Genomic DNA, 69,354 nt, shown 5'->3' on the forward strand with positions numbered 1-69,354 from the left:
ATTCTATGTTCGATTTGGAGAAATAAATTTCCTGACAGTGAGTAGAATTATCCAGAGGAAGAGTTTGCCTCCAGATGTTGTGGGTGCTCCACAGTGGTGGGTTTTCAAATTGTTTTACTACCGGTTCTGTGGGCATGGCAAGGAAGGATACTGTAAAATCTCCATTCCCTCCCCACTCCAGGGGAAGGATACTGCAAAATCCCCATTTCCTCCTGATCAGCTTGGACTCGGGAGGCAGAGAATCGATGGGGGCGGGGCCAGTCAGAATTTTTACTACCGGTTCTCCAAACTACTCAAAATTTCCGCTGCCGGTTCTCCAGAACTGATCAGAACCTGCTGAAACCCACCTCTGGTGCTCCATCACTGGAGGTGCCTATGGAGATTCTCAATCATCCAAGTCATGGTTGTCCCAAAGGTGCTTTTTTCAAACGGCAACTGGACTTTCTGGTTTTCTCAAAAACCTCCATCCCTGGAGGTTTTCAAGAAGATACTGGACAGCCATCTGTCCACAAGGGTATAGGGCAGAGGTCTTCAAACTTGGCAGCTTTAAGACTTGTGGACTTCAACTCCCAGAATTCTCCAGCCAGCTGTGCTGGCTGGAGAATTCTGCGAGTTGAAGTCCACAAGTCTTAAAGCTGCCAAGTTTGAGGACCCCTTGGTATAGGGTTTCCTGCTCGAGCAGGGGGTCGGACTAGAAGACCTCCAAGGTCCCTTCCAGCTCAGTTATTTTATTATTCTGATGATGACCAAGGAATAACCAAGGTTGCCACTTCGACTGTGAAGTAGGCAGATGACCGAGAGCAATAATGAGCGATCGCAAGAAAGAAAACCCAAGTATTTTGGGGGCATGAAACTAAAGAGAAAGGGGAAGTGATCGGAAGTGCTCCCCGAATCTGTGAAGTTGTTGAGTTACATGCATAAAAGGGAAAGTTTCAGGTTTCGTTATGACCGAACGGGCTAAAATATATGTCAGGAAGGAAGGAATTGGTGACAGCTAAGTGGCTGAGAATGAAGCCACAGGTTGGTGAATGTCCCACGTTACACTCCAGGTGGAAATTGCGGAAGAATCCAAGATCTGAGGGAACCCAGTTCCCGAGAAAAGATTTGAACGGAGAAAGAGGAACGTAAAAGCATTAAGTCACTTATATTTATAACTCTGTGAAAATAGCTACATACCCCTCACATCCTGAACATAAATTGTTTCAACTCCTACCCTCAAAACGACGTTATAGGGCATTGCACACAAGAACAGTTTTCTCCCTAACGCCATCACTCTGCTAAACAACTAATTCCCTCAACACTCTCAAACTATTTACTAGACTGTATCACTATTCTTCTTCCTCTCATCCTTCCTATTACCGATCTCCTTTTCTCCTTATGACTATAACCTTGTTGCTGGTATCTTTACGATTTATATTGTTTTATTTAGTTTCCCAGTATGACTTTGATTGCTTATTTAGTATCCTCTGACTATCACTAAGTGTTGTATCTTATGATTCTTGATAAATGTATTTTTTATGTACACTGAGAGCTTATGCACCGAAGACAAATTCCTTGTGTGTCCAATCACACTTGGCCAATATTCTATTCTATTATTCTTTTCTTTTCTTCTTTTCTTCTTCTCTTCTTTTCTTTTCTTCTTCTCTTTTCTTCTTCTCTTCTCTTCTTTTCTTCTCTTCTCTTCTTTCCTTTTCTTTCCTTTCCTTTTCTTCCCTTCCCTTTCTTTTCCTTTCCTTCTCTTCCCTTTCCTTTCCCTTTCCCTTTCTTTTTTCTCTTTTCTCTTTTCTTTTCTTTTCTATTCTATTCCCTATTCCCTATTCTTGGGTTGGTTCTGCAACCCAACAAGACAGACTTCAGAGGATTATTAGAACAGCATGGCTACCAACCTGCCTTCCATGGAGGACCTGTATACTGCACTAGTCAAAAAGAGGGTTGTGAAAATCTTTACAGACCCCTCGCATCCTGGATATAAACTGTTTCAACTCCTTCCCTCAAAACGACGCTATAGAGCACTGCACACCTGAACAACTAGACACAAGGACAGTTTTTTCCTGAACGCCATCATTCTGCTAAACAAATAATTTCCTCAACACTGTCAAACTATTTACTAAGTCTGCACTACTATTAATCTCATCGGTCCCACCACCCATCTCCTCCCACTTATGACTGTATGACTAACTTTGTTGCTTGTATCCTGATTGCTTATTTGTACCCTATGACTATCATTAAGTGTTGTACTTTATGATTCTTGACGAAGGTATCTTTTATGTATACTGAGAGCATCTGCACCAAAGACAAATTCTTTGTGTGTCCAATCACACTTGGCCAATAAAAAATCCTATCCTATCCTATATCCTATCCTATATCCTTCTGCTATTGTCCATTTGTCTCCCAGCCCCCCATCCTCTCTCAGGGGAGGGGGCCCGGGCCCACCATCTGCTGGGGTCTGACCCCCAGACTGGGTGCAGTGTGGGGATTTGTTACAGTACTCTAATTTTTTTTTTTAAAAAAGGCCCCCTTGAGGGCATCAGGACACCCTTGCACAGATGGAGGGAATCACACCAGGCCATGTAATCTACACAAGGGCGTCAGGACACACACAGAGCCACTGCACCCAACACTCACCCAACACACCACAGGGTCTGGGCTAGAGGATCTCACAACGCCCCTTTCTCAAAACAGCTGTTTGTTTACACTACGATGACGGGAACGATCGATCAGACAAAAGTGTGAGTTGTGATTGCAAAACCCCTCGCCCCCACCCACAGCGCAACCCCTCCCCCCTCCCTCCGCGCCGCTGCCACGGCGGCAACTGCGGGGCCGTGGCCGGCGAGCGCCCTTTTATAGTCCGCTGCGGGGAGGGGCGGGACCGTTGGACGTCCGACAGCCAATCGGAAGGGCTTCGCTGACGTCGGCGCTCGCCGGGCAGCCGTCACGTGGTCGCTGGGCGCCGCCGCCGCGCATGCGCGGCTCCTCCCCCTTCTCCTCCGTCGTCTTCTCCCGGCGAGGTTTCGCCGCCGCTTCTCTCCGACGTTGCCGCGGACGGTAAGCGGGACCGGGGTGGGGGGGTGGGGTGGGACGGCTGGATGTGGGGTGGCTTCGGCTTCGTTGAGGCGGGGAGGGGCTCCTCCAAACAGCCCGCTCGCTCCTCCGGCGTTGAGGACTGGGAGGGGGGGGGGACTACACATCCCATGCTCCCCAGCCGCGCCTGGCCGAGGCACATGGGCATTGTAGTCCCCCCATTTTTTCCCCCCTCCCTTCCCCTCCTCTTCCCAGGCCGCTCGGGCAGCGCCTCCCTCGGCCAACTCACCAGCCTGGCCGGGTTCCAGCTGCGAAGGACTCGGGACTCCCGTCCCCATCATCCCCAGCGGGGTAGGGTGGGGCGGGGCGGGAGTCCTCCCCCTGTTTGGGAAGAGCCGCTTGGAAAGGGAGGCACAAGGGTGGGGGACCCAGAAGAGGGAGCCGGTTTGGGGGGGGGGGTCGAGAGGGGGACTCCCCCCCTACCCATTTGGGGGGGGTCTGCGAGGGGGGGGAACTGATCTCCCTTGGCGGGGGTCTCCTTTGGGTCCGCTCAAGGTCGTGGGGGGGTGTCCTGAAGAGAGGGTCACCTTTGGGTGCCCAGTCTAGCAGCTGGAGGGGTCACATCTGGGGGTCTCCTGAGGGGGAAGGGGGCATGGCAGGAAGGGAGAGGAGAGGGGGGGGTCCCAGGAAGCCTGCTGACCCCTGAATCCCAGGACAGCCTTAATTAACCCTGTTTGGGGGGGGAGGGGGCTCGAAGTCGAGGGTCCCGGACAGCCTCTTGCATCCTCTGCAGCTGTGAGCAGCAAAGATCTGATGTTGTCCCCTTTGGGGGGGGGGGGTCTACCTTTGCCCCAGGAGGAGGTTGGACCATTTTGGGGGTGGGGGTTACCCTGATCTCTTCTCAGAGGAGGGCCATGCATGGATTCCCTCCCCCCTCCCCTCCCCATGGTCAGCCAGAAGCAGCTTTGCCCCCCTTGTTCTGGGTGCAGAGCTTGTATTTTACACATATGTCTTTGTGTAGGTCAGGGGGGGGGTCCCCCAAAATTGGCCACTTTAAGGCTTGTGGACTTCAACTCCCAGAATTCCCCAGCAAGCCATGTTGGCTTGATTGTCCCTGCGGTCATCCAGGACTGGCTTGTGTCCAGTTGTTCTGGGCGAAGAGCTTCTATTAACGGCTGTGTGTTGGTGTAGGTCAGAGGTCTCAAAAATTGACAACTTTAAGGCTTCTGGACTTCAATTCCCAGAATTCCCCAGCAAGCCATGTTGGCTTGATTGTCCCTGCGGTCAGCCAGGACTGGCTTGTGTCCAGTGGTTCTGGGCGAAGAGCTTCTGTTCGACAGCTGTGTGTTGGTGTAGGTCAGGGGGTCTCCAAACTTGGCCATTTTAAGGCTTGTGGACTTCAACTCCCAGAATTCCCTAGCTGGCTGAGGGGATTCTGGGAGTTGAAGTCCAGAAGCTTTAAAATGGCCAAGTTTGGAGATCCTTGTGTAAATCATTGAGGTCTAGGCTCACCAGGTAGGGGCCTTTCCCTAGCTGGACTCACCGGGTTCCACCTTCCCAGCCTGGTTAGTAGAGTCTCACCACGAAAAAGAAACCAAAGTGGTTATTATATACAGGTAGTCCTCGACGTATGACCAGAATGGTCACACAGCTGCTAAGTGAGCTTTGCAAGATTTTACAAACTTTCTCGCCGCAGCTGTTAAGTGAATCACTGCAGCTGTTCAGTTAGCAACATGGTTATTAAGTGAATCCGGCTTCCCCCTTGATTTTGCTTGACCGCAGGACACTGCGAACCGTCATAAATATGAGTCAGTTGCCAAGCGTCTGAATTTTAATTGTGTGACCGTCGGCTGCTGCAACGGTCGTTAAGTGTGAGAAACGCTCATCGATCACTTTTTTTTCCAATGCCACGCAAACAGTCACTAAACGAGGACTACCTGTATATTTGGGCATACGGACTGAATTTTCAGCTCTTCCCCGACTGTCGTCCTTTGCCACCTCTTGAGGAAGTAAAGATTAATTCCTTATCTTGTCCGTTCCCAGTTTGTGTCTCTTGTTAATGAATGAACAAAACTTGATTGCCGGGTCCATGGAACGAATGCCAGGTTTAATGGTGGCTTAGTTCCGGGGAATTGTCAGCCAGTGACTGGGTGCCAGTAACCATAATAAAAATCCAATTGTGTTTAAATCACCAGTGTGGAAACTTTGCTGAGTTGATCACACTTTTAGGAGCAAGAATGCTGCGTTCTGTTGGTTATATTTTTAATATTTATTTATTTATTTATTAGTTCGATTTATATGCCGCCCTTCTCCGGAGACTCAGGGCGGCTTACAATACATTAAGCAATATTATTTATGTGTTTGTTTATTTTTATTCTATTCTTTTATTTTATTTTGTTTTGTTTTATTTTATTATTTTATATTTTTATATTTTATTTTTTTATATTTTATATTTTTTTAATATTTTATATTATTTTTTAAATTTATTTGTTTTTCATGACTTTGGTGGTGGTTTTTGCATTTTTAATTTCGGCACTGGCCCAAGTTGTCGTACGTAGTGAGATGGGTGTTTGTGCAGGTAGTCCTCGACTTACGACAGTCCGTTTAATGACCGTTTGAAGTTTCGACGGCACTGAAAATAGCGACTTACGGCCATTTTCCACGTTGATGACCGTTGTATCATCCACGGGGGTGGGGTGGGGGCGTGTGTCATGTGATTATTATTCAAAGGCAATTATCCAGGCTATCCAGGAGCCTGGATAGCTCACAGACAGAGCAATGTAATTTAACACCAGCTGTCTGCAATTACTGTAAGTTCGAATCTCACCAGGCTCAAGGTTGACTCAGCCTTCCATCCTTTCTAAGGTAGGTAAAATGAGGACCCAGATTGTGGAGGCAATAAGCTGACTTTGTATAAATATACAAAAAAGTATGAAGGCTATTGCTTAACGCATTGTAAGCCACCCTGAGTCTCCAAAGAAGGGCGGCATATAAATCAAATTAAAAAAAACAAAAAAAATTCCTGGCAACTGACTCGTATTTATGACGGTGCAGCATCTCTGGGGTCACGTGATCCCTTTTTGCGACCTTCTGGCAAACAAAGTTAATAGGGAAGCCGGATTCATTTAACAACCATAATTTTACAACCGCAGTGATTCACTTAACAACCGTGGCAAGAAAGGTCGCAAAATGGGACAAAACTCACAGAACAAATATTTTCCCTTAGCAAGCTAAATTCTGGGCTCCGCTGTGGTCCTAAGTCGAGGACTACCTGCGTTAAACCAACTGAGTCCAATATATTGGGTGAAACCAGGACCTTGGCTTTATGACAGGGGTGGGCAGCTGTGGCCCTTTTAGGTTGGCTGTCTCAGGAATTCTGGGAGTTGAAGTCCACAGGTTGTAAAAGGGCCACAGCTGCCCACCCCTGCTGTAGGATCATATCAACCCCTTCTGGAACCCGGGTGCTGTTCCAGGGACGAGCTACATCGATGGTGCAACTGAATTTGTGATCCCAAAAATAGCACAACGTGGAAGGATGACAATCCATGGTCCTCCTCGTTTCGGAAAGATTTGTGACGTTTGCCGTCACAATTTGGAATTTATGGGCATCAAAATGTCAATTCCTCCCCCCCCCAGGTTCTTTTGGCTGTGTGTGTGTGTGTGTGTGTGTGTGTGTGTGTGTCCTGAAAAGGTGATGGAAATATAAGTTGGCTTCTGTGCAAAGAGATCCATGGAGAAATCTGAAAAGGATCAGAGAGAGGTTATAAATAGATCACTAGGCTGGGAATGCAAGCAGCGTGGTCAGGAATGGGGGAAATGCATCTAAGCTCTTGGATAATACAGGCAGTCCTCTACTTACAACAGTTCACTTAGTGACCGGAGTTAGAACACGCTGAAAAAAAGGTGACTTAGGACCGTTTTTCACACTTAACGACCGTTGCAAGCATCCTCACATTTGTGTGATTTACATTCGGATGTTTGACAGCTGTCTCACATTTACGACAGGCGCTGTGTGGGGTATGTTAAGCCAAATTTGCTTAACAACCGTGTTAGCAACCTAACAATGGCAGCGATTCATTTAACAGCTGTGGCAGGAAAGATCACGAGCGGCTGAGGAATTCTGGGAGTTGAAGTCCACGGGTCTTAAAGGGGCCACGTTTGGAGTCCCCCCTCCCCCTTGCCCTAGGAGAAGACCACCTGGACAAGTCCCACTGCTGTCAAAACTCGGAGCTGTTCACGCCCAGGGTTTCCATGAATTAGTTTGACCCTTTTTGGAAGCCCACCAAGCAAGTAGCCAACAACGCAGCTCATGGTAGGGGATCCCATCGTTTGAATGATTTAGGTCTGGGGTGTCCAATCTTAGCTACTTTAAGACCTGTGGACTTCAACTCCCAGAATTCCCCAGCCAGCCTGCTTTAAGATGGGTGGATTCTGGGAGTTGAAGTCTCCATATCTGAAAGGTTGAGAACCAGTGATCAAGAACAGAGATATCTAATCTTGGCCAATTGTGGACTTCAACTCTCAGAATTCCCCAGCCGGCCTGCTTTAAGATGGTGGATTCTGGGAGTTGAAGTCTCCATATCTTAAAGGTTGATGTAGATCAGGAATATCCAACGTTGGCGACTTTAAGACCTGTGGACTTCAACTCCCAGAATTCCCCAGCCAGCCTTGCTGGCTGGGGAATTCTGGGAGTTGAAGTCCACAAGTCTTAAAAGTGGCCCAGGATGGACACTCCAACTTAGATGTTGTCCTGCTTCTTCCAGATTTCAATATCACCAGGTGACCTTCAGTTCTGGTCTCTGGGGAAGGTGGTCACCATCTCCTTGCCCACTTGAGCAACACCATTCGTGGTCCCACGAATCTATAACTCTTCGTTTCCTCTGCTTGAACCCCTCAGGGCCTCAGCCATGGTGTTGGGCGTTCAGCAAGTGGTCGGGTACCTGGCCCTGTGGGCCTTCTGCGCTCAGAGCAAGCCCACGGAGAAGAAGGACCGCGTCCACCACGATGCTCAGCTGAGCGACAAGGTCCACGATGACGGCCAGAACTTTGATTACGACCACGACGCCTTCCTGGGGGTTGATGATGCCAAGACTTTTGACCAGCTGACCCCAGAGGAGAGCAAAGAGAGATTGGGGTAAGATAAGAGAACCTTGAACATGCGCAGAGTTTAAACTGAGTTTAGCCCCGGAATGGCAGCGTCTCGATGTTCCCTTTAGTCTTTAGTTTCCAGAATGACATTCCAGGTGGGTGTTTGGCTCTCATAGAAGGCAGTTTCCTATTAAAAAACCCCAAAAAACTAGGTAGTTCTCGACTTACGACCATTTATTTCGTGACAGAAGATACAACGGCAATGAAAAAAAAGCGACTTATGACCGTTTTTCTCACTTAACGACTGTTGCAGCCTTCACCACAGTCACGTGATCAAAATTCGGACGCTCTGCGTCTCATATTTATGACGGTCGCATAGTCCCAGGGTCGCGTGATCCTCTTTTGCGACCTTGGGACAAGCAAAGGCAGTTGGGAAGCCCGATTCACTTAACAACGGTGTTGCTAACTGAACAACTGCAGGGATTTTTTTTTACCTCACGACTGTGGCGAGCAAGGTCGTAAAATGGAGCAGGATTCCCTTACCAATTGTCTCGCTTCGGAAAAAGAAATGTTGGGCTCCGTTGTGGTCGTAAGCCGAGGACTTTCTTGTCGCCCAGCCCTGAGCAAATTAAGTGCCATTCATGGCTTGTCATGAAGGAGGAGACACAATCCGTTCTCCAAAACTTTGATTCTTTCCAGCTCATTTATTTTCCTTGCTGTTTTTTTTAAGCCTGGATTCTTAATTCTGCCTCTTGTTTTCTCAAAGGGAGAAATTAAATTTCCTGAATTAAACTGGTTTTTCCCTCCAGTGAATATGCATAGCCTGGATCTCAGTTTCTTGGAAACCTGGACAGCTCATTTGTTAGTTTGCTGACTCACACGTAAACTAGTGTAGAGAAAAGAAGGACCAGGGGAGACATGATAGCAGTCTTCCAATATCTCAGGGGCTGCCCCAAAGAAGAGGGAGTCAAGCTATTCTCCAAAGCCCCTGAAGGCAGGAGAAGAAGCAACGCAAACGAATCAAGGAGAGAAGCAACTTGGAATTAAGGAGAAACTTCCTAACAATGAGAACAATTAACCAATGGAACAGCTTGCCACCAGAAATTATATAGGCTTCATCACTGGAGGTTTTTAAAAAGAGACTGAATAGCCACTTCTCTGAAATGGTAAGGGTGTCCTGTTTGAGCAGGAGGCTGGACTAAAAGGCCTCCAAGGTCCCTCCCAGCTCTATTCTGATTGATATAGTAGTAGTAGTAGTAGTAGTAGTAGTAAGTAGTAATAATAATAATAATAATAATAATAATAATAATAATAATAATAACCAATGATTAAGGAAGTAAATAAAGGAGGCCTTTTAAAGACAACTAAAACAAAAGCAGAATATAAGAAAGAAGTAATTGAGCAGCGAGCTGAAAATTGGAAAAGCAAAGCTCTGCATGGCCAATACTTGAAAAGTATTGAAGGCAAAGCTGACCAGAAACTAACTTGGAACTGGTTAAGATCAGGAGTACTGAAAAAAGAAACTGAAAGCTTTATTTTGGCAGCTCAAGGACAAGCCCTAGCCACAAACTGCATGAAGACAAAGATTCAACATGTTACCACTAACAGCAAATGCCGCCTCTGCAATGAGAAAGGTGAGACAGTCGGCCACCTGATCAGTGGGTGCAGCAAAATTTCACAAACCGACTACCTACAACGCCATGACCGCGTTGCCAAGAAATTGTGCCAGAAGTTTGGATTTGAGTACAGCAAAAACCACTGGGAACATCAGGTTGAGAAAGTTTTAGAGAATGAGAAACTCAAGATCTTGTGGGACTTTAGGATTCAGACTGACAGGCACTTGGTCCACAACACACCTGACATAACAATAGTTGAAAAGAAAAAAGTATGGTTCATTGACATTGCAATACCTGGTGATGCACGAATTGAAGATAAGCAGCAAGAAAAAATCACGAAGTACCGGGACTTGCAAATTGAAGTTGAGCGACTGTGGAAAAAGAAATCGTGTGTTGTCCCGATTGTAATTGGAGCCCTCGGAGCAATACCCAAAGGGCTACCCCGCTATTTAGAAATCCTAAATTTGCCGGACTTGAACATTTTGACTCTACAAAAAACCACCTTACTCGGAACAGCTTACATCCTCCGACGATACCTTAACAGTTCCTAGGTCCTTGGTTAGGACTTCAGCTGCTGAGCTATTAACCAGCCTCAAAGGCTGTGAATCTCACTAAAGATTAACCAATTAATAATAATAATAATAATAATAATAATAATAATAATAATAATAATAATAATAAGCCAGCTGAGAGCAAGAGGCAGGTGCTTTCTTCATCTTGATCTGAGCACACTTAAGGAGGGGCTTGGTATGCACTCTGGGGAGATAACCAGTATATTAATTAATGTCCATTAAACACAATGTGGACAGTCTCTTTGGATTTATTGCATCAGCTCCTGAGAGGCCCAGAACAGAGCAAGGAGTTGGCTAAGGCTCTCTCCCTCCCCCCCCCTTCTCTCTGCCCAAGTGTCAAATCACAGGAGTGACATCTGTGGTTATATTTGGCTCTGAACGCCCGATGCTTCTGCTGTTCCAGACTTTCGGAGTGGGGGTGGGGTGGAGAGAGAGAATCATGGGCTTTGGAGTCTGCTCTTACCGGCAGCTTTTTTTTCAAATTGATCCCCCAGGACATTTGAGAAGGAAATTCTCTGTGGATCGGAGTTCCTAGTTTTGGGTGGAACTACAATTGATGGATTGATAGGTATGTTGAGTGGACAGATAGATTGGTAGAGATGATAGATAGATGAGGAATTCTGGGGGTTGAAGTCCATTCACCTTAAACCAGACTGAGGAATTCTGGGAAATGAAGTCCATTCACCTTAAACCAGACAGGAATTCTGGGAAATGAAGTCCATTCACCTTAAACCAGACTGAGGAATCCTGGGAGTTGAAGTCCATTCACCTTAAACCAGACTGAGGAATTCTGGGAGCTGAAGTCCACTCACCTTAAACCAGACTGAGGAATTCTGGGAGCTGAAGTCCACTCACCTTAAACCAGACTGAGGAATTCTGGGAGCTGAAGTCCACTCACCTTAAACCAGACTGAGGAATTCTGGGAGCTGAAGTCCATTCACCTTAAACCAGACTGAGGAATTCTGGGAATTGAAGTCCACTCACTTTAAACCAGACTGAAGAATCTTGGGAGGTGAATTCCACCTTAAAGCTGTCATTGACATTGCTGGATCATAACAAGCTGGACTTTTTGGGGTCTGGTCTTCTGGTCCCTCGCCCCTTCCCCCCCACCTCCCTCCATCTCTCCCCCTCTCTCTCTCTCTCTCTCTCTCTCTCTCTCTCCCCCCTCCCTCCCCGAGCGCCTGCCTCCTCCTGCTCTTACTTCTTTTTCTGCCTCCCCCCCACAGAAAAATTGTAAGTAAAATAGATGGCGACAAGGATGGGTTTGTAACGGTGGAGGAGCTCAAGGCCTGGATTAAGTTTGCCCAAAAGCGCTGGATTTACGAGGACGTGGAGCGCCAGCAGAAGGGCCACGACCTCAACGGGGACGGTCTGATTTCGTGGGAGGAGTATAAGAACGCCACCTACGGCTACGTCTTAGGTAGGTCGGGCCCTGTAACCCCCCAGCCCACTCCCCAAGGCTCAACCTTGCCCCCCCCTCCCCCATTTTGTCTTGTAGCGCGATTGTGAGCAAAATAGACACGGATAAGGATGGGTTTGTGACGGAGGGGGAGCTGAAGGACTGGATTAAGAAGGCGCAGAAGAAGTACGTCTCTGAGAACGTAGCGCGCCAGTGGCAGGAGTATGACTTGAATCAAGATGGCTTCATCTCCTGGGAGGAGTACAGGAATGTCACCTATGGCACTTACCTGGGTAAGGGGCAAGGGGGGCACAGCCTTGCTGGAAAGTATCAGTTGAGCCGAAGGGGAAAGGGGGGCCCTGGGGTTTGAAACGAGGCTGGATGGTCACCTCTCGGGGTGGGGTGGGGCGAATGGGGTGGTGAAGCTGCAGGGGTCAGGCTGGATGAACCCTTAGGGCCCCTTAGGACCAAGGGAAGGTCATGCTTGGCCCGTCCTAGGCTCCCCACGCTTTCCTGTTCTGCCTTTTCAAGTCAAACGCAGAACACCGGGAGTCAAACTTGAGGCCAGTTAGATTGCCTCTCAGGGGATAGCAAGGGGGCTGGACTGGATGACCTCTTGAGGACCCCTTCCCAGCTCTAGGATCCTGCAAAGGGCTGAAGGAAGGGCCACGCTGGGCCTATCCCACATTTTCCTGCTCTCCCTTTTCCAAGTCAAAGGCAGAACCGAGGCTGGTTAGATCGACCTCTCGGGGGATGGGATGGTGAGAGCCTGAAGGGGGCTGGATTGGATGACCTCTTAGGGACCCTTCCCAGCTTTAGGACTATACAAAGGGCTGAGGGAGAGTCCCGATGGACCCACTTCCTGCTCCCCCTTTAAATTCGAACGCAGAACACCAGAAATCAAGCCGAGACTGGGCAGTCACCTTTCAGGGTGATGAAGCTTTCAGGCATGGCTGGCCAGGGAACTCTGGGAGTTGAAGTCCACAGGCTTACAGTTAATTAGCATGCGGGCCCGGGAATTCTGGGAGTTGAAGTCCACCTATCTTCAAACATGGCTTGCCAGGGAATTCTGGGAGTTGAAGTCCACAGACTTTAAAAGTCCATTAGCATGTTATCCAGGGCATTCTGGGAGTTGAAGTGCACGCATGTTCAAGCATGGCTTGCCAGGGCATTCTGGGAGTTGAAGTCCACAGGCTTTAAAAGTCCATTAGCATGTTATCCAGGGCATTCTGGGAGTTGAAGTCCACCTGTCTTCAAATGGCAGAAGTTTGAAAATGCAGCCGTAGGGAGCATTTGTCTCCTTCCGTGCAGCTGCGAGCATCATTTTTAAGGCAAGCCTCTGCTTTCAATTTCATGAAGAGATTCGGGGAGTGGTTGCATTTCAGCCGGTCTCTGCTTGCTTGGCCTTGCCGATCGGCTGCCCTTGAGCCTAGCTGCACACTGTACATTTTATCACCGTGGGCAGATTAAAACCACATTCTTGGCGTGACTTTGGTGAGGTCACATAACCAGGGACGGCAAACAGCATGCACTCCGCAAGAAGCCACCACCCTAAAGCAGATAAACATGGAAAGCAATTTTTCCAGTCTCAAAGGTGCTTTTTCAGGAGGCAACTGGACTCCCTAATTTCTTCATTTGAAGACGTCTCGCTTTTCGTCCAAAAAGCTTCTTCGGCTCTGACAGGATGGTGGGGAATGGAAGGATTGATATTCCTTGCAGACAGCTGGTCGTTTGCATCCTTGTAGAGGGTCCTTGAACCACTTGGAGGTTTATCTTTGTCCTCAGAGGTCACCCGAGTGGTGCAAAGGATTCTCGTAGTCTGCAATTTTTTTTTTTTTTTACCTCTGGAAATCCATTCCGGATCCCACACCATTCAAAGGCTGTTCATCCCAAATTGTATAGCTAAAATTCTGTAGAGATTCTCAGTCCTCCAGGTCACACTTGTCCCATAGCAGGGGTGAAATGTAAGATTTGTTAATACCGGTTCTGTGGGTGTGGCTTGGTGTGGGGGGGTAATGTGACTGGGTGGGCGTGGCCAACTTTAAAAAAAAAAAACTTTTCAAAGCATTTTTTCTAATGCTTTGAAAAGCCTCTCTGACGATCAGGCAACTCAGCTGGGATCGTCAGAGACTTTTCTAAGCAATTTTTTTACCAACTCTTTGGCCAAGAGGTTGCAGAAAAAAATGCTTTGAAAAGCCTCTGACGATCCCAGCTGAGCCGTGCAATCATCAGAGGCTTTTTTTTTTTTACTTTTAAAAGCATTTTTTCGTTGAAAGAGGTTGTAGGAAAAATTCTTTTAAAAGTAAAAAAAAAAAAAAAGCCTCTGATGATTGCATGGCTCAGCTGGGCATGGTGGGGAGGACGCAGGGATTTTTGCTACCGGTTCTCCGAACTACCTGCCGCCATCGCTACCGGATCAGGCGATCCGGTCCGAACCGGGAGCATTTCACCTCTGTCCCAAAGGTGCTTTTTTCAAGAGGCAACTGGACTTTCTGGGTTTTTTTTCTTTGAAAAAAAAGAAAAAAAAGCTTCTCATCCAAGAAGCTTCTTCAGCTCTGGCTGGATGGTGGGGAAAGGAAGGATTTGGGATGAACATCTTTTGAATGGTGTGGGAGTAGGAATGGATTTCCAGAGGGGGGGGCGGGGAAATTGCAGACTTACAAGAACCATTTGCATCACTCCGGTGACCCTGAGGACACAGATAAAACCTCCCAAGTGGCCTCAACGACCCTCTAAAAGGATGCAAATGACCAAATGCTGTTTGCAAGGAATATCAATCCTTCCGTTCCCCACCATCCAGTCAGAGCTGAAGAAGCTTGTTAAGGAATTCGCAGAGTAACTCTTGAGTAGCAAGGGTTTGTACATGAAAGCGATTGAGAGTAGTTACGAATAAACACAGCCAACACACAGATACACTGAGTTGTGTTTACTTTCAGGAAATAGTAAGGCACAGTCCAATAAACAGTCCAGGTCATACACATATAAAGCAGGAGATAGCCAAAACGACAGTCCAGGGATAAATCCAATAACAAAGTCTTCTTACCAGTCGTCGCAGTCATTCACAATAAACAGTTCTTCTGGATTTGCATGCAGAGCTATCAGAGAGCAAGAACATCAATGAGAACAAACCATGTTTCTAGCTGCCTCTTAAGGAGATTGGCTACAGAGCTAACCAATCAGGACACAGGATGATGCAATACAGCAGTCTTAAAGCTATATTGAGGGTTTATATATTGCCAGCCCAACAAGTCAGGTAATAATCATTTCCTAACAAAGCTTCCCAGAAAGTCCTGTTGCCTCCTGAAAAAGCACCTTTAGGACCACCAAGGCCTGGATGGCTGAGAATCTCTACAGACATTTTTTTTTTCCAGATAAACCCCAAACCTTTGAAAATTGACCCTGGTTCCCCGGTTCCTAGAACGTTGAAGCTGGCAAAGCAGTCCCTCCGTTCACGCGGCCGTACGGGTAGTCCTCGACTTAACGACGTCCTCGCCGTCGTTAAGTTGAGGACTGCCTGAACGTCGGGCTAGGGCTCGACGTGGGACGTGCCAACTTTTGAGCCCCTCTCTATGGTCGAGCGGCGGTGTGTTAAGTCGCCCTTCAGTAACCGAATCCCACCTCTGCCGTTTTAGACGATCCGGACCCCGATGACGGCTTCAATTACAAGCAGATGATGGTGAGGGATGAACGGCGCTTCAAAATGGCCGACCAGGACGGAGACCTGGTGGCAACCAAGGAGGAATTCACCGCTTTCTTGCACCCCGAAGAATATGACTACATGAAGGACATCGTCGTGCAGGTTGGTGGGCTGATCTCGTGACGCTTTAGAGCAGAGGTCTTCAAACTTGGCCGCTTTAAGACTTGTGGACTTCAACTCCCAGAATTCTCCAGCCAGCTGTGCTGGCTGGAGAATTCTGGGAGTTGAAGTCCACAAGTCTTAAAGCGGCCAAGTTTGAAGACCTCTGCTTTAGAGGCAGTCCTTGTCTTACGACCCCAATGGAGCCCCACATTTCTCGTCCGCTGAGCGAGAAATATGCTCAAAAGAGTTTTGCCCTGTTTTACGACTGTGGTTTAAGTGAACCACTGCAGTTGTCGAGCGAATCCGGTCCCCCCCCCACACTCTTCCCCTTGACTTTGCTCATCAGATGGTCACAAAAAGAGATACTGCGGCCATAATAATAATAATTAATAATAATTAATAATAATTTTATTTCTATACCGCCCTTCTCCCGAAGGACTCATAAATACGAGTCATCCAAGCATCCAAATTTTGCCGAGCGTCCAAATTTTGATCGCGGGGATGCTGCAATGGTCGTTAAGTGTGAAAAATGGTCATAAGTTCCTTTTTTTTTTTCCCCAGTGCCGTTCTAACTTTGAGCGGTCACTAAACGGGCTGTTGTAAGTCAAGGACTGTATTTATCATTTGGTTTTGATTTATTGCACTTCCTGATGTTTCTGTGCTGCCCAGTTCTGGAGGCAATTTGCTCCTAGTGTCCAAATGCGGCTCATAAAATCATCAACAGGGAATATTAAAAAGGCTAAACGTTAGGAGATAAAATGATACAGATGATACGGCGGGTGAGTCTTTATCTCTACAGGAGTGGCCAAAATTGTGTAAACCTTTTGGGAAAAGTGTATTTTCTAAAACTAGCTAATAACACCACTTTTTTTTAGAGTAGCACCATAAAATTATATTATCAATGGAAAGATAATTTAATCAAGAATGTAATGCAATCACTTTTATGAAGGATTTGCTATTAGAATAGCAGTTACAGTATAAAGAAGAAAAGGGAAACACGTAGAAAAAAATGAGATATACAAAAATTATCTCCATAGAAAAATGATCACCATGTCAGTTAATCCTTAGTTGGGTAACCTTTAGCATGAATTTATGGCCTTACAACATCTTCCCATGGAGTGAACCAAGTCTTTGAGTTCTGCAGCTGTTCTAATGTGAAACCAAGATGGAATGATGGCTTCTATTAACTGTCGCTTCTGACTAAGAAGTTTCTTTAGTCAGCTCCATAGATTTTCCATTGGGTTAAAGTCTGGGCTATTCCTAACCTCTCCCATTCTCTTTTTAATGTAAATTTTAATTTCGTCTTAACCTGGGGTTTTAAATTTGTCTTGGGCTGAATTGATTTAATTCGATTTTACTTCTCTTAAATTTTTGTATTCTATGTGTTTTATCTTGTGCCTGTTCACCGCCTTGAGTCCTTCGGGAGTAGGGCGGTATATAAATCAAATAAAATGAAAAATATTCCCAGGCCATTCCAGCAGTGGAATAGGATTATCTTGGAACTTCAAAAAAAAAAAAGGGTTGTTATTAGCCATCAAACCTCAAAAATACACTTTTCCCAAAAGGTTTCCACAATTTTGGCCACTACTGTAGATTAAAAATTTGCCACGATATAAAAAAAAAAATGTTGAAGACTCTAGAAAGAGGGCAGAAAAGAGCAACCAAGGGGATTAGGGCAGTGGTCCCTAACCTTTGTGGCTTGGTGGTCTGGCTGGGGGGGGGGGAGAGGGGAATGCAACCACTGACACAAGAGAAGCCTTTGGGGTGCTGCTTGCGCGAGTGGAACTGCGCGCACCTACTGGCCTATCACTTGCGCGGCCGGGATCCGAATAGGCCACTGCCTGGTAGTGGGCCCCGGCCCGGTAGGATTGTGGATCCCCTGGATTAGGGGGTTGAGGGCTGAAACATCTGGAGAACAGTTGCAATCTAGTTTAACGAAAAGGACTAAGGGGGGGACCTGATAGCAGCCTTTCCAGTATTTGAGGGGCTGCCCCAAAGACGAGGGGGTCAAAACGATTCTACAAAGCACCAGAAGGCAGGATTGCAGATTAGAGATGGAACAGAATTGGAAGGAACCTTATAGGTCATCTAGTCCAACCCCCTGCCCAAGCAGGAGAGACCCTATACCGGATGGGAATTAATCAAGGAGAGATCCAAGCTAGAACCGAGAAGAAATTTTGGGCCAATCACCAGGTGGTGGTGAGTTCTAGTCCCGCCTTTGGCGTGCCAGCCGGCTGGGTGACTTTGAGCCAGCCAGTCCCTCTCTCTCAGTCCGACCCGCCTCGCAGGGTGGTGGTTGTGGGGAAAATAGGAAGGAGGAGTATTACCGAGAGGTTCGCTGCCTTTAGTTATTGATAAAAATAACAATAAAAGTGGGAAATAAATAATGCTGCCCTTGTTTTTTTTCCCTACAGGAAACCATGGAGGATATTGATAAGAATGGAGACGGCTTCATTAATTTGGAGGAATACATAGGTGAGTCGTGGCCAGATCCTGCCGTGGTCCCCAGTTGTTAAACCCCAGGAAGACTCGGGCCGGGGGTCCCCTCATGAAACATTTGGAAATGTCCTGGGTTGGCACCCAACTGAAGGATAAACGGCTACGGATATAGTCCTCGACTTACGACAGTTCATTTAGTGACCAAAGTTACGACGGCGCTGGGATTTGGGACCTTCCCCCCCACTTAACGACCGTCACAGCATCCTCGTGGTCACGTGATCAAAATTCGGCCGCGTGGCCGCTGACTTAAATTTACGACGGTCATATACGGTTCCCTTCTGCGACCTTCCGACAAGGAGAGTCGACAGGGAAGCCAGCTTCGCTTAACAGCCGTGTTACTCACTTAAGGGCAGCTGCGATTCGCTTAACCGTTGAGGCGAGGCAGGTTGTAAAATGGGAACCTTAGCAATAGCATTTAGGCTTATATACCTCCTTTTTCAGCGCCCTACGAGCGGTTTAAAAAGTGTGTCATTTGCATATCGGCCCCCAACAATTTGAATCCACTAAAACGGCCGTCTCGCTTAGCAACGGGAATACTGGGCTCAAATTTGGCCGTAAGTCGAGGACCACTTGCGCTGTGCAGTTCGGCGCACAGGGCCCGACGGTTAGAATTATGACCCTCCCGGCGTTCCCTCTCCGCAGGTGACATGTACAGCCACGACGGCAACACGGAGGAACCCGAGTGGGTCAAAACGGAACGGGAACAATTCATGGAGTTCCGGGACAAGAACCACGACGGGAAGATGGACAAGGAAGAGACCAAAGACTGGATCCTGCCCTCCGATTACGACCACGCCGAGGCCGAAGCGCGGCACCTGGTTTACGAGTCGGATAAGGACAAGGTGAGAGGGCTTCCTCCTGGGGCAGGGGTCGGCAACCTTAAGCCCTCAAAAGAGCCACCACCTGGGAGTCGGCAACCTAGAAAGTCCCAGTTGCCACGAGAATCTCCATAGACTTTCTTGCAAGACGTTTCATGACCCAGCTAGAGAACGTGATCGGTGCTAGAGGGGGGAATGGGATTTGTGGGGAGGAGAAAGAGGAGGAGAGGAAGGGAAGGGGCAGAGGAGGACTATGGGGTTTTCTTGCAGATGTTTCGTGACCCAAGTAGGTGCTAGAAGGGAGCGGGTTTGTCTAGACGAAGAGGAGGAGGAGAAGGAAAAATGAGGAAGAGAAGGAGAAGGAATGAAGGGGAGGAAAGAAGGAAGGAGAAGAGGAGGAAGAGAAGGTGAAGAGGAAGAGAAGGAGAAGGAATGAAGGGGAGGAAAGAAGGAAGGAGAAGAGGAAGAGAAGGAGAAGGAATGAAGGGGAGGAAATAAGGAAGGAGAAGATGAGGAAGGGGAGGAAAGAAGGAAGGAGAAGAGGAAGAGAAGGAGAAGAGGAGGAAGAGAAGGAGAAGGAATGAAGGGGAGGAAAGAAGGAAGGAGAAGAGGAGGAAGAGAAGGAGAAAGGAATGAATGGGAGGAAATGAGAAGACAAGGAAGAGAAGGAAAAGGAATGAAGGGGAGGAAAGAAGGAAGAAGAGGAAGAGAAGGAGAAGAGGAGGAAGAGAAGGAGAAGGAATGAAGGGGAGGAAAGAAGGAAGAGAAGGAGAAGAGGCCGAAGGAATGAAGGGATGGAAAGGAGAGGGAAGAGTGGAACAAGGAAGCGGAAGGAATGAAGGAGAGGAAGGAAAGAAGAGGGGGGAGAAACAGAAGGAGGAGGACTCCCTGAGCATGGTGCTTTTCTCGCAGACGTTTCATCACCCAGCTACAGAACACTATCAGTGCTAAATGGAGGCAGGGTTTGTAGAGGAGGAGGACTGGTGGGGTCCTGAGTGTTCTCTGAAATTGGTTGCTTTTTCGCAGACGTTTTATGACCCCACTAGGTAACGCCATCAGGTTCTATCCCGGTTCTTTCACCTTTGCCTTTCCTTTCCTTTCCCAGGACGGCAAGCTCACCCGAGAAGAAATTGTGGACAAGTACGACCTGTTTGTGGGCAGCCAGGCCACGGACTTCGGGGAAGCTTTAGTACGGCACGACGAATTCTGAACCACCAGTCTCCTTTTTTTTAAAGGAAGAAGTGTTTTTCGGGGTGGGGCGGGGAGTGTCGTTTTTACCGTTTCAGGATTAACACAAGAAAGGCTCACTATCAAGACTCCGTTTCAGCCGAGAATTTGGGGAGGGGGGGAGGAGAACAGGCCACCCCTCCCCAATTGATCCCATCCTCCTTGCTTCCCCTCCCCTCCCCTCCCTTGACTTCCCTCCCTTCCAAGGTGGGAGGTCGGTATTCTGAGAGATCACGGTTCTGGTTGAAACCCCAAAAGTTTTTCCTTTTTGGTTTTTTTAAATAGATTTGCATGTTCTTTTTATGTCTAACAAGTTCAGTTTTATTTTTGTATTTTTTTTTTTTTGGTTCCCTGTGAAAAGAAGAACGCATTAAGCCAATTGGGGGGGGGGCACAGCCCTGTCCCCCACTTTTTTTTTTTAAAGAGTCAGGTTTTTTTTAAAAAAATCCACAAAGTCAGAAAGCCGGAGAACAAGACACAGCCGAGAGGGGTGAGATCTACACTCAAAGACACCCCCCCACATGTTTTTTCATCTTCCAAGAAGCCGACAAGAGAATTTGGGGAGGGGGGCGGCGTTTAGCTTCTCTGCCTCCGGGCGGGAGGTTCCCCCCTGCCTCAAAGGCTGCAAAAAATCTCGACTTTAAAAATATCTGACGTCTCCTTCGCTTCCGACATCCGAACATCCTCCGGAGTGTTGCCCCCCGTGCCTCAGTTTCCCCAGCATCCTTCAAACGGCATCCTTTGCAAGAGCTGTGCGGTCGGCGATGGTGCGAGCCACGGGTTCAGGATTTCACCTGGGACTCTTTGTTAAATAATATTCAAGCTTTGGTGATCTCTGCTTGGTGTCCGCTCCGGGCTTAAAAAACAGGAGATGTCGAAGAGGCGAGGTTGAATTGGGTCCGTCCCGGGTCGAAGTAGCCAACCGAGCTTCTCCTCCCAGACCGTCATGTGTTAATGTAGAGTAGGGGGCAAACCCTCAGTTGGGTCTTTAGAAGGAGAAAAGGGGGGGGGGGCGACGGGCAGCTTTAAGGGCGACGGGATATTCTGCATTTTTGAAGTGCCTTTTTCGTTAAAAAGCAGTTGGCCCAAGGAAACGGGTTTGGGAATCCAGGCCCAAACCTACTCCTAAAACAAATGCAGAAATTTAACACACCTCTCTTCCTTCTGTGTTTTCTGCCAGCCACGTGGCCCACGGGGAAGGGGTGGGCGAATACAAAGAGACCCCCCCCATCAGACCCCTAATCTGTCCAGGTAAATCCTTCCCCTCGCCGGAGAAGTCAAATCTGGCCCTCTCTCCTGTGCTTTTGATTTTTGGAAACGACCCCATCTCATTTCCCCACCCCGATATTTGCCAAAAGAAATAAATTATCTTGACGTTACGGCCACCTTTCCTTAAACTCCCCCCCCACTTCCCCCAAAATTGGGGGCAGATTTGTCGAGATTGCCGCTTCACAAGTCGCGTGGATTTGCGGGGGGTTCGTTTCGGCTGGGTGCTGCGCTGAATTCAAAATCCGTTCCTTTCCCGAACGGCCAGCTCCTCCTGAGCCTTTTGCAAATGAAAGAATGCTATTTTTTTTTTCTCCCCGCCCTGCAAAATTCGAGGGTGAACATTTTGCCAGGTGCACAAGCAAACTTTGCTTTCCTACCTGGCTTCCTAACACTAATTGTGAATTTCTTAGCAAGGTTTTCCTGAGTGTGGGAGCACACCCCGATAGCCAAAAGTAGAAACTTGAAACAGTATTATTTCCGTGGTCATTTTTAATCCCTTTAGTGCAGTTCCAAGGTTGAGAAACACTGCCTTAGTGCAATGAGAAGGAAGAGATTCGTTTTGATAACACTAAAAGGCCAGCCACGGATTTGCCACTAGAGCGTGGCACTCGGCTAGCAACCCACCAGCACGCGGCATCGTCTCGGATGGCCGTTGGCTGCCACTTTTTCAGGGAAGCAGCTGAGAGGCTGAAGCAGAGCAGGAAATCAGGTGAAACAGTATCCCTGCCAGGTGTTTCTCTACCTGGAAGGTGCCCCTTGATAGAGATCCTGGCTTCTCGTGGTTGTTTTATTTTTGCAATCGTGGCTCAGAGCGCCTGATGAAACTCGGTTTAGCAAATTTGCATGGCTTGTGAAAAGGGCCTGTTACTACTCCAGAGGGGGTTAAGCTCAGCTTTGAAAAATGACGCACCCCCCCCCCCATTCTGGGTTTCAGTGCCGGTGGTGAAAGGAAGGAAGGAAAAGAGAAGGAAAGAGAAAGAGAAAAGACTTCCCTCTCTCTCCATCCCAATTCTTCATCGCCAATCTTTGAGAAGGCTTTTCTTATACAGCATCCGTGGAGTTTTATATAATGTACAACACACAAATGGTGTCTTAATAAAACTGTTTACATCCTCCTTGTTGCGTTGTGTGGTTTGCTGCTCAGGTGTGTGCGAGCTGGATATCTGGGCAGCTGATTCGTGGGTGGACAGAAAGGATCCATCCTGTTCAGCTCCAGTTTTATTTCCACGGGGGGGGGGGGGGGGGGGTCAGTTAGGTACTTGTTGGCAGGAGAGAAAGGGAAAATCTCGCCCACCCGCGGATCTTTCCCAACAATTGGGGTTTAGAGACATTGGACAATGGTTGTGTGCCATCGGGGAATCTTCTAAAGCAGAGGTCCCCAACCATGGCAACTTTTAAGACTTGTGGACTTCAATTCCCAGAATTCCTCAGCCAGCTTTGCTTGTGGACTTCAATTCCCAGGATTCCTCAGCCAGCTTTGCTTGTGGACTTCAATTCCCAGGATTCCTCAGCCAGCTTTGCTTGTGGACTTCAATTCCCAGGATTCTGGGAGTTGAAGTCCGCAGGTCTTAAAAGTTGCCAAGGTTGGAGACCCCTGTTCTAAAAGCCTGGTCACTTTTTAAATAGGTGGACTTCCAACTCCCAGAATTCCTCAGCCAGCCTTCCTGGCTGGGGAATTGTGAGATTTGAAGTCCACACGTCTTAAACTGGCCACAGTTGAGAAACACGAGTATGGAATCGATTCCAGGCACAGGAGAAAACCACGCGGGGCCAGCTTTGCAGAGCGGATTTCTAGGGCTGTGGACACTTGGAAACACAGCTGTGGCTGTGCCCATTTGGGGCTCATGAGCCATCATTTCTTTGCTCCTAATTAAAGCAGCCACATTGTCTCTCCCTCTTTCTCTCCCCCCAAACTATTTTTGCACCCAAGTCTGAAAAAGAGACATGGCTGCTTTAAATGGTTCATTAAAGCCTCTCTCTCTCTCTCTCTCCCTCCTTTCCTTTCTCTCTTCCTAACCATTTTTGCACCCAAGTCTGAAAAAGACACGGCTGCTTTAAATGGTTCATTAAAGCCTCTCTCTCTCTCTCTCTCTCTCCCTCCCTCCCTCCCTCCCTCTCTCTCCCCCCCTTTCTCTCTTCCCAACCATTTTTGCACCCAAGTCTGAAAAAGACACGGCTGCTTTAAATGGTTCATTAAAGCCTCTCTCTCTCTCTCTCTCTCTCTCTCTCTCTCTCTCTCTCTCTCTCTCTCTCTCTCTCTCTCTCTCTCTCTCTCTCTCTCTCTCTCCCTCCCTCCCTCCCTCCCTCCCTCCCTCTCTCTCTCCCCCCCTTTCTCTCTTCCCAACCATTTTTGCACCCAAGTCTGAAAAAAAAAAGACACGGCTGCTTTGAACGGTTGGTTCATTAAAGCCACTCCAAGCAACAGCATTCTTAACAGGGGCTTGAGGAAAGATGGGCTTGCTTGTCCAAGCTGTTTGTGAGAGTCCTAAATGTTCCGTTTCCTTCCAGAAGGTTCGGCGGACAATCGCAGCTGCTCTCCCCAAATCAGTGCCTTGCACCGCATCCCTTGAACTTGGTTTATTGTGGCCATGGCTTGCTCCGAATTCTAAGAAAAGGATATGGGCGGTGGAGAGAGACGCGGTCCTAAAATTCACACCAGCTTTGCGCATTAAAAAAACAACAACAAAGGGTTTCAGGTCCATCCTTCCCAAAAACTTCTGCTGAAACTTGGCCATCCGAAAGAGACAAGCGAGGGGAGTCTGGATGCATCGGAGCCGGGTGCGGTTCTAGCCATGGTTTCAACAGATTATAACACCTAGGCTGCAGCTCTGCACTGCTTGCAAGAGAAGGGGTAGGAGAGTGCTGGGTAAATTACCCTAAATGGAGTAAAAGTAGGTTTTCCCACTGGGTAACAGCTCACAAGACTATGACCCGATCGCAACAGGAACATTTAGCCCTGATAATGTTATCTAGTTGGGTAATGAAACGTCTGTAAGAAAACAACTAAGCTCAGAGAGCACCAAGGAGCCCACAGTTCTCTTCCTCTTCCTCTTCCTCTTCCTCCTTTTCTTTCTCCTTCCTCTCCCCCTCCTCTTCCTCCTCCTTTCCATAAGCCCCATTCCCTTCTGGCACCAATGATGTTACCATAAATTACCCCAAATTAGATAAAAGTGAATTTTCCCTCTGGGTAACAGCTCACAAGGCTATGACCCGATCGCAACAAGAACATTTAGCCCTGATAATGTTACCTAGTTGGGTAATGAAACGTCTGCAAGAAAACAGCTAAACTCAGAGAGCACAGAGGACCTCACAGTCCTCCTCCTCCTCCTCCTTTCTAGTCCTGATGATGTTCCCTAGTTGGGTCCTGAAACATCTGCAAGAAAACCACCAAACTCCAAGGGCATTTGATGGGTAGAATCGACTTTCGGATAGGGAGTTTGGGTAACGAAGGAAAAAGTTTGGGGGAGCTTTTTGGGTTCAAAAATCATAATGGAAACATGCAGCTCCTCTTGAGAAGGCGCCAAACTCTCTTCGTCCACTCTAAACGGAGCCCTGGAGTGGTGCTGTTGGAAGAAAATGTTTTGTGTGTGTCTGCGTGAGTGTGTGTTTTAAAAGAAGTGTGTTTTGTGGGACAGTGGGGTGGGGAGAGGGTCTCTTTTTTTGGCATAGTCATCGTCTTGGTCGCGTTCCAACGTGCAGAGTGGCTTCTGGGCCTGGCCTTGGTGGGCTTCTCAGCTCTTGGGGCTGACTTGACTGGAGGACACGGAGGAAACCTCCGTCTTCTGAGAGACCACGTCAGAGTCGTCCGTCATAGGTTTGCCGCACACAGTTTCCATGATGCAGGCACGGAACTGGGAAGGGAGGAGACAGCAGTTTTATGACTGCTCGGAAATTGCCCGAGAAGGTCTTATAGAATACAGAATAACAGAGTTGGAAGGGACCTTGGAGATCTTCTAGTCCAACCCGCTGCTCAAGCAGGGGATCCTATATATCCATAATGGTGAACCACAGGTGGCACGCATAGCCATATCAGTGGACACGCAAGCTCAACTCTGGTACGCATGTGTGGACTGACCAGCTGCTTTTCGGGCCTTCTGGGCCCACCAGAAGTAGGAATACAGGCGGTTTCCTGCCTCTGGAGGACCTCGGGGGGTGGTGGGGAAGGCCTGTTTTTTGCTGTCCCCAGCCTCCAGAGCCTCTCTAGGAGTCTGGGGAGGGTGAAAACGGTCATCCCCACCCTCCCCGGAGGCACTCTGGAGGCTGAAAACAGCCCGTTTGTCAACTTCCGGTGGGATTGGAAGGTCTGTTTTTTGCTGTCCCCACTGGAAGTTGGCAAACGGGCCATTTCTGGCCTCCGGAGGGCCTCCGGGGATGTGTGGGGAAGGCCGTTTTCGCCCTCCCCAGACTCCTAGAGAGGCTCTGGAGGCTGGGGACAGCAAAAAACGGGCTTACCGGGCCATCGCATGCCAGGAGCGGGGAGGTGCGGTGGGTGGGTGGGAGCGGGGTGGGGTGGGAAGGAGTGGGACCAGAAAATCCAGTTGCCTCTTGAAAATGCACCTTTGGGACATCCATTCTTTCTCATTCTACTTTCAAGTGCTTTGGAGAACAGGTTGACCCCCAAAGTTGTCAGACGTAGCCTCCGCTCACTGTAGACCAGGGGTGTCCAGCCTTGGCAAGTTTAAGACTTGCATTCTTCAACTTGAAGTCCACACATCTTAAAATTGCGAAGGTTGGACAACTTACTACAGACTAACAAAGAGGGTACCTAGAAAACCGGCCCTGTCTGACCTCACCTGCCTTCTCTGACCCTGCAGCCCAGAGCCCAGGGGTATTTGTCCAAAAAGTCTTCCTGGAATTCACACGAAATGTTCTGCCCACATTTAGCAGACAGATGCACACAGACCATGATGAACCTCGTTTCAGTAGCTGTGTTCCGACAACCATAAATCAAGGTTGCAAACACTGCCTGGAGTCATACAACGCCTGTTGCAGGTCAATATGATGGACCTTCATTTAGAGGTCCCTGCAGGACATGGCCCAAATAGTCAAGAGATCTCCGGTGCCCACTTTCTATGATGGCCACCATATTGATTATTCTTTAACCATGAACTGTGTTCATCGTGGTCTTCCTACTTTCCTTCCACAAATGGTTGTATAATTTTGCTCGTTCAGCCCCACCTCCGCATGACCACGTCCCTGTTCCTTCACCCAGGGCTCTGGTTCTTCACTTGGTTGGCCCTGTTTCTTGAGGGCTAAACCTACTTATGGTGGGGGAGTTCATGACCACCCCTAAACATTTGTGGTAAACTTCTTCGGTATCTGCCACCGCAAAAGTTGATCAGATAAACTGCTCTCTTCCATCCCTTCCTTGCTCCAAGTGAGATACTTGTTGTAGGGGGGAAAGTGGCAGAATCTGGGGGGGCGGAGTCAAAGGAGGCATCAGCCTAGAATCCTTATGTAGTCACAAGGGGTTTAAGTCCAACCTCCCTTGTATTCTACTGACCCTTATCTAATTCCTAGCCAGCTGCAAGCTGTTAGTTGAGAAGAATCCTGCGCCTAGGCTTTTAGCAATAAAACATGTTAAGATATTAAATTTAGTATCTGGAACAATAAAGTGTACAATGGGCCAGAACACACAGTTGTAGTTGATTGGCTGGAGAGTGCTGGCTCTTGCATGAGGCAATATGCACTGTGATTGGTTGCTGTGGGTGTAAAGGGGGAGTTTCCCTTTTTCCCGCCTTTTTCTTCTGTCTGCTCTGCATGCTGTTTAGATTTACCTCACGATGTTTAATGTCCCTGATTATCTTGTCTGCTCATGCATGAGGCAATCTGCCCTGCAATTGGTTGCTGTGGGTATAAAGGGGGAGTGTCCCTATTTTCCCGCCTTTTTCTTCTTCTGTGTGCTTGGTATACTGTCTGAAAATTTACCTCAGGATGTTCCTGACTCTCTTGTCTGCTGAAAGTATAAATGTGAAATATATTTATTTGCATAAAACTCGATCTTCGTGTCAGCGTCTCTGACTTCATGTGGACATCGGCTGGACAATTCCTTGACGAAGCAGTTTCATTGGACCTTCACGTGTCAACCTGGCCTTTTTGGACCTGTCACACTCACCTGCTTGTTCATGAAGCAGTAGATGATGGGGTTGTAGACGCAGGAGCTCTTGGAGAAGAAGGCAGGGATGGTGACCAAGCGCAGGTCGAGGCCGTGCTGAGGGTTGTTCACCATGTACATGGCCAGGGTGGCGTACGGAACATAGCAGGTGCAGAAGGATCCCACCATCACTATCACCATGCGGGAGACCTCTCGCTCGGCCTTCTGGGTGGTGGCCGACTCTTGCTGCTGAGCGGCTACCTGTGGACAGAAGAGTTGTGACATTTTACAGCACTGATGAGGTGACCTAGTTGAGTCATGAAATGTTTGCAAGAAAACTGCCGTCACCAAGGACCCACAATTCTTTTTCTTTCCTCCTCCTCCTCCTCCTCTTCACAAATCCCACTCCCTTCTAGCATTGATGATGTTCTCTAATAGGGTCATGAAATGTCTGAAAGAAAATAATCAAGTTCAGAAAACATCAAGGACCCCACAGTCGTCCCCCTCCTCCTCCTCTTCTTTTCTGCAAAGCCCACTCCTACCTAGTACTGATGATGTTCTCTAGTTGGGCCATGAAACATCTGCAAGAAAACAACCAAGCTCAGACATCAAATCCCAATCCTCCTTCTCCTCATATTGAGATTGATTATAACATAAACAACAATGAAAAGAAAGATTGGGATAAAAAAGAAGGGCAGTTCAGGATGTTAAAAAAAGAAGAAGAAAAAAGGTATTGACTTCCAACTCTTTCCAACACAATAAACTACTAACACATCGACAGTCTGAACTTTCTAGATGATATTGAGTTATTGCAAGTCATGTCTACAATGGGCCTCCTCATAATCTTGAATACAAGCTCTGGAGCTCATCTTTCAGAAGACCGTAAATCCATGCAGGCAGTCCTCGATTTACAACCGTTAATTTAGTGACACTTCAAAGTTACAATGGCATTGAAAAAAGTGACTTACAGCTGTTTTTCACACTTACGACCCTTGTAGCTTCCTCATAGTCATGTGATCAAAATTCAGACATATTTATGACGGTTGCAGTGTCCCGGGACCACGTGATCACTTTTTGTGACTTTCTGGCAAGCAAAGTCAATGAGGATTCACTTAACAACCGGGTTACTAAATTATCAACGGCAGCAATTCGCTTAATGCCTGAGGCTAGGAAGGTCATAAAATCGGGTGAAGCGGACTTAACAATGGTCTTGTTTAGCAAAGGAAATTTTGGGCTCCATTGTGGTCGTAAATCGAGGACTACCTGTAATCCAGACAGGGCATTCATGACTTACCGCCCGGAGGGCACCCAGGAGCCGCGCGTAGGAGTAGATGATGATGGTGAGCGGTATGAGGAAGCAGAAGACGAAGAGGAACCACGAGTAATACTCGCTCTTGTATTTGGTACCCACCGTGTACCAGTCGGGACCGCAGGAACACTGCAGCCCTTCCGGGAGGAACCTGTAAGACGGAAAAACATTGCCAGGCATATAAATTGCAATAAAATAAATAAAAATAAAAACAAAAAAAAATAATAGGCTCCTAGGGCTGGAAGGGACCTTGGAGGTCTTCTAGTCCAACCCCCAAGGCAGGAGTGCTTATACCATCCCAAACAAATGATTTTTTATTTGGAATAGAGCTGGAAGGGACCCTGAAGGTCTTCTAGTCCAGCCCTCTGCTCAAGCAGGAGATCTTTAATCATTCCAGACAGATGGTTGTCCAATCTCTTCTTAAATAATTCCAGTGTTGGAGCACAACTTCTGGAGGCAACCCGTTCTACAGTGTTGTGGCCCGTACGCAGCCTGTGCGGCTGGTGGCTGATTCGGACAGTGAGGAGGCTGGTGTGGTGCTGCGCCAGCAGCCTGTGCAACTGGCACTCAAGTCGGACAGTGAGGAGGCTGGAGAAGATGTGGTGCCAGAGGAGAGTGACTGAAGTTGTTCCCTGCAAATTGCTTCAGTCGGTGTCCTTCCTAAAATAGGCTAAGGGAGTGGCCAATTAACCCCAAGCCTTACTCTCGAGGAGACCTCCTCCTGAAGAGCCACTCCTGCCTTTTTGGCAGCTCTGTGCACCCGTGCATCGAGAAGAGGCTCCTCCTCTTCTTCCTCTTCACCCATGGAAGCTTCTGGAGTTTCTGAAGGCCCTGGCTGAATCCCCGCCTCTGGCACCACATCTTCTCCAGCCTCCTCACTGTCCGACTTGAGTGCCAGCTGCACAGGCTGCTGGCGCAGCACCACACCAGCCTCCTTGCTGTTCGAATCAGCTACTAGCTGCACAGGCTGCATACGGGCCACACCACTAGGGTTGTACAATGCTAATTTTGAATATACATAAAAGTCACAAAATCCTAGAGTTGGAAGGAATGTTAGAACGAATGTTAGAATTCCTCAAAGTCCTTGTACCACCTCGGACAAATGGTTGTCCGCTCTTTTCTTGAAGACCTCCAGTGATGAAGCACCCACAACTACAGGAGGCAAGCTATTCAGTTGATTAATATTTCTCACTGTCAGGCAATTCCTTCTTATTTCTAGGTTACATCTCTCTTTAACTATCTTCCTCCCATTGCTTCTTGTCTCACCCATGGATGCAACCCCCATCTTCCGCGACGGCCCCTCAACTACCGAAAGGCGGCTATCGTGTGTCCTTCTCTGCCCTAGGCTAAACCTACCTAGTTCGCGTAGCTTGTTCATGATATGATTTCATCATATTCGTTCAGGCAAGAATATGAAGAGAATCACAGAATCCTAGAGGTCCTCTAGTCCAACCCCCTGCCCAAGGCAGGAATCCGGACACCACCCCGGACCAATTTTTTTTCTCCTTCCAGTGATGTAGGAGAAACTACTTCCAGTAGTTTCAGCGACTTCCAGTGATGTAGGAGAAACTACTCTGGTTCCTCTCTGTGCCCATCAAACCTGCTCCAGCCGAAGAAGGGGGGGACGGAGACCCCGATTCCAATGATCCACGTGGCTGCCACCACTACCACAGCATGTTTGGAGTTGAAACGGAAGTTCCCCAGCGGCTTGCAGATCACGATGTAGCGTTCGAAGGCGAGGAAGGCCAAGGACCAGCCGGTGACCAGACCTGGAGACAACGGACAAACAGACAGACAGACAGGCATGGATGGGGAGGGGGGATTTAGAAGTGGATAATTGCAGGAGCTCAGAATATAACTCCCCCCAACCCTCAAATTACGCCCTCAACTCTCCATCTCCATCCTTACCTTCAGGGCAGTGTTACTCAGCGTTGGCCCCTTGAAGAGGGGTGGACCTCAGCTCCCAGAATTCCCCAGCTGGCTTGCTTTAAGGCATATGGAGTGTATTGATGGGCTCCTGCGCTATCAGATGTCCTATGGTTAATACATTCTGATCTGAGGGACAATAACTACTTCAAATCCACTCATACGGAGGTCTCCAAACTTGGCAACTTTATGACTTGTGGACTTCAACTCCCAGAACTCCCCAGCTGGGGAATTCTGGGAGTTGAAGTCCACAAGTCTTAAATTGGCCATGTTTAATGACCCCTGCATTATAATGTTAACATGGGCTTTTTCACCCAATGTTCAAGAAGGGTTGGATAACCTCCAATTTAATTTAATTTAATTTAATTTAATTTAATTTAATTTAATTTAATTTAATTTAATTTAATTTAATTTAATTTAATTTAATTTAATTTATTAATTAATTTAATTTAATTTATATGCCGCCCCTCTCCGAAGACTAGGTCCACCTCAAACGTCCTAGATTACAACTTCCATCACTTGACTGGATCTGAAGGACACCACAGGTTGTTCCATCTGAAGATCATCAGCCTTGATGGCTGATGGCTGCGTTATGGAAAATCCACTCAACCATTGTTCCTCAACCTGTTTTTTTTTTTTTTTTTTAAGAGGGGTGGACTTCAGCTCCCAGGATCCCACTGCCAGCTTGCTTTAAGAGGTGTGATCCTCGGTGCCGATTGGAGAATTCTGGGAGTTGGAATCTACACCTTTTAATGGGGTCAAGATTGAGAAATACTGCCCTGAACATTCAAAGAAACTGGGACTTCAACTCCCAGGATTCTCCAGATAGCCCTGACGGCCACACCTCTTAAAACAAGTGGCTGGGGACTTCTGGGAGTTGAAGTCCACCTCGCTTAAAATGACCAAGGCTGAGAGTAGGACCCACTTACGGGAAATCCACCTGTTACTTTCCCAGTCCTTGTATTTACCTGCTACCGTGCCTAGGAAGGCCTCCAACTTGCAGACCTGACGACCCAAGAAGAAGTAACCTTGGATGCTGGACAGGAAGACCACAAAAACCGCAAAGACGCAGAAGATAAGTCCGGCCAAGGAGATGTTGACCAAGATGTAGTTGAGCGGCTGCCTCAACTTCTTGTACTTGATGGTGACGAAGAGGATGATGGCGTTGAGGGGCGTCCCGGCAAAGAAGACCAGGCCCATGAAGATGGTTTGGAAGTGGAAGGCCCACATGGGCGCGATATGATATTGGGGACCATCCCAAGGCTTCACGGAGGAGATGTTTTCATAGAGGTATAATTCGTCTTCTTCGGACATCCTCCCAAGCACAGGACACCAGTGTGGACCCTTCCAGAAGACTTCTCCTCTCCTATTATAGGACGACACCCATGGAGGACAAAGTCCACTTAATGGCTCAAGATGGGATCAGCTGCTAATCCTGATCATCCGAGATGCAAACTTGGGGATTAGGGATGTATAAGAATCCGGCCTTCTGTTCCATAAATCTCCCGAGAAAGTAATCTCATTTGTGGACTAGCTGCAGGATCTTGAGATCTTAGAGGACAAATACGGGTAAGACCATAAGACAGAAACTGTCCTTCTCAGCTTCTCCTCATCTTCTCTCAGGTGGAGTCAACTCCACCTTAGCTATCGTTCTGACCGAATCTTGGTTTCTCTCTATCCAACCAATGGGCTCATCATCGCTCCGTTGAGTTGGGCTTCCACAATTTGGTGGCCATCAAGAAGGGGAGCGTTTCCTGTATTGCTTTCCTGTTCTGGAATGACTTTGGAAGACCAGTTGGACATTCCTACATTTGATGAGACTAAACTTCTGGTCAACTGACCAAGATAAAGTGGTTGAGAGGAGCTGGGTCTTGATCATCGTTGGCCCAACAAGGTGTCCAATGGCTTAGCCCAATAAACACCATCACCCTCAGTCCCAAGTAGCATAATGAGGGTTAGAATAGTGTTTCTCAGCCATGGCTACTTGAAGATGGGTGGACTTCAACTTCCAGAATTCCCCAGCCAGCTTTGCTGGCTGGGGAATTCTGGGAGTTGAAGTCCACCCATCTTCAAGTAACCAAGGTTGAGAAACAACAGGTTAGAGAGTGAAACCTGGTTCTGATTGACAATGATGGATTCTTGAACGTTGCGCCAGGTAGTCCTTGATTTCCAACCATTCATTTAGTGACCGTTCGGAGTTACATCGAGACTGAAAAAAGTAACTTATGTAATTTTTCACACTTATGACTGTTGCAATAGGAGTGAAATCCAGCAGGTTCTAACAGGTTCTGGAGAACCGGTAGCAGAAATTTTGAGTAGTTTCGAGAACCGGCAAATACCACCTTTAGCTGGCCCCAGAGTGGGGTGGAAATGGAGATTTTGCAATATCCTTCCCCCAGGAGTGGGGTGGGAATGGGGATTTTGCAGTATCCTTCCCCAGCCACGCCCACCAAGCCACGCCCACATAACTGGTAGTAAAAAAATTGGGATTTCACCACTGCGTTGCAGCATCCCCCTTGGTCATAAAATAGAGCAACACTCACTTAGCGACAGAAATTATTTTGGGGCTCCGTTGTGATCGTAAGTCGAGGACTTCCTATATTTCTTTTTTTTCCCTTTTTTTTAACCAGCGAAGAGAAAATATAACTTTTGAGAAATATGATCAAAAGTGAATTGTTTTGTTTTCAACAGAACTAAATCTTTCTAAGATTAAAAAAATATATATGGATTTTGAGATTATGCTACATTGCTAACTCTGTAGCCTCTATGTAGAAGTTGTCCTCGTTTAGCGACTGTCTCATTTAGTGACCATTTCTAGTTTACAACAGTGATGAAAAAGTCACTCGGCAGCCGATCCTCTCACTTATGACCATCACAGGTCTGTAAAGCAAAGGAAAGCTGAAATCAGAAAGTAAGCCCAGTCGTGGTTTCACTTAGCGGCTGTTTCATTTAACGTCTGAGTCACCATTTGTGCAAATAAGTAGGTTACTAAGGGTTGTTGCAGCCACTGAATTTGATGCACGTAGAAAGATAACAGGGTTGATTTCTCAATGTCTCTCATTCTCTTTGGGGCCACTCCCAGATAGCCATGGTTTCACTTAGTAGCTGCTTCGCTTAACGACTAAGTTGCCAGCTCCGATTGTGGTTGCTAAATGAGGACTGCTTTTATATTTTTTTTCTCCTATTCATTGTTTGGCTTGAGTTTTAACAACATTCCTGAAGAAAATGTTTGGGTCTGCAGTGCTGTGTTCTGAATGCATTTTTGGAGGACTCCCACCCCCAGAATCCCCGACTCCCAGAATCACTGGAGTCGAGTTTCATTTACCTTTAGCAAATTGTTCTTGTCACTGTTTCTTCTCAAGGGCCTCCAGGAAAATTAAAATATTTTGTGCAAGCAAAAAACACACCAACGTGGCACATTAACTGGTTTTGCCGGTTGCCAGGAGTCAAGAATGAAATTTGAGCCTCTAATTAGCAGTCCGCCCAAAAGAAACATCTGCAAGACATCTGAAACAGCTGGCTCGTTGGTCTAGGGGTATGATTCTCGCTTAGGGTGCGAGAGGTCCCGGGTTCAAATCCCGGACGAGCCCAACTTTTCATGCCTCGGATAACTTTTCCAGAAAGCAGAGAAAGAGAGAGAGAGAGACAGACAGACAGACAGAGAAATACAGATTAAAATTTGACGGACATTGCTTGCTATACAGGTGGTCCTCAATTTACGACCGCAACTGAGTCCAAAGTTGCGAAGTGAGGCATTTATGAAGTGAGTTTTTCCCCATTTTTACAACTTTTCTCGCTGTGTTGGTTAAGTGAATGACTGCAGTTGTTAAATTAGTTAACCCGGTTGTTAAGTGAATCTAGCTTCCCAAGGGATTTTGCATATCAGAAGGCCACAAAAGGGGACATGTGACACCCCCCCCCCCAGGGCATAGCAATTGTCATAAATGTGAGTCAGTTGTCAAGCATCCACATGTAAATTGCATGATTTACTGGGGATACTGCAACGGTCGTAAGGGTGAAAAACGGTCCTACGTTGCTTTTTTTCAGTGCCGTTGTAACTTTAAACGGTCAACTCTTGTAAATCAAGGACTCCCTGTATGTGCTAGCTGGGGAATTCTGGGAGTTGAAGTCCACACATCTGGAAGTTCCCAGGGTTGAGAGTCACAGGTCTAACCAATCCATTTATCTGATGAAATCTGACACATTTTTTTTTCTAAAATCCCAAAAAAGTTTTCTCAGGCTCCTTCTGGATTTTTCTACCTTTTTACATTAAACACGGCTCTCATCGAACGTGATATTTTGAGAAACAATTTTAAAACCTATGATTTTTTTATTTTTTTTGCTTTAACTTATATGCCACCCTTCTCCGGAGACTCAGGGCGGCTTACAATGCGTTAAGCAATAGCCTTCATCCTTTTTTGTATATTTATACAAAGTCAGCTTATTGCCCCCACAAACTGGGTCCTCATTTTACCTACCTTAGAAAGGATGGAAGGCTGAGCCAACCTTGAGCCTGGTGAGATTTGAACTTACAGTAATTGCAGACAGCTGGTGTTAATCACAGTGCTTTTAGTCTGCTGAGCCACCAGGCCCTAAATTTGAGTGGTCAAACTGCAACCCTCAAGGTTTTCAGGAGAGAAGTCATGATGGGGTTGGACATGATGACTTAAAGTGTCTCTCCTTTCGTTCAGAGGAGAACCCTCCAGCGAGAAACACCGGATGAAACTTTTTGTCGAATTCACATTCTGGCAAAACCGGGGAGTTATGATAGTGGCCCCCATGGAGAGGGAATCTTTGAAGCTCAGGTCCTCCAAGGTCTATCAAGGGCTGGTTGGAGGCTCCATGTTACCTCTGAAGGTATCTCTGTCTCCCAGCTTCAGGGGAAGAAGGAGAAGAACAAGAAGTAAACCCAAAGGTGCTTTTCCAAAAAGGTAAAACTGGAGTTGCTTTTCTTTGAAAACATTTCATTTCTCATCCAAGAAGCTTCTTCAGTTCAGGAAGGAGAAGGAGAAGGAGAAGGAGAAGGAGAAGGAGAAGGAGAAGGAGAAGGGGAAGAAGGAGAAGGAGAAGAAGGAGGAGGAGGAGGAGGAGGAGGAAAGAAGAAGAAGAGGAAAGAAAAGGAGGAGGAGGAGAAGGAGGAGAAAGAAGGGGAAGGAGAAGGAGAAGAAGGAAAAGGAGGAGGAGGAGAAGGAGAAGGAGGAGGAGGAAAAGGAGAAGAAGAGGACGAGAGACGGAGGATAAAGAAGGGGAAGGAGAAGGAGCAGGAAAAGTAGGAGGAGGAGGAGGAGAAGGAGAAGGAGAAGGAGGAGAAGAAGGAGGAGAAGGAGAAGAAGAGGAGGAGGAGGAGAAGAAGAAGGAGGAGAAGGAGAAGAAGAGGAGGAGGAGATGGAGGATAAAGAAGGGGAAGGAGAAGGAGAAGAAGGAAAAGGAGGAGGAGGAGAAGGAGAAGAAGAGGAGAAGAAGGAGAAAGAAGGGGAAGGAGAAGAAGAGGAGAAGGAGGAGAAGAAGGAGGAGGAGGAGAAGGAGAAGAAGAGGAGGAGGAGATGGAGGATAAAGAAGGGGAAGGAGAAGGAGAAGAAGGAGAAGGAGAAGGAGAAGGAGGAGAAGGAGAAGAAGAAAAGGAGAAGAAGAAAAGAAGAAAAAGGAGATGATTTAAGATTCTTGCACGAGGAGTGAAATGTTTTCAAGGAAACAAAAACAAGGGAGTCCAGTTGCCTTTTGGGAAAAAACACCTTTGGGACAAGCGTGACCTGGATGATGGAGCATCTCCATAGACAACAAGAAGTCAACCGCGTCATTCCATCTCCTGCTTCCGTCCACTCTGGAGACCTCGGATGGTGGCCATGGTGAGAAACCAAACCCTGGACTAAGATGCCCCTTGGCCTGATCCCCTGGGGCTAATCTGGCTGAGGTCCTCTCCCTGCCAGGGGCCTCTTGAAGAGCTGCGTGGCTTCTTGGCGGTTGCTGGCGGGTACCCCCGTGTCCCCTGCGCCTGGCACCGGAGGACGTGGTGGTGGGTTTGGGGATGAGCAGAAGGAAAGCAGCTTATGGAGAAGAGCTTGGACCGGCCCCTGAGCCAGGACGGACAAGGGGATTAAGGGCACAAACCGATTACTCCAAAGTCCCATCCACCTCCTCTTCCCTCACCCGCCCGGTTTGAGTTAATCCCATGGAGGGCTGGAGGCCACTGACTCAACCCTGCCTCCTCTGGCCTTTGATGATTGAAGTGGAAACTGTTCTTGAGTTGTGGACTTTCTTTCTTTCTTTCTTTCTTTCTTTCTTTCTTTCTTTCTTTCTTTCTTTCTTTCTTTCCCTTCCTTCCTTCCTTCCTTCCTTCCTTCCTTCCTTCCTTCCTTTATTTATTTATTTTGTCACATTTCTATGCTGCCCAACTCCCAAGGGACTCTTTCTTTCTTTCCTTCCTTCCTCTCTTCCTTTCTCCATTCTCTCCTTCCTTCTTTCCTTCATCTTTCTCTCCATTCCTTCCTTCCTTCTTCCTTCCCCCTACTACCTTTCTTGTTTCCTGGTTTTCTTTCTTTCTTTCTTTCTTTCTTTCTTTCTTTCTTTCTTTCTTTCTTTCTTTCTTTCTTTCTTTCTTTCTTTCTTTCTTTCTTCCTTCCTTCCTTCCTTCCTTCCTTCCTTCCTTCCTTCCTTCCTTCCTTCCTCTCTTCCTTTCTCCATTCTCTCCTTCCTTCCTCTCTTCCTTTCTCCATTCTCTCCTTCCTTCCTTCCTTCCTTCCTCTCTTCCTTTCTCCATTCTCTCCTTCCTTCTTCCCTCCCCCTCCTTCCTTCCTTCCTTCCTTCCTTCCTTCCTTCCTTCCTTCCTTCCTTTCTTTCCTTCCTTCCTCTCTTCCTTTCTCCATTCTCTCCTTCCTTCCTTCTTTCCTCTCTTCCTTTCTCCATTCTCTCCTTCCTTCCTTCCTTCCTTCCTTCCTTCCTTCCTTCCTTCCTTCCTTCCTTCCTTCCTTCCTTCCTCTCTCCCTTTTTGTCCATTCTCTCCTTCCTTCCTTCATCTTTCTCTCCCTCCCTCCCTCCCTCCCACCTTTCTTGTTTCCTTGTTTTCTTTCTTTTCCTTCCTTCCTTCCTTCCTTCCTTCCTTCCTTCCTTCCTTCCTTCCTTCCTTCCTGTATACCATCTGATTACCTATATACTGTACCATTCGTGACAAATAGCTATCCAATCCTTTCTTGAGAATCTCCAGCAATAAGTGATCTGATCAGGTCATTTATTTATCTGATTAGGTCTCTTTGGCAGTGACGTGGTGGCATCTCGTCACCTTCACGCTGACAAATGTTCCCAGGTTGGGTTTCTCCCATAGTCCTGTATCTGTCAGGAAGGACATGAGATCAGAACAGAACAGAATAACCGAATTGGAAGGGACCTCGGAGGTCTTCTAGTCCAACCCCTACTCAAGCAGGAGACCTTATTCCATTCCAGACAAACGGTTGTCCAACCTCTTCTTAAGAACCTCCAGTGATGGAGCTGCCACCACTTCTGGAGGCAACTTCTGTTCCACTGATTGATCGTTGAAGTCCACCTATCTTTAAGTTGCCAAGTGAGAGAGCTGGAGAGAAATAGCACCGTTGACATCCACAGGTGATCTGTGCTCCACCACATAGGTGAGTCCTGGTGTCCCTCCACATCCAAGGAGCCTGGATAGCTCAGCAGACCAATGCATTGTAATTTAACTCCAGCTGGCTGCAATTAAAGTAAGTTCGAATCCCGCCAGGCTCAAGGTCGACTCAGCCTTCCATCCTTTCTAAGGTGGGTAAATTGAGGACCCGGTTTGTGGGGGCAATAAGCTGACTTTGTATAAATATACAAAAGGATGAAGGCTATTGCTTAACGCATTGTAAGCCGCCCTGAGTCTCCGGAGAAGGGCGGCATATAAATCAAATTAAAAAAACAACAACACATGTTCTCAGCAATCCATGCCATAGCATGTGCAGCCACGAGAGGGCGCCCTTGGCCTTCACTTAAGGACCGGGAAAGGCTGTTCTGACTGAAGCGGCCAGCCAGCATCCTTCAAATTTCTCCCTGGTTGCCTCTGTCTGCTAAAGGCTAAATTTAACTCCCGGTTGGTTAGTTGACTGGGTCAACCGATGGCTTTTGGGTGGTAGTTAACCCTTTCGCTGACCCAGTTAAGCGTATTAAGAGAGTGAGAGAGAGAGAGAGAGAGGGAGGGAGGGAGGGAGAGAAAGATGAAGGAAAGAAGGAAGGAAGGAGAGAATGGAGAAAAAGGAAGAGAGGAAGGTAGGAAGGAAGGAAGGAAGAAAGAAATGAAAGGAAGAAAGAAAACAAGGAGACAAGAAAGGTAGGAGGGGGAGGGAAGAAGGAAGGAAGGAATGGAGAGAAAAGGAAAGAAGGAAGGAAGGAGAGAACGGAGAAAGGAAGAGAGGAAGGAAGGAAAGAAAGAAAGAAAGAAAGAAAGAAAGAAAGAGAAAGAAAGGTAGGAGGGGGAGGGAAGAAGGAAGGAAGGAATGGAGAGAAAGATGAAGGAAAGAAGGAAGGAGAGAACGGAGAAAGGAAGAGAGGAAGGAAGGAAAGAAAGAAAGAAAGAAAGAAAGAAAGAAAGAAAGAAAGAAGGAAAGAAAGAAAGAAAGAGAAAGAAAGGTAGGAGGGGGAGGGAAGAAGGAAGGAAGGAATGGAGAGAAAGATGAAGGAAAGAAGGAAGGAGCGAATGGAGAAAGGAAGAGAGGAAGGAAGGAAGGAAAGAAAGAAAGAGAGAAAACAAGGAAACAAGAAAGGTAGGAGTGGGAGGGAAGAAGGAAGGAAGAAATGGAGAGAGAGATGAAGGAAAGAAGGCAGGAGAGAATGGAGAAAGGAAGAGAGGAAGGAAGGAAGGGAAGAAAGAAAGAAAGAAGGAAGGAAGGAAGGAAGGAAGGAAGGAAGGAAGGAAGGAAAGAAAGAAAGAAAGAAAGAGTCCACAACTCAAGAAAAGTTTCCACTCAATCATCACAGATGTTTTGCAGGGAAGAATAAATTGATATGCAGAATAAATTAATATGCCATCTGGTTATGCAGTAGAAGTAATCCTCCACTTATGACCACTATACAGCCCGAATTTCTGTTGCTAAGTGAGACATTTATCAAGTTGAGTCTTGCCCCATTTTACGACTTTTCTTGCCAGGTTTGTTAAGTGAATTGTTGCAGTTGTTAAATTAGCAACACGGTTGTTAAGTGAATCTGGTTTCCCCATTGACTTTGCCAGTCAGAAGGTTGGATTCCCTTCCTTCCTGAGCCTTTGCTTTCCTGACTTCATCTTGGCAGATTCGGGCTATTTGCTGACAGTCTGCCTTAGTTATGTGTCCTTCTTCCCAAAGGTGCTTTTTTTTTTCAAGAGGCAACTGGACTTCCTGCTTTTTTCTTTGAAGACGTTTCGCTTCTCATCCAAGAAGCTTCTTCAGCTCTGACTGGATGATGGAGGGGAAGGGAAGGATTGATACTCCTGTGTTGTCTGTCTGAGCTCCGAGCTTGGCGATTTGCTTGCAAACGTTTCGTCCCCATTGGAGGAGACGTCTTCAGTGCGCTTTGGATTGTGTTTGTCTGGGGCCTTTTAAATGCCTTTCTGAATCCTGGTTTGATTTCGGCTTGTGGGATTGTGTGGCTGTAGTTGCCGAGTCCTATAGCCCATGGTTTGAAGTACCGTCTGTGTGATGTAAAATGCAGGTGTTGTTTGTTTGGGTGTCTTCTGATGATGTCATGGTCTGGTTTCCGGTTGATTTGGTCAGTGTAATTATGAGCTGGGGTAGCCATAACAACAAGCCAGCCAATGGGAACTGTTTGGTGACTGAGAGCCATGTCAGACAGTTGGGAGCCTGGGCGTGGCTTAGCTTGACTGATCTGTATATATACAGTATATATAAGCTAACTTCTATGATTATATTGCTTCCGTGCTTCTGGATTCCGAGTTCTGGTTCTGGCTTTTGCTGCATGGGTATTGTATACATGCATCATGCTTTGTATTACTGTATATAAAAGAAGTTTCTTTTATACATGAATCAGGGGTGAAATTTACTTACCTTCCCTACCAGTTCGGAAGTGCACGCGCCACTTATGCACATCATGTGCACAGAGGGAATAAAGCAGGTTACTTACTGGTTGGAACCAGGAAGTAACGACGACTGGGCGGGTGGGCGGAGCCTCGTGTTGCCGTTGCTACCGGTTCTCCGAATCACCTGCCGCCATCGCTACCAGTTCAGCCGAACCGGTCTGAACCGGTAGCATTTCACCCCTGACATGAATCCGGCTGAATTCTTTACTTGTGTTCTGGTTGAATTGCTGCAAACTCTTAACAGATTTGATCGGCTGTGTGTGATGTGGTCCGATTTCTTGTGATCCCAACCACAGGTGGGATCCACATAATTTACCTACCGGTTCGCTCAGCACGGAAAATGTGAGCGCATGAGCGTGCACTTGCTTCGCTCGCTCGCGCCACCACCGCACATGCACCTGGCCTTCCGCGCGTGCCTTCCGCACATGTGCCCAGCCTCAAAAAAGATACCTAAATAGGACAGCATAGAGCCAGAGCGGGTGGGCCGGCCCATTCTGCAATTTTCGCTACCGTTTCGCCCAAATCGGTCCGAACCGGCTGAATACCACCTCTGGTTATAACTTTGCTTGCAGCATGGCTGTTCGTTGGTCCTGTTGGAAGAAAATATCTCTGTGGTTCAGTTCCAAGCTGGGAGGAAGAGACTGGAAACATGGAGGCCGATTGGAAAGATGGCTTAATGATAGACAGAGCCACCAGGGTTTGTGGTTCTGGCGCAGGTGTCCAAAATGGAGTTGGGAGTGGGGTTTTTTTTTTTTTATACCTTCTCTTGGGCTTTGCACTTGAGCTTCCTGTTCCTGTGCAAGAACATGTCCTTCAATATTCTATTGGCTGTTGTCAGATTCCTATAGGGATCATGTCGGGGTTATGTAGAGTGGTGTGGTTCAGAGGTGAGTTTCAGCAGGTTCTGACCAGTTCTGGAGAACCGGTAGCGGAAATTTTGAGTAGTTCGGAGAACCGGCAAATGCCACCTCTGGCTGGCCCCAGAGTGGGGTGGGAATGGGGATTTTGCAGTAAACTTTCCCTGGAGTGGGGTGGGAATGGAGACTTTACAGTATCCTTCCCCTGCTACGCCCACCAAGCCACACCCACAGAACCGGTAGTAAAAATGTTTGAAACCCATCACGGGTGCGGTGGCCTCACAGTCAGGAAGCTGTGAGTTCGATCCTAGGTAGAGGCAGATATTTCTTTCTCTGGGCACAATGACAAGTGTTGGGCTGCAACCGGTTAACAACTGAACGTGGCTAAGGTGTTTGCGTGCGGCACTAAAATTGAAGGTTTTTAAAGCTCAGCTGCTTACCTTCTAAGTCAGCCCCGGTAAGTAGAACAGCTGAGCCACGGAAATCAGCTGTAACCCGCGATTCAGATAAATTAGAAACAAGGAAATAAAGGACGGGGTAGGCTGGGGGCAGGCGGGTAGGGCTAGCTGATCGTCGGAACTACCGGTTCGCCCCGAACTGGTCTGAACTGGCTGAATCCGGCCTCTGAGAATGAGAATATATCCGCTGAACAAAACTCCACCTTGGCGACAGGAAGGGCATCTGGCCATTAAAACACTCAGCTCCATTCTGTTGCCCAGACTCCACAATCCGCAAGGGATTATGGGGTCGTTAATTGATGATGATGATGATTATGATGATGTAGGGGTTATGTAGGGGTCATAGCTGGCTCTATAGGCAAAAGAGGAAATGCAAATCTTAGGTGTTTGTCTGACCTGATCTGGTTCAACTTCTGGCTTTTTTTTTTTTTATCTTGAGTTCCCAAGTTTGAAGTCTGGATTGCACTGGGATGGTACGATGAAGGGGGCTTCTGTTCTGAATGGATGTTGGGCAATTCCTATTGTGGCTTACTGGCTTTCGTCCCGTGTTGGATCTTGGGGGAGGGGCTGCTTCTAATCCTACCCTTCTGCCCAGCGGTGAAATCCAATTTTTTTTAACTACCGGTTCTGTGGGCGTGGCTTGGTGGGCGTGGTGTGGCTTGGTGGGCGTGGCAGGGGAAGGATACTGCAAAATCCCCATTCCCACCCCTCTCCTGGGGGAAGGATACTGCAAAATCTCCATTCCCAATTTCCACTCCTGGGGGAAGGATATTGCAAAATCTCCATTCCCAATTTCCACTCTGGGGCCAGCCAAAGGTGGTATTTGCCAGTTCTCCAAATTACTCCGAATTTAATTTAATTTAATTGAATTTATCATATTTCTATGCCGCCCAACTCCCTAGGGACTCTGGGCGGCTTACAACAGAAATAATACAAACAGTGAACATAATTTTTTTTTAAAAAAAAAACATTATAAAAGCATTTTAAAAACATTAAAAACACATGCACACCATCCATGGCCGGATCTCGCAAGATTCAACAGCGAGATCAACGGCCCCAGGCCTGCCGGAAAAGCCAGATCTTCACCGCTTTTCGGAAGGCCAGTAGGGTGGGGGCGGTCCGGACCTCAGGAGGTAACTGGTTCCAGAAAGGTGGGGCCACCACAGAGAAGGCTCTCCCCCGTGGGCCCGCCAGCCGGCATTGTTTAGCTGACGGGACCCGGAGGAGACCAACTCTGTGGGATCTTACCGGTCGCTGGGAGCTATGCGGTAGAAGACAGTCTCGAAGATTTCCGCTACCGGTTCTCCAAACTGCTCAAAATTTCCACTACCGGTTCTCCAGAACCTGCTGGATTTCACCCCTGCTTCTTGCCTTTGTTCAGACTTTGCTGCAGGGAGTTTCAAAATATCCTCTTCTTGGATGAATTACCAAATCTGCATTTCTAAAAAGGAGGCCTCCTCAGTTTCTGCTTGGGGGCAAGGGAGACGGGGGCTGTTTTTAAGAGCCTGTTTCTCCATTTCTCCTTTAGGGAAATATAATATCTTGCCTTTTTAATATTCCTCAAAATATTTCATTCTTCTAGGAGGGGTGGGGGGGCTTCCCACAGTCCAATCAAATATTGGAAGACTGCTATCTGGTCCCCCTTAGTCCTTCTTTTCATTAAACTAGAGCTACCCAATTCCTGCAACCGTTCTTCATATGTTTTAGCCTCCAGCCCCCTCATCATATTTGTTGCTCTTCGCTGCACCTTTTCTAGAGTCTCCACATCTTTTTTTTAAATATTGTGGCGATCACAACTGGATGCAGTATTCCAGGTGTGGCCTTATTAAGGCTTTTCCTTGTGATTCTGCTGCTGGCTTGGAAGGACCAGAGACATCTTGGCCGAAGGATGCTGTGGTCCGTTGCCAGGGCAACCCGGAACTTAGAACCCCAGCATTTCTGGACAGTCTGGTGTCACTGCAAAAGCATTTTCCATCTTGCTTGGGAGGCTGGGCTGAGAGGAGGCAGCCGTTAGCATGTGGCCAGCTGTGGGGACAAAGAGGTGATGGGGCCTTCTTGAAGATCTGGGCCAGGAGCTGTGGGGCGAGAGATGGAGCACTTTGTGGAGAGTAAGGTGCCACGATGGTGATGGGGCAATAGGAATTGCGGTGGGGGAAAAAAAGAGGCCACGCAGGTCTTAAGGGGTCAGCCTTGCAGGTTGTTTCATTCAGACTCAACCCTGGAGTTGTGGGGGTGGCCGAGAGGGACCTTCCTGGTATCTCAGCCAACTTCTAGCCTGTATATGTGCAGGAATCAGTCTTTCTCAACCTTGGTTACTTGAAAATGGGTGGACTTTAATTCCCAGAATTGAAGCATCCATACACCCATCTCCCTACATCTACATCTGTCTGTCTGTCTTTCTGTCTATCATCTCTCTCTCTAGATGATATATCTATATCTATATCTATATCTGTCTATCTATCTATCTATCTATCTATCTATCTATCATCTCTCTCCATATATCCATCCATCCATCATCTCTCCATTCATCCCACTATCATCTCTCTCTCTCCATCCATCCATCCATCCATCATCTCTCTCCATCCATCCATCTATCATCTCTCTCTCCATCCATCCATCCATTCACTATCATCTCTCTCTCATCCATCTATCCATCCCTCATCCATCATCCATCCATCATCCATCCATCCATCATCTCTCTCCATCCATCCATCCATCCATCCATCCATCCATCCATCCATCATCTCTCTTTATCCATCCATCCATCCATCCATCCATCCATCCATCCATCCATCCATCCATCCATCCATCATCTCTCTCTCCATCCACCCATCCATTCACTATCATCTCTTTCTCATCCATCCATCCATCCATCATCTCTCCATTCATCCATCCATCCATCCATCCATCCATCCATCACCCATCCATCCATCCAACCATCCATCCATCATCTCTCTCCATCCATCCATCATCCATCACCCATCCATCCATCACCCATCCATCCATCCATCATCTCTCTCCATCCATCCATCCATCCATCATCTCTCCATCCATCCACCCATCCATCCACCCATCCATCATCCATCCATCCATCATCTCTCCATCCATCCATCCATCCATCCATCCATCCATCCATCCTCTATGTGTCTATCTTTCTACCTAACATCTCTATCTCCAACTTTTATTGTTTTTTGTAAATGTGGTTTTTCGACTTTGACTGTTTTTCTACAATAGCCCAACCCAACCCAACCCAACCCAACCCGAAGAGCCCATTAACTCTGTCCCACCACCAGGTAACCAACCAACCCAGGAGCGCTCCCTTCCCATCCTCCCCAACGAAGCCAAGCTGGGTGAAGGGCTGACCCTCCCCGAGCGTAGCACAGACCCCTCCCCCTTCGGGCTGTCATGCACCCCTTTAATTGCGGGCGGGCGGGGGAGGGGGAGGTAGGCGCCCCAGCCGGGACTTTGGAGGGGGGGCGTCCTTCCTCCCTCCCACCCCGGTGGGGCAGCTGAGCGGGAGGAGGCGACCGGAGCGAAGGGGGGGGTTGCAGGGGTCCAGCCCCCGAAGTAGCGGCCTCTTCCCGGGTGGAGTGAGGCCGAGGGTCGTGGGAAGGGGGTCTCGGGCACCTCCCGGGCATCTGCCTGGCTCGGGCGGCGGTGCCAAGGAGCATCCTTAGCCGGGCGCGTACACGCGTGTCCGTGTCCGTGTGTGTCCGCCCACGGTAGGTGTGTACGTGCCCGCGCCTCTTGCCTGCCTGGGGGTGGGTCCTCCCCGCTGCTCCTCCTCCTCCTCCTCCTCCCCCCCCCGGTACAATTTCTTGCTCCAAAACGACGATGGAAGCGGCTGGGATGCTGCTGAGGAGGAGGAGGAGGAGGAGGAGGATGAAGGCCAGAGCAGGTCGGTGGGGGGGGGTCCTCCCTGCCCCTCCCAGCACAGCCCCCCGCCGCACTTCTCTTCCCCCCTCCCCTTCCCCCGTTGCCGGCTGTCGTCGCCCCCTCCCCCGCTGGGGGGGGGAAACCCCTGCTCCCCCTCCTATCTCCCCTTCCTGAGCCGGGGAGCCCCCCACCCTTTTTCAAGACCCACCCCCCACCCACCCCCCTCTTCTTGCGGCATCAACTCCACACCTCCCCTCCCCGCCTCGTCTCTCTGCCCCTCCCCACCTCCCTTTTAGCAAACACCTGGTCCTGATGACGTCATGGCCCAGGAGGTGGGGAGGGGAGGGAAAAAAACAGCCGGGGGGGGGGAAAGACATCCGACATCCCCCCCCCTCTCTGTTTGTCATGTATTTATAGCCATGCCTCCCGCCAATCCGGACTCTCAAGAAGGGGCCAGGTTGCCCAATGCAGAATTTGAACGGGGGGGGGGGTCTTTAGGGGTGCTCCAAATCTAAGCAGACCATAAAATGACCTGCCCCCCCTCCCACACGCCCCTTGCCCATCTATCTTGGTTAGTTCTCTTTGAGGTTAAACCTGGATAGGAGAATTTCAGCCTGTCTGTGTGTATGTGTGTGTGTGTGTGGGGGGCATTGGGGAGGGTCCCCAAATGGTCACCTTCAGAAACTGGTTTTGGGGTGTGAAGGGGACCTGTGGCTCCGCTAGGGAAGTATCAGGTGTGGTGGTAGTGGCAATTTTGGGGGAAAGGATTTCCATCCCCCCCATTTTAAAATAAAAAGGACCCTCAAGTCGTTCTGAGGAGATCAGTGAGGGGGGGGTTTTCTGCAAATCGCCCCAACCCCCCATTCTACCCTATTCCTGGGCTCTGTGACTTCTGCCCCCCTGTTTCTTCCAAGGGGACCTGACCTCCAGCTTGTAGCTTTCTGAGGTTGCACCCCAAAAGAGATTTTTGGTGGTGTCCCATCTGGATGGACACGAGGGCTGCACCCTCGTCGGAGGCTTTGAAGGAAAGGCTGGAGAGCCCTTTGTCCAGAATGGGGTGCAAGGTCTCCTGGTCAATCGGGGGGGTTGGTCTAGAAGACCTCTAAGGTCCCTTCCAGGCCTAAGATTCCGTGACTTCTATTTTATATGGGTCTATTGGGAGGACTGTTTGTCTGGGATGGTATATATATATATAGGGTCTCCTGAGGCCTTGGGCATGGGGTTGGACTAGAAGACCTCTAAGGTCCCTGCCAGCCCTGTCACTCTATGGTCTTTGTCTTCTGGGACCTCAATCTGAGCCCGGAAGAACAAAAGGGTCCATTTAAATACAGGTAGTCCTCGATTTACGACTTCTATTGAGCCCAAAATTTATGTGGCTAAGTGAGAAATTTGTTAAAGTGAGTTTTGCTCCATTTTACGACCTTTCTTGCCACAGTTGTTAAGTGAACCCTAACCCACCCACACCTTCCTTCCTTCCTTCCTTCCTTCCTTCCTTCCTTCCTTCCTTCCTTCCTTCCTTCTTTCCTTCCTTCCCCTCCCTCCCTCCCTTCCTCTTTTTTCTTCTTCCTTCCTTCTTCTTTTTTCCTTCCCCTCCCTCCCTTCCTCTTTTTTCTCTCCTTCCTTCATTCCTTTCTCTTTTTTCTTTCCCCTCCCTCCCTCCCTCCCTTCGTTCCTTCCTTCGTTCCTTCCTTTCCCTCTCTCCCTCTTTTTTTCTTCTTCCTTCCTTCCTCTTTTTTTCCTTCTGTCCTCCCTCCCTCTCTCCCTTCCTCGTTTTTCCTTCCCCTCCCTCCCTCCCTTCCTTTTTCCTTCTTCCTTCCTTCCTCTTTTTTCCTTCCCCTCCCTCCCTCCCTCTTTTTTTCTTCTTCTCTCCTCCCTCCCTCCCTCCCTTCGTTCCTTCCTTCGTTCCTTCCTTCCCCTCCCTCTTTTTTCTTCTTCCTTCCTCTTTTTTCCTTCTCTCCTCCCTCTTTCCCTCCCTCTTTTTTTCCTTCCCCTCCCTCCCTTCCCTTTTCCTTCTCCCTTCCTTTTTTTCTTCCTTCCTTCATTTCTTCCTCTTTTTTCCTCCCCCTCCCTCCCTCCCCGCTTTTTTTCTTCCTTCCTTCCTTCCTTCCTTCCTTCCTTCCTTCCTTCCTTCCTTCCTTCCTTCCTTCCTTCCTTCCTTCCTTCCTTCTCTCCTCCCTCCCTCCCTCCCTCCCTCCCTCTCTTTTTTCCTTCCCCTCCCTCAACAGTAGACCAAGTAGTTTTGGATGTAGCAGAGAGGATGACACAGCTGAGGAACCATTACTGGTCCATACATGTCCAGCTCCTTCTTCTCCTTGAATCTAATTGGGAGGAAGGGTCTTCTGTTGTTTGTCTTTGATTGGCAGTTCCAGCCTTCAGTCATGTCCGCATTGTTTTGGGCAGGTATGTAGAGGTAGCCCATTCCGTTCTGGAAAGGTTTGGTCTACAGCAAGTTGGGCTACTACAAAAACGGTCCATGGCGCCTCAACTCCACGCTTGGTATTGTTGATGTTGAGTGTGATGTTTTATGTCAGGTGAAGTGGACTCCCCCAAGAAGGAAATGAACGAAGAGGAGGGAGACGAGGGGGATGAGGAGGAAGAGGAGGAGAAGGAAGAAGAGGAGGAGAAGGAGGAAGAGAAGCAGAAGGAAGAAGAGGAGCAGAAGGACAAGGAGGAAGAGGAGGAAGAGGCCAAAGAAGAACCTAAGAACTCTTCCAATGATGATGGGAAAAGCTCTGAAGATGATTTGAAGCACAGCCTCCAGGCTCAGGTGCTGCAGCTTATAGATGAGCTGGAGGAAACCCGGGAGATAGTCCTCAAACATGAAGAAGACGCGATGGAGTTGCAAGGTAAGATCTTACCAGGTCACAGAGGTGGACAATGATGGCTCTGGAGCCGCTTCCTTTCAGCTCTCGCTGGTTTGGGCTGCTCTTCTTGGTTGACAACAATGATGGTCCGTTGTCCTCTCAACAGCGTTGGGTGGCAACCTAGGTTGGCTGAGAGATGATGGTGAGCTGGAGTGAGGAGCATTCTTCTTCCTCCTCCTCCTCCTCTCCTCCCCCTCTTCTTCTTCTTCTTCCTCTTCCTCCCCTCCCCCCCTCCCGCTCCTCCTCCTCTTCCTCCTCCCCCTCCGCTCTTCTTCTTCGCCTCCCCTCCCCCTCCTCCTCTTCTTCTCCTCCTCCTCCTCTTCTTCCTCGTCTCCTCCTCTTCTTCCTCGTCTCCTCCTCTTCCTCCTCCCCTCCCCTCCTCCTCCTCCTCCTCCTCTTCCTCTCCCTCCTCCCCCTTCCCCTCCCCTTTTCCTCCTCCTCCTTCATCTCCTCTCCTCCCCCTCCCCTCTTCCTTCCCTTCTTCTTCTCCTCCTCCCCTCCCCCTCCTGCTCCTCCTCCTCCTCCCCCTCACCTCTTCTTCGCCTCCCCTCCCCCTCCCCTCCTCCTCCTCTTTTTCCTCCTCCTCCCCCTTGTCCCCCTCCCCTCGTCCCCCTCCTCTTCTCCTCCTCCTCCTCATCTTCTTCCTCTTCTCCTCTTCCTCCTCCCCTCCCCTCCCCTCCTCCTCCTCCTCCTCCTCTTCCTCCTCCCCCTCCCCTTTTCCTTCTCCTCCTCCTCCTCCCCCTTCCTCTTCCTCCCCCTCCATCCCCTTCCTTCCCCTTCCTCTTTCCCCTTCCTCTTCCTCTTCTCTCCCCTTTCCCCCTCCTTCCCCGTTTTCCTCCTCCTCCTTCCCCTTCGATCCCCTCCCCTCCTCTAACCGGGACAACTGTACTCATTGCCTTTACTCCTTAAATGTTTTGCCTTCTTTTACAACTACCGCCCCCCTCCGGTCCTCTCCAGAAGAGTGTGCCTGGGGGGGGGACTTTGTTGTCCAAGATTCCCCACCTTGTTTCCTTTGACCCGAAGCCTCCCAGATGCCTCCTGCTGAAGTCCCACCTTCTCCTTGTTCTCCTCCTTCAGGCTCTCCCTGGCTGAGTTCGCACAACATGCCCTTCCCCAGGTGAGGTTCAGAAGCCGGCAGCTGCTTTTCTGCCACCTGTTCCGCTTGGCCCGTTTTGGAGTTTTGTGTGTCGCTTCAGTGTGTTGTTCAAACCCAGCCCTGTTGTCCGGCTGACTCTCTCGCCAAGCGTTGTGCAGACGCAACAACGAAGGCGAATGTTGTGTTTTAGCGGAAGAAGCCGAGCCTGTGAATGTCCCGCTTGGACGGATAAACTAGCCAAATCATGGTTTGGCTCAAAGTCTGGTGTCCTTCCTTCCCTTTGTGTCTCTGGGTCTCCCTGTCTCTTCTCTTGAACGTTTTGTGGCTGGGCTGCCAGCATATCACCAAGCCCAGCTTTGCAGGCAACAATCAATCAATCAATCAATCAATCCATCAACCCATCAACCCATCAATCCATCAACCCATCAACCCATCAACCCATCTACCCATCTACCCATCAACCCATCAACCCATCAACCCATCAACCCATCAACCCATCTACCCATCAACCCATCAACCCATCAACCCATCAATCAATCAACCCATCTACCCATCTACCCATCAATCAATCAACCCATCAACCCATCAACCCATCAACCCATCAACCCATCTACCCATCTACCCATCAATCAATCAACCCATCAACCCATCAACCCATCAACCCATCTACCCATCAACCCATCAACCCATCCAACCATCAACCCATCTACCCATCTACCCATCAACCCATCTACCCATCTACCCATCAACCCATCTACCCATCAACCCATCTACCCATCTACCCATCAACCCATCTACCCATCAACCCATCTACCCATCTACCCATCAACCCATCTACCCATCAACCCATCTACCCATCAACTCATCAACCCATCAACCCATCAACCATCTACCCATCAACCCATCTACCCATCAACCCATCTACCCATCAACCCATCAACCCATCTACCCATCAACCCATCAACCCATCTACCCATCTACCCATCAACCCATCTACCCATCAACCCATCTACCCATCAACCCATCAACCCATCTACCCATCAACCCATCTACCCATCAACCCATCAACCCATCTACCCATCTACCCATCAACCCATCTACCCATCAACCCATCAACCCATCTACCCATCAACCCATCAACCCATCTACCCATCTACCCATCAACCCATCTACCCATCAACCCATCAACCCATCTACCCATCAACCCATCTACCCATCTACCCATCTACCCATCTACCCATCTACCCATCTACCCATCAACCCATCTACCCATCAATCAGATTCAATCAATCACAATACAGTTAGAAGGGACTCCAAGGTCCACAAATCTTGAGTCTTGATTGACTGGTATTTTGAAACACGTTTTACAAGCAGTCCTCGGCTTGCAAGGCTTCGCTTAGTGACCGTCGGGAGTTACAAAAGAACTGGAAAAAACTAACTTAGGACCATTTTTCACACTTATGACCATTGCAGCCACGGTTCACTTGATTTACATTCGGGTTGCTTGATCGTTAAAGAGAAAATTGGAGGACTTGATACAGGTAGTCCTCGACTTCCGACCGCAATGGAGACCCCCAGATTTCTGTGGCTAAGTGAGACAGTGCAGCGAATTTTGCTCCGTTTTGTGACTTCTCTCCCCGGTTCTTAAATGAATCCACTGCAGGGGTTAAGTTAAGGGACACGGTGGTTAAGAGAACCCCGGATTCCCCGTTGAGTTTGCTCGTCAGAAGGACGCAAAGGGGGATCACATGACCCCCCCCAGGATGCTGCGACCGTCATAAACCTGAGTTGGTTGCCAATGTTCCGAATGTTGATCACGTGACCGCAGGGGATGCTGCAACGGTCGTAAGTGTGAAAAACTGGTCATCGATGTAAGAAACGGCCCTAAGTCACATTTTCCGGGGCCGTTGTAACTTTGAACGGTCACTAAATGGAACTGTTCTAAGTCGAGGAGCAGCTGTAAGCAGCTAGGATCTCAAATCGCCCATTGGCGGGCGCCATTTTGACTTTTTTGACCTCCGTGGGCTCCCTGGCCACCCAGACGCTGCTGGGAAAGCCGCAGGGCCCGATGGGCCTTGTTTCTCGGAGGGTTTTGTGGCCACTGATCCGTCTTTTTCCTCCCCACTCCCCCCCCGGCAGGTTTACTGGAAGACGAGCGCCTAGCGAGTGCCCACCAAGCGGAGATCTTCACCAAGCAGATCCAGCGTTTGCAAGGTCGGTCCTGATACCTTCTGGTAATTTTATTTTTATTTATTTATGTCGTCATCACAGTATGCAGCAGCACGGATGTGTCAAAACTCACAAAGAGAGCGTGTAAAATGGGTTTCCGCGTGTAAAAACATCGGGGATGGGTGAGTGGGTGGGAAACCGTTTTAAAAACAGGCAGCACCAGCAAGGAACAAAATCAGGAACGAATTATGAAACCGATTATGAATTAGATTATTAAATTAAAGGACAGGCCGTCCTACGACACCCCCCCTCCCCCCCCATGGAGCCCAAAATATGAGTGAGAAATTTGTGAGTTTGGCCCCCCACTTAAAAAACTTTCCTTGTGCATCAAATAACAGATTAAGAGAGTTGGAAGGGACCATGTGAGGTCATCTAGTCCAACCCACCGCCCAAACAGGAGACCTTACAACACCAAACAGACCCTGCTACACCCCAAAAAACCATCACTGCAGTTGTTAAATTATTAACAGGGTTGTTAAGTGAATCCAGGTTCCCCATTGAGGCTGCTTGTCAGAAGGTCGCAAAAGGGAATCACGTAACCCCGGGACACTTGCGACCGTCAAAAATGTGAATCAGTTATCAAGCATCTGAATCAGTGGTGAAATGTAAAATTTGTTACTACCGGTTCTGTGGGCGTGGCTTGGTGGGGGTGGGGGTTAATAGGACTGAGTGGGCGTGGCCAACTTTTTTTTTTTCCTTTTAAAAACATTTTTTCTATAACCTCTTCAACCGAAGAGGTTGTAGAAAAAATGCTTTAAAAGCCTCTGACGATCCCAGCTGACTTGCCTGATCGTCAGAGGCTTTTTTTCCTTTTAAAAACATTTTTTCTATAACCTCTTGTAGAAAAAATGCTTTTAAAAGCCTCTGACGATCCCAGCTGAGCTACGTGATCATCAGAGGTTTTTTTTTTTTTTACTTTTAAAACCATTTTTTCTACAACCTCTTCGGCTGAAAGAAAGAAAGAAAGAAAGAAAGAAAGAAAGAAAGAAAGAAAGAAAGTAAGTCCCTTTTCTGGCTCTGCAGCGGAACCAGTGGCTAACCTGGAGGGCATCAGTGGGGGGCCCAGCTGCGTGGGGCAGCGCTCAACAATCGATGCAGTTGTGTAACCGAGATCAAAACACAAATCCAGGTCAGATTGCTGGGTGAATGCAAGTACAGAACATCTGGCTGATGCTTTTGGATGGGGGCAGGAGGGGGGGGCTGCTGTTTGCAGGGGGGCTTTGACCGCCTGGGGTCTGAGCTGCATCACTTCCAGGCCTTCAGCATCAGTATTCAGTGCAGCCTGTAAAGCAGTGGTCTTTCTTTCTTTCTTTCTTTCTTTCTTTCTTTCTTTCTTTCTTTCTTTCTTTCTTTCTTTCTTTCTTTCTTTCTCTCTCTCTCTCTCCCTTCCTTCCTTCCTTGTTCGTTCCTTCCTTCTTTGTCTTCCTTCTTTCTCTTCCTTCCTCTCTCCTTCCTTCCTCTCTCCCTCCATGTTTCCTTCCTTGTTTCCTTCCTTGTTCCTCTCTCCCTCCCTCCTTTCTTTCTTTCTTTCTTTCTTTCTTTCTTTCTTTCTTTCTTTCTTTCTTTCTTTCCTTCTTTCTTTCTTTCTTTCTTTCTCTCTCTCTCTTCCTTCCTTCCTTCCTTCCTTCCTCTCTCTCTCCCTCCTTGCCTCCTTCCTTCCTTGTTCCTTCCTTCCTTCTTTGTCTTCCTTCTTTCTCTTCCTTCCTCCCTCCTTCCTTCCTCCCTCCCTCCATGTTTCCTTCCTTGTTTCCTTCCTTCCTTGTTCCTTCCTCCCTCCCTCACTCGTTTCCTTCCTTGTTCCTCCCTCCCTCCCTCCTTTCTTTCTTTCTTTCTTTCTTTCTTTCTTTCTTTCTTTCTTTCTTTCTTTCTTTTTCTTTTTGCACCTCTGGAGGGCACCCCTTTGGGGAAGAAGCCTTCTGCAGGCTGCCCTCCTTCAGAAGGGAGGGGTCTCCAGAGCCAATCAGCCTGAGATTCCGCGACACTGTGTCTTTAAGGGGCCAAGGCCCCCTCCCCAGGCCAGGCACAGAGGCTGGGCCAGGGGGTCCCCTAGAGCCCCTGGACCCCCCACCCCCATGGAGCCGAAACCCTCCACATCTGGGAACGGTGAGTCCCCTCTCAGGAGGGGAGGGGGAGTGCGTTGCCACAGCAACCAACCCCCTCGGTGGCCTCCAGGATGGCCCAACTGCCAGGGACCCCCTCCCCACCTGGTTCCATCCCCGCCAAGTCTCTGGGATGCCCACAGGTTCCTACGTAGAGTTGCACCCAGGGCCAGACCGTGTGGGTTCACCCATTGGGCACCCGGCATGGCCTCCTTCACACCCCCTCCCACTAATAGAGACCCTCCTGCCTCCCATATCCGCCAGTTTCGGTTGCCAACTGATGCTCAAAACCCTTGCTCCTCTGCTTGGGTGTCTCTAAAACCCAATCTGGGTTTGTTTTTGCTCCTAAACTTGATTTAGGAAACCGGGGGGACGACGACGGGGTGACCCCATCCTGATCTCTTTGTCCTAACCCACGGGGATCCGAATGAATTCAGTGTCATTTTTAATTATGTACGTCGAATTGAAGGGTTTTTATTTAAACCGATGCTTTCATTCAATTTAAATTTTAATTTTTTCCAGTTATGGGTTTTTCAGTTCCTGTTTTAACTCGCACGGGTGCCCCGTTCTGTGGGGCAGTGAATTTATGCCCTCTCACCCCTGGCAAGAATTTCCTGGACGTTAGGGGGGAAAAAAATGCATTTAGCCTCGAATTTGAGAGAGAGGCAGGTACATACAGGTAGCCTTGGATTCACAGCTGCAAGAGAGCCCAACTTTTCGGTTGCTAAGTGAAACCGTTACGTGAATTTTGCTCCATTTTGTGACTGTTCTTGCCACAGTTGTTAAGGGAGGCCTGTTATTAACACGGTTAAGTGAATCTAGCTTTCCCTGTGGACTTTGCTAGTTGGCAACGTGAGCTTAACAATCATTGTAACCTAGTTTGGCATCACGTTGAGTTTCTTCATTTGTTTTTCTCGCCGTTGACTGTGTTGTTTCTCTGTGTCACATAATATATGTGGGTATTTTTATATAATTCTGTATTTATTTATTTTGTCATGCTTGCGTAGAATATTTTGGAGGTAGCGAAACTTTGAGAGCTGCAGGCCACCGATTTTCATTTTAATGTAAGCCGATTCGTGTACATTCAAAGTGACAATAAAGTTAGTCTAAGTTCAAGAAACTGACTGGTTCATTTCCAGACAGAAAGGGGAATTCTGGGAGTTGAAGTCCACCCATCTTAAAATTGCCAAGGTTGCGTTAATGCTGAATTCTACCATGTACCTATCCTAAACAGGTTCCCTTTATTTATTATTTATTTATTAGTCGCATTTCTATGCCGCCCAACTCCCTAGGGACTCTTTAGGGACCCCCAAAGCTGTCTCCTGTTGGTGTGTCCACCTCAAACCAGCTCTACCAAGTCAGCATTGGAGTGTGGGAAGCCCCGCCACCCAGAAGAATGAAATATTTTGGGAAATATTAAAAAAAAGGGAAGAATATTATATTTCTCTAAAGGAGGAATAAACAAGTTTTTAGAGGCAGAAAGCAGTCTTTCTTAATAGCCCACCGCAGATGCCAGCACTTAAGGAAATAAAGAGCTTATTGAAAGAGGAAGCCAACTATCTAGCTGGCTCTATTCATAAGCAAAGCACATACTGCCGGCAGAAGCCCATTCAAGACAGGATATTTTGCTACAAAGGGAACGTATATTTAATACTACATGTTTTGACAGCAGTGAGAATTGTATTTGCACAACACTGGAAAAATGAGGAAACTCCTACAGATGAAAATAGGATTAAAAAAAACATGAGAATGTGCGGAAATGGATAAGTTAACATTAAAGATTAAGGTCAAAGAAGACACAGAATATTTTTAACTTGGGATTTGTTTTATCAATGGTTAGATTACGAAGGTAGAAATTAGAAGTTGGAAGAATATTATTATACACAAGTAAAGAATACTATTACTACTATTATTATGTATAATAATACTAAATAATACTAAATACTTATAATATGTTAAAAATGACAGAATATTTCGAAACTCCTTGCAGCAAAGTTTGTCAGCTAATGAAAACAAGAATGGTAGGATTACAACAAACAGCCCACTCACCCACGATCCAACACATATATATAAATGTTATTTGTACATTTTTCTTTAACTTACATAAGTGCTTAATTATACAGTGTATTATCTGAGTCAATTTACTTATACATGATATTAGTAATAGTAACAATGTTTACTTATAAATAATAATATTCTTCCCACTTCTGATTTCCACCTTTGTGGTCTAACCATTTGTAAAACAAATCCCATGTTAAAAAAATATTCTGTATCTTCTTTATCTTTTATCTTTAATGTTAGCCCAGAGGTCTGCAACCTTAAACACTCCAAGAGCCATTTGGACCCGTTTCCCACAGAAAAGAAAACACCGGGAGCCACAAAACCCTTCCCGTGCCTGACTATTTCTTGATCGGCCACAAAACTAATTCTTATGATAGATGTCATAAGAAATATGAAGTATCATTGTCATTTCTCATTTACAATGTCTAGGCAACTCTAACACTATGCTCCCACATTATGTATTGCTCTGATCTCACAGTAAACAGATAGTGAATGTCATGAAATTGGACCATGATGTAATATATTTATGTAAAAGAGTATTCAGTACTACAAAAACCTTTTTCTTTTTAAATTCATGCTAAGTTTCTAATGCTAATAATATGCTATAAAATAACTATAATTGCAAAATAAGTGTTCAGGAAGGACAATAACAATTTCCTTAACACCATCTAAACTATCAGCTCAATTCTGCTATGTCTTGGCTCTCCAAATCTTGATGGGCTATAAATCCAAATAAGCCAACATGGATAATAAGCCAACATGGATAATAAGCCAACATGGATAATAAGCCAACATGGATAATAACGATAGAGGCTGGAAGATCTGGTTCAGCATCTGTATTGTCACTGCTTCCACACTCCACCCTAAGTTATTTTTGGGAAATACAGTGGCAATTTTCCCCAAATAGATTTGTCATGATGTTTTAATTAAATTTTAAGAGGCAACTGTGCAAATATATCTCTGCATAGAAATATAATAATTATTATTATTTATTAAATTTATATACCGCCCTACTCCCGAAGGACTCAGGGCAGTGAACAGCCAAAAGATAAAATACACATAGTACAAACGTTAAAAACCATTTAAAATACATTAAATACTTTGGCCCAAAACAAATTTAAAACACCCCAATTTATAAGACAAATTTTAAATTTCCATTTAAAAAGGGGAAAGACTTAGGTCAGGCCAGCCTGTTGAAATAGAAAGGTCTTAAGAGCACGGTGGAAGGTGCGCAGATCCGGGATCCTCCGTATCTCCGGAGGGAGCTCGTTCCAGATAGTGGGTGCCCCCACAGAGAAGGCCTCCCCCTGGGGACCACCAGTCGACACTGCTTGGCTGACGGCACCCGGAGGAGCCCCTCTCTATTAGAGCATACTGGCCGGTGGGAGGCTGCTTGTGGTAGTAGGCGGTCCCGTATATAACCAGGTCCTAAGCCATGGAGCGCTCTAAAGGTGGTAACCAAAACCTTGAAGCGCACCCGGAAGACCACCGGGAGCCAGTGCAGCTCGCGCAGGAGAGGTGTTACATGGGAGCGCCACGTTGCTCCCATAACCACCCACGTGGCCGCACTCTGCACCAGTTGGAGCCTCCGGGTGCTCCTCAAGGGGAGCCCCATGTAGAGAGCATTACAGTAGTCCAGGTGGGAAGTGACGAGGGCGTGAGTGACCGTGCGTAAGGAGTCCCGATCTAGAAAGGGACGCAACTGGCGGATCAGGCGAACCTGATAAAAAGTCCTCCCGGCCACAGACGTCAAATGCTCTTCTAAAGACAGCTATGAATCCAGGAGGACACCCAAGTTGTGAGCCCTCTCCGTGGGGGCCAGCGACTCGCCCCCAATAGTCAGTGATGGCACCAGCTGACTATACTGGGACGTCGGAAACCACAGCCACTCGGTCTTGGATGGGTTGAGCCTGAGTCTGTTTCTCCCCATCCAGATCCGCACGGCCTCCAGGCACCGGGACATCACTTCAAGGGCATCATTGGGGTGGTCCGGGGTGGAGATGTACAGCTGAGTGTCATACATAGGACCCAGGTACCTTCGAGACCGACTTCTGCCACCAATAGCCTCCCACCGACCAGTCCGCTCCCACAGAGAGGGTCTCCTCCGGGTGCCATCAGCCAAGTCATGTCGGCTGGCGACACCCAGGGGGAGGGCTTTCTCTGTGGGAGCTCCAGCCCTGTGGAATGAACTGCCCCCCGAAATACGAAAGATTTCCGACCTCCGGGTGTTTCGCTGCGCTCTGAAGACCCTGTTGTTCTGCCAGGCAGGGCTATTAACATAACGTTTTAAATTGGGGTATTTTAAATTTCTGGGATTTTAATTGGAGCCTAATTATTTAATGATTTTAAATTTTAAATTGTTGTCGTGTTTTTTTGTGTTTTTAAATAGGCTGTACACCGCCCTGAGTCCTTCGGGAGAAGGGCGGTATAGAAATAAATTTATTTATTTATTTATTTATTTATTTATTTATTTATTTATTTATTTATTTATTTATTTATCAATTCTTCTTCCTTCCTTCCCTTTCTTCAGCCCAGATGCACATGCGAAAGGACGAATTGGATTCCCTGCAGGAGACGAAGGATGTGGAGCTGGGGCAGGTGGCCCAGGATCTGCAGGACGCCAACGAGGAGATCCATAACCTGCGCCTAGAAGCCGAAGAAGCGGCTGCCCTGCACGAGAACGAGATCGCCAGTTTACAAGAAGAGCTTTGCCGGATGAAAGCCGAGCTGGAAAGAGTCCAACGGGTCCACAATGAGTACGAAATGGAGCTCACCGCCCTGCGGGCTGAAATCCAGATGATACAGGACTCGGCTCCCGAAAACAACGTTGACGCTAGCGAAACCCCCCTTCAGGAGCAACAACTGTCCAGCCTGAGCCAGGAAGTAGCTCGGCTCCAAGGTACCCTTTTGTTTTTTAAAAAAATCGGGGTAACTGCCGCTTGGCTCCCTAATTGTATTTATTTATTTATTTTAATATGCAGTAGTGGCCAAAATTGTGGAAACCTTTTGGGAGGTTTTGGGAAAAGTGTATTTTCTGAAACTGGCTAATAACACCACTTTTTTTTGGAGTAGTACCATACAATTATATATCCATGGAAAGATAATTGAATCAAGAATGTAATGCAATAACTTTTATGAAGGATTTGCTATTAGAATAGCAGTTAACAGTATAAAGGAGAAAAAGTGAAACACGTAGAAAAAACGAGATATACAAAAATAATTCCCCTGTCAGTTAATACTTTTCTGGGTAACCTTCAGCATGAAGGATGGCCTTACAACGTCTTCCCATGGAGTGAACCAAGTCTTTTACATCTGCAGCTGTTCTAATGTGAAACCAAGATGGAATGATGGCTTCTCTTAACTGGGTTTTATTGCTGGGTCGCTTCTGACTAACACGTTTCTTTAGATTTTCCATTGAGTGAAGATCTGGGCTATTCCCAGGCCATTCCAACAGTGGAATAGGATTATCTTATTTATCAATTAACTTATTTATTTATAGCTCACTTTTGTTATTTTTTTATAAATGATTCAAGGTACTGTATAAATACCTTATATTTCTTTCTCCTCCTATTTTCCCAACAACAACCCTGTGAGGTGGATTGGACTGAGTAACAGGGACTGGCCCAAAGTCACCCAGCTGATTTTCATAACTAAGGCAGGACTAGAACTCTGTGTCCCCTGGTGTTTGGCTCAAAGCCACCCAACCAGCTTTCATGGCTATGGTAGGACTAGAACTCCCAGTCTCCTGGTGATGGGCCTAAAATCACCCAGCTTGAACTCACAGTCTCCTAGTGATTGTTCCAAAGTCATCTGGCCAGTTTTTTTTTTTTTATTGAAAAGTTTTACAAGAAATACAAACATTTTCTCCCCCCCCCCGTCCTTCCCCCCTCAGCCCTTCCCTCCCCCCTTGCCCTCCCCCCCACCCACCCTCAGCCTTCCCCCCCCCTTGACTTCCCAGAACAAGCACAGGGTATAGCATCCACAAACATAAAACTAAAATATGCTAACAAATTGTTGACTTCAAATTCTTTCTAGGTCTTTAACTCCTTATAGCTCAAAACCCTATAAACATAAGCTAAAAGTTAAAAATGTTTCACTCATAAGCTATATGAACTTTCTTAGTCTGATACTTGTTTTGAATATAGTCAATCCATCTTCTCCATTCCGTTATGTATCTTTCGTGTGAATGGTCTTTAAGATATGATGAAAATTTTTGCCATCTCTGCCAAATGCACGACTTTTAGTGTCCAGTTTTTCATACATTAGGCAGGACTAGAACTCCCCGTCTCCTGGTTTCCAGGCTGGAACCGTCACCAAACTGGCTTAAACATTTTAATTTAATTTAATTTAATTTAATTTAATTTAATTTAATTTAATTTAATTTAATTTAATTTAATTTAATTTAATTTAATTTAATTTAATTTAATTTAATTTAATTTAATTTAATTTAATTATTTAATTTAATTTAATTTAATTTAATTTAATTTAATTTAATTTAATTTAATAATTTAATTATTTAATTTAATTTAATTTAATTTAATTTAATTTAATTTAATTTAATTTAATTTAATTTAATTATTTAATTTAATTTAATTTAATTTAATTTAATTATTTAATTTAATTTAATTTAATTTAATTTAATTTTTTAATTTAATTTAATTTAATTTTTTAATTTAATTTAATTTAATTTAATTTAATTTTTTAATTTAATTTAATTTAATTTAATTTAATTTAATTTAATTTAATTTAATTTAATTTAATTTAATTTAATTTAATTTAATTATTTAATTTAATTTAATTATTTAATTTAATTAATTCAATTTATATGCTGCCCCTCTCCGAAGACTCAGGGCGGCACACAATACAATTTAAAAAATCATTATAAAAAACATTAAATCTCTTAACCAGGAATCGACCGTATTTCTACGAAACAGTAGATGCGTTTCGCTATATAGAACTCCTGGATGAATGTTGGTATGTTCAGAATCTGGGTTTATTTGGCTTTGCAGGAGAGAGAGTTTATATAGAATCCAAGGGCTCGAAGGGGCCAGCCAGGAGCCGTGGGGGGTTGGACTAGAAGACCTCTAAGGACCCTTCTAACTCTTGTTGTTCTGGAGGACTTTGGCTTCCTTTCATCCCTGCTCCTGTGCTTTGTAGGTGAGCTGGACATTGCGAAAGGCCAATACACGGATCTGAAAGAAGAGTTCCTGACTTTGCAAGCTAGCAACAAGCTTATGGTCCACCAGCTGGAGAAGCTCGAAGCCATGAAATACAAGTAGGTGTTGATGTTTCTGCTCCTGGTGCAGCGGTTCCACCTGGAGATGGATGAGAACGAGGTGCCCTGAGAATGAGGGTGGTGGAAGACGGGGTGTGGGTTGATCTTTCTAGTCTAGAGCCATATGGTTTCCTTCAACGTTCTCCAACTTGGTGGCCTTCAGAAGGAACCACCCATCTCCAGGTTCCTTGGGAATCAGATGGGTTGTCTCAAAGTGACGTCGACTGGAGTCCAGTCCACTCCAGTTCCATTCCAGAGGGCAATGTACACGTTATGCCTCTTTCCATGTAATCTGCAATTTTAAGAAGCAAATTACGTGGAAAAACTGGTGATGGTAACCACCTTGAGGTTCAAGCAGATGGAAAGGGAGAGTCAAATCCTCTCATTTCCCCGTTGGAAGTCTGAGAAAAAGCTTGACCTCGGAAGAGGCTAGATGACCTCTGAAACCCCTTCCAATGTCTGGATTCTGATGCCTCTGGTCCCGCTCAGGTCCAGGGTGATGGGCTTGCAGTGCTTCAAGATGGAGTCCTGGTTGGTCATCCTGGTCTCTTCTTCATATTCTAGAGCAGGAGTCTCCAAACTTAGCCAATTTGGGAATTCTGGGATTTGAAGTCCACAAGTTTTGTGACCAAGTTTGGATTGCCCTGAATTAGACCATGCTGGCTGAGGAATTCTGGGAATTGAAGTCCACAAGTCTTAAAGTGGCCACGTCCACTTAAAGTGGCTACAACAGTCCCCTGCTGTAAACAATGGCGAGTAGGGCTCCAGTAGTATGACTTGATGGGTGAAATAGTGTCTTCACTCTCCAAGTTGCTTGAGTAACAGGTAACCAGGTGGAGATGTTCCCTTTTGGTCTCCTGGGTTATTTTCTAACACTGGTCTACCACTTTTGGAAGACTTGGGGGAAGTTATGTCCATACAGTCCATCTTAATGTGCTTGGGGATTGGAGGAGAGGTACGGCTGAAGCTGTAGGACTCTCACACTGTGCATCAAGAGAGTTCCTTCTTTGTAGGATCCGATCTGAGGTGATTACCGGGACAGAGGTTTAGTCTTCCAAGCTGTGAGACTCATATTGGAGCCCATCTTCAGAGAACATCTCTCACCAGAATCCCAAAGGTCCATTTTCAAGAGGCAACTGGCCGCCTGTTTTTTCTTTGAAGACGTTTCGCTTCTCATCCACGAAGCTTCTTTGGCTCTGACAGGATGGTGGGGAAAGGAAGGATTGAAACTCCTTGCAGACAGCTGGTCATTTGCATCCTTTTAGAGAGTCATTGAGGCCACTTGGAGGTTGGAGGGAGGGCACAAATAAACCTTCAAGTCAGGGGTGAAGTCCTACTGGTTCGGACCGGTTCGGGCGAACCGCTAGGGATTATGGGCATCAGTTCACCGAACCGGTAGTAATTACCCTTCCTTGGCTCCACCCACGCCCGGCCAGTCGCCGCTCACCTCTTCCGACCACTCGATATTCCACAGAATTCAATGTTAAATGCAGCAGAGAGAATGCTAACTTTTCTCCCTCCCTTCAGAACGGAGCTGCTGCAGCCTGTCTCTTTAAGGTAGTCCCCAGGAGCGAGGGGGAGGGGGGAAGCAGCTGGAATGGAAAGGCAGGAAAATGGGGAAGGGGATTTTCCTGCCTGTCATCTATTCCTCAATCTCAGCACAGATGGAGGGAAGAATGGTAGGCAGGAATATTCCCCTCCCCATTTTCCTGCCATTCGTGACAAGGAGTGGCTGGGAGGGGAGGGGCCGGTGAGGAGCCCCTCGATGTGAGTGATGTCAAGTTGGCCACGCCCACCCAGTCCCATGACCTCCCCCCAACAAGCCACGCTCAAAGAACCGGTAGGGGAAATTGTTTAATTTCACCCCTGCTCCAAGTGGCCTCAGTGACTCTCTAAAAAGGATGCAAATGACCAGCTGTCTGCAAGGAGTATCAATCCTTCCGTTCCCCACCATCCACAGTCAGAGCTGAAGAAGCTCCTTGGATGAGAAGCGAAACGTCTTCAGAGAAAAATCAAGAAAGTCCAGTTGCGTCTTTAAAAAAGCACCTTTGGGACAACCGTGACCTGGACGACGGAGAATCTCCGTAGACACTTTCACCGGAATGGTGAGAGAGACGTTCTCTGAAGATGAGCTCCAGCACGAGTCCCAAAGTGACCGACCCAAATTGAATCCTGCAACATGACCCTGGGACATCTGCTTTCATTCATGAGGTCCATCTTTCTTCACCCTGACCCATTTCCTGCTCCACCAATCCCTTGGACCATTTTTGGGGCACCGGGAAGAGAGATTTACTGGGCTGATGTAATGAGGGCCTGATATTTTAGATAGCACCGATCGAGCATTATATGAGCAGTGGCCTCTGTAGATGCCAGGCGACCATTCTCTCTACACCAGCCCAAGCTAAAATGGCAAGGACCAGAGTGGTTAGGGCAGGCATTAGGGCAACGCATCAGGGTTGTGTTTGACCTTTGGGGGCTGGGGTGGGCGTGGCTGAGGTGGATGTGGCCAGCATGACATCATTCCAGTGGTGGGTTGCTCCCGGTTTGGCCCGGTTCGGCCGAGCCGGTAGCGGTGATGCTATTACGTCACCGAACCGGTTCTCTTTCTTCGGGAGCTGGGCCCTCCCGCCCGCCCCCGCGTTATTCTGACCTTATATTTCTTTTTTCTTTTGCCCAGCTGAGAGGTGCGTCAGAACGGATTGCCGCACCTCAGCTGGGCAGATTCGCAAGACGCTTGCGCAAAGCGCGCGACCAAAGAGGCGATCATACGCAAAGTGCACGCACAAAGAGAACTGGTAGTAAAGCCGGTTGGAACTCACCCCTGCATCACTCGTGTCGGGGGGTGGGGACCCTGTGGTGGCCCAAGCGCTCTGCCAGCGAAAACGGGCTCCTGGGCTCCGTTTTGGGCTGGGACGGCCTCCTGCAACCCTCTGCCAGCGAAAATGCAACTTGGGTGCACCGGGTGCATTCCTCGTGAGCTCCGTTTTCGCTGGCAGAGGAACCATCGGCTGGTCCTTCTCTGTTTCCAGGGCAGCCCTGTGGGCCAGATCTAAGCCACCCGCAGGCCGGATTTGGCCCGCGGGCCTTCAGTGTAACACCCCTGGGTTAGAGCATGCCACAAACCAAGAATGGTTTGTGGATGAATGTCAGCACTTCTGCAGGTATCAAAATCCACCCTCGAGGGAATGGCATAGATACAGGTACTCCTCGACTTGCAACAGTTCATTTAGTGACTGTCCGAAGTTTCAATGGCACTGAAAAAAGCGACGGGCGACTTCTTTTTCGCACTTACGATCATTGCAACATGTGATCAACATTTGGACGCTTGACTTTTATTTACGACAGTTGCGAGTGTCCCTGGGGTCACGCGATCCCCTTTTCTGACCTTCAGACAAGGGAAGGGGGAAGCCGGATTCGCTTCCCAAGAATGTGACTTAGTTCACCATGACTGTGGTTCTCTCAATCACCAGGGCCAGGAAGGGTGTAAAATGGGGCAAAGCTCACGTAACCATTGTCTCGCTTAACAATGGAAATTTGGGGCTCTACTGGGGCTGTAAGGCGAGGACTACCTGTATGTCATTCACGTGGCGGGGCATGGGTTGTGTTGCGGCCTGTCGGCCACCGGCCGCTCCAGCAGCTGACTCAGAGGAGGAGGAGGAGGAGGCGTGGGAATCGGGGTCAGCATCAGGGCAGCCTGAGAGCTCCGAGGGGGAAGAGGGAGTGGAGCTGTCAGAGAGAGAGAGAGAGAGGCGGAGCCTGGGCCGTCTGTCAGCCCTCAAATGGAGAGTCAACAGCTCTCAGATCTGGAGGTGGCTGATGAGAAGGAGGAGGAACAGCTGGGTCCAGTGCCTGATGCTTGGATGCACAGAAGGCAGAGGAGAGGAGAGCAGTGGAAATCTATGAGCCGGTCCTCGGGACGGAAGAGCCACCACTGCTAGCGAAGCCCCACCCTAGCTCTGGAGATAAAAGGCAGGGGCCGGAGATGAATAGGTGTGGCAGCCAGCCAGCCAGACTTGTCAGCCTGCGGTGAGAGAGCAACTTTTTGCCGGGGCTGCCGGCGTTCCTAATAAAGGCATCTTTTTGAGTTCACTTCTGAGGGTTTGTCGTGTTTGGGGAGCTGGGTCAGAATAGGTTGGGAGAAGAAGGACAACATTCCTTCTGCTCCAGAAGTGCTAAAGGTTGAAGGCAAGTAGCTTTCCGGGGGATTCTGGGAGTTGAAGTCCACAAGTCATAAAGTTGCCCGTGGTTGGAGAGCCCTGACTTGAGCCAATCTCCCGCAGCAAGTACCGAAGCAGGCTGGATGACTCTCCGTCTCTGGAGTCCATCTCCCAGTGGCCCACGGATCGCCGCTACTCCCTCATGAAGCAACCCGCCAACCAGAAGGGCAGCTGCGTCTCCTTCTGGTCGGTGGAGATTGTCGGCGTCGCCAGCGACTACAACGAAGAAGAGAGGATGGAGAAGGTGGAAGAGGAGAATGAGCTCGAGTTGCCGCATCAGCCGTCGGAGGAGAAGGTGGAGAAGGTCCAGACGCAGGTACTCCTTCATGTTATAGGGCGTTCATTTGTTTCATGGGTTCTATAATCAGTCTCTCTATCTGTCTTTCTCTCTTTCTCTCTTTCTCTCTCTCTCTCCTTCTCTCTCTCTCTCTCTCTCTCTCTCTCTCTCTCTCTCTCTCTCTCTCTCTCTATATATATATATATATATATATATATATATATATATATATATATATATATATATATATGTAGGTCTTTGGTTATTCGGGTCTTCTCCCACGTAAAATTGGAAGTGTCTTGGCGACGTTTCGACGAAGTCTCATTCGTCATCTTCAGGCTGGTGTTCTCGGCTTCGTGCTTCCAGGAGCAACCTTTGCTCCTGGAAGCACGAAGCCGAGAACACCAGCCTGAAGATGACGAATGAGACTTCGTCGAAACGTCGCCAAGACACTTCCAATTTTACGTGGGAGAAGACCCGAATAACCAAAGACCTACATACAAACACCCGCGAAAACCTGAGAAAACATATATATATATATATATATATATATATATATATATATATATATATATATATATATATATATATATATATATATATATATATATATATATACCTTTCATATCTCTCTTTGTCTATGTCTCTCTTTCTCTGTCTCTGTCTCTTTTTCTCTCTCTGTCTCTCTCTGACTGATTGTCTATATCTATCGATCTATCGATCTTATCTATCTCTTATATCTATGTCTCTATCTATGTCTCTATCTATCTATCTATCTATCTGTCTATCTATCTATCTCTATCATCCACCTACCTACCTACCTGTCTGTGTCTGTCTATTATCGATCTTATAATTAAATAAATACATTATATTTATTTTATAGTTTATTTATTTCTTTAATTGATTTTGTAGTATTTAGTTATTTTATAGTGTACCGTAGTTATTTTTTATTGTGTTATCTACTGTATTTGTTTTATTTTATAGTGTATTTATCTATTTATGTATTTAATTGATTTTATGTATTTATTGATTTCGTAGTGTATTTATTGATTCATTTTATAGTGTATTATCTCTCTCTCTCAGCATATTTATTTATTGATTTTATAGTGCATTTATCTGATTTATTTTATAGTGTATTTATTTATTATTTATTTTATAATGTATTCATTTATTTATTTTATAGTGTATTACCTATCATTTATTTTATAGCGTACTTATTTATTTAATTGATTTTATAATGTATTTAGTTATAGTGTATTTATTTACTCTGTTTCCCCCAAAATAAGACATCCCCTGATAATAAGCCCAATTGGGCTTCTGAGCGCATGGCAATAAGGCCAAACGCTTATTTCAGGGTTCAAAAAACTATAAGACAGGGTCTCATTTTCGGTAGTGACTTTATAGTGTATTTAGTGATTCATTTTATAGTGTATTGATTTAGTTATTCTATAGTGTATTGATTTTATAGTGTATTACCTGTCATTTATTTATTTTACAGCATACTATTTATTTAATTGATTTGATAGTGTATTTATTTATGTAGCTATTTTATAGTGCATTTGCTTTGTAGTGTAGTTGTTTATTACTTTTTCAGAGTGTTTATTTATTTAATTGATTTATATGAGCATGCAAAGTCAGTAGCTGACAGAGCTTTAAAACCACAACGAAAACCGATAAGACAAAAAAATAAAAATAAAAATAGTAGAGACCAGAACACCTCAAACACTAAAGGTCAACCCACAATCAATTATCAGTCCGACAATTACAGACAGTCCTTGACTTACGACGGTTCATTTAGTGACCTTCAAAGTTAGAACGGCACTGAAAAAAGTGACTTATGACTGTTTTTGACACGACCGTTGTCGCAGCATCCCCCAGGGTCGCGTGATCAAAATTCAGACGCTTGGCAACTGATTCATATTTATGACGGTTGCAATGTCCTGGGGTCAGGTGATTCCCCTTTTGCGACGTTCTGATGAGCGAAGCCCATGGGAGGAAGCCAGATTCACTTAACAACCGGGTTACTGACTTAAAATGTTGCAGTGATTCACTTAAAAACCACGGCAAGAAAGGTCACAAAATGGGGCGAAGCTCAGTTCCCAACGGTCTCGCTTAGCAACGGAAACGTTGGGCTCGATTGTGGTTGTAAGCCGAGGACTACCTATATAAGCAGGCTCATCCAGTACTCCGGTCCAAGGCCTTACGGAAGGTCAAAAAAAGGGAGAGAGAGAGAGAGAGGCCAGCTGAAGAGCAGGTGAGGTGACCGAGAAGACATGTCTCCTGGGAACCCACCAGCTCATATGGCTTCCAAGTAGGAGCTTGGAGGTTGTCCACCTTATCAGTTCTTGTGAGATGGGTGTTCTAACCTAGCTCCACAAACATGGCAGACCCTCTGAAATTAACCGAGATTCCTTTATTAGGAGCGCCAGCAGCCCCGGCAAAAAGTTTCTCTGTCCAGCAGGGAGATGAATAGTTGTCCGCCACACCTATTCATCTCCGTCCCTGCCTTTTCTCCCCAGAGCTAGGGTGGAGCTGCGCTAGTAGCGGTACCTCTTCCATCCCAAGAACTGGCCCATAGATTTCCAGGGCTCTCCTCTCCTCTGCCTTGTGTGCATCTGTGCATCAGGCACTGGACCCAGCTGTTCCTCCTCTTCCTCATCAGCCACCTCCAGACCTGGGGGCTGTTGACCCTCCATCTGAGGGCTGACGGACGGCCCAGGCTCCGCCTCTCTCTCTCTTTCTCTGACATCTCCACTCCCTCTTCCTCCTCGGAGCTCAAAGGTTGCCTTGATGCTGGCCCTGACTCCCACATCACCTCCTCCTCCTCTGATTTGGCTGCTGGAGGGGCTGGCGGCTGACAGGCCACATCAATGGGTGGTCCACAAGTGACCTTTGAAACATTTGGGTGGGTGGAAAACTCTTGCAATAGATCAGTTGCCAAGGTAGGAGACTCTTGAGAGGAAGAGTGAAGATCAAATATGAGGGTTTGAAGGAGGGACCGGACATTCAAGATCTTTAGGAGAATTGGAAAGTTCTCCTGGTCAGTTGTCTAGAACCTGGAGGAAAGTTACCGATGGAGAGGTGAGGTGACTGGAAAGCCACCTCAGAAGAGCTGGTGATGGAGCCAGGTGATGCTTCTTCTCTCACCCTCTTCTTGCCCTACCAGGGCAATATGTCCCAGTGCATTCTGGCTGAAATGGAGAACGAGGACCAGGCTTGCTTCCAAGACACAGATTTTAAGAGAAAATCGAGAAGGAGGAGGGACTCTGATGCCCGTAAGGTAGGAAGAGAGGGCAAGAGGGAGGGAAGGGCAGGCCAGTTTAATGGTGGAGAAGGATCAGCTCAACCCCATCC

General features: G+C 47.3%; 4 protein-coding genes and 1 non-coding gene across 6 annotated transcripts in view; 4 read left to right on the forward strand and 1 right to left on the reverse strand.

Annotated features, from left to right (window-relative positions):
* Positions 1–2,962: 2,962 nt before the first annotated feature.
* CALU (calumenin) lies at positions 2,963–22,417 on the forward strand. Of its 2 annotated transcripts, none has more exons than XM_070947834.1 (7): positions 2,963–3,045; positions 7,919–8,155; positions 11,796–11,989; positions 15,329–15,495; positions 17,910–17,970; positions 18,637–18,836; positions 19,918–22,417. In XM_070947834.1, the coding sequence occupies exons 1-7, from the start codon at positions 2,963–2,965 to the stop codon at positions 20,020–20,022; spliced, it is 1,047 nt and encodes a 348-aa protein (XP_070803935.1). In that variant the 3' UTR covers positions 20,023–22,417. The 2 variants fall into 2 exon arrangements, with proteins under 2 accessions (XP_070803935.1, XP_070803936.1); XM_070947835.1 differs by lacking the exon at positions 11,796–11,989 and adding an exon at positions 11,524–11,717 and having other exon boundaries at positions 2,979–3,045.
* A 2,622-nt stretch (positions 22,418–25,039) lies between these two features.
* Positions 25,040–31,957, reverse strand: OPN1SW (opsin 1, short wave sensitive). The gene is made up of 5 exons (XM_070947848.1): positions 31,606–31,957; positions 30,312–30,480; positions 28,697–28,862; positions 27,424–27,663; positions 25,040–25,159 (listed from the first exon to the last, which is right to left on the reverse strand). Exons 1-5 carry the CDS (start codon positions 31,949–31,951, stop codon positions 25,040–25,042), a joined length of 1,041 nt encoding a protein of 346 aa, XP_070803949.1. The 5' UTR covers positions 31,952–31,957.
* Positions 31,958–34,155: 2,198 nt separating this feature from the next.
* TRNAP-AGG (transfer RNA proline (anticodon AGG)) lies at positions 34,156–34,227 on the forward strand. The gene has a single exon. It is a non-coding gene; the product is annotated as a tRNA-Pro (tRNA).
* An 11,667-nt stretch (positions 34,228–45,894) lies between these two features.
* CCDC136 (coiled-coil domain containing 136) overlaps positions 45,895–69,354 on the forward strand; it is a 40,932-nt gene continuing 17,472 nt past the window's right edge. Inside the window, exons 1-6 of the mRNA XM_070947918.1 lie at positions 45,895–45,904; positions 48,414–48,728; positions 51,982–52,056; positions 58,762–59,130; positions 61,389–61,434; positions 65,895–66,039. Of these exons, the coding sequence (XP_070804019.1) occupies positions 48,440–48,728; positions 51,982–52,056; positions 58,762–59,130; positions 61,389–61,434; positions 65,895–66,039 (924 nt within the window). The 5' untranslated portion in view covers positions 45,895–45,904; positions 48,414–48,439. The remainder of the gene's footprint in view (positions 45,905–48,413; positions 48,729–51,981; positions 52,057–58,761; positions 59,131–61,388; positions 61,435–65,894; positions 66,040–69,354) is intronic.
* Positions 48,763–51,147, forward strand: LOC139319548 (uncharacterized). The gene is made up of 2 exons (XM_070947444.1): positions 48,763–48,832; positions 50,180–51,147. The coding sequence occupies exons 1-2, from the start codon at positions 48,763–48,765 to the stop codon at positions 51,145–51,147; spliced, it is 1,038 nt and encodes a 345-aa protein (XP_070803545.1).

The sequence above is a fragment of the Pituophis catenifer genome, unplaced genomic scaffold, assembly GCF_029215685.1.
Source record: "Pituophis catenifer annectens isolate HBS135680 unplaced genomic scaffold, rPitCat1.0.hap2 SCAF_7, whole genome shotgun sequence".
Classification (NCBI taxonomy): Eukaryota; Metazoa; Chordata; class Lepidosauria; order Squamata; family Colubridae; genus Pituophis; species Pituophis catenifer.

Excerpts from the sequence above, each read along its gene's own strand:
- CALU (XM_070947834.1), top strand. The coding sequence starts at position 2,963 with ATGCGCGGCTCCTCCCCCTTCTCCTCCGTCGTCTTCTCCCGGCGAGGT. Across the intron at positions 3,046-7,918 it reads CTCCGACGTTGCCGCGGACG|GGCCTCAGCCATGGTGTTGG; the intron begins GTAAGCGGGACC and ends TGAACCCCTCAG. Across the intron at positions 11,990-15,328 it reads CACCTATGGCACTTACCTGG|ACGATCCGGACCCCGATGAC; the intron begins GTAAGGGGCAAG and ends CTGCCGTTTTAG.
- LOC139319548 (XM_070947444.1), top strand. The coding sequence starts at position 48,763 with ATGGCTCTGGAGCCGCTTCCTTTCAGCTCTCGCTGGTTTGGGCTGCTC. Across the intron at positions 48,833-50,179 it reads CTTGGTTGACAACAATGATG|CATATCACCAAGCCCAGCTT; the intron begins GTCCGTTGTCCT and ends CTGGGCTGCCAG.
- OPN1SW (XM_070947848.1), bottom strand. The coding sequence starts at position 31,951 with ATGTCCGAAGAAGACGAATTATACCTCTATGAAAACATCTCCTCCGTG. Across the intron at positions 28,863-30,311 it reads CCCTTCTTCGGCTGGAGCAG|GTTCCTCCCGGAAGGGCTGC; the intron begins GTTTGATGGGCA and ends TCCGTCTTACAG. Across the intron at positions 25,160-27,423 it reads ACTGCTTCATGAACAAGCAG|TTCCGTGCCTGCATCATGGA; the intron begins GTGAGTGTGACA and ends CTCCCTTCCCAG.